General features: G+C 38.3%; 3 protein-coding genes across 5 annotated transcripts; 2 read left to right on the top strand and 1 right to left on the bottom strand.

Annotated features, from left to right (window-relative positions):
• The first annotated feature begins 25,286 nt into the window (after positions 1–25,286).
• On the top strand, positions 25,287–26,051 carry LOC107802352 (non-specific lipid-transfer protein C, cotyledon-specific isoform-like). Its single transcript, XM_016625830.2, has 2 exons — positions 25,287–25,725; positions 25,855–26,051. Exons 1-2 carry the CDS (start codon positions 25,382–25,384, stop codon positions 25,865–25,867), a joined length of 357 nt encoding a protein of 118 aa, XP_016481316.2. The 5' UTR covers positions 25,287–25,381; the 3' UTR covers positions 25,868–26,051.
• Positions 26,052–43,127: 17,076 nt separating this feature from the next.
• LOC107802351 (non-specific lipid-transfer protein C, cotyledon-specific isoform-like) lies at positions 43,128–44,353 on the top strand. The gene is made up of 2 exons (XM_075233756.1): positions 43,128–43,572; positions 44,200–44,353. Exons 1-2 carry the CDS (start codon positions 43,229–43,231, stop codon positions 44,210–44,212), a joined length of 357 nt encoding a protein of 118 aa, XP_075089857.1. The 5' UTR covers positions 43,128–43,228; the 3' UTR covers positions 44,213–44,353.
• A 1,475-nt stretch (positions 44,354–45,828) lies between these two features.
• On the bottom strand, positions 45,829–56,188 carry LOC107802350 (WPP domain-associated protein-like). Of its 3 annotated transcripts, none has more exons than XM_075234192.1 (7): positions 55,863–56,188; positions 52,722–55,148; positions 50,587–50,713; positions 49,951–50,052; positions 49,264–49,342; positions 46,835–46,923; positions 45,829–46,188 (listed from the first exon to the last, which is right to left on the bottom strand). In XM_075234192.1, the coding sequence occupies exons 2-5, from the start codon at positions 55,133–55,135 to the stop codon at positions 49,277–49,279; spliced, it is 2,709 nt and encodes a 902-aa protein (XP_075090293.1). In that variant the 5' UTR covers positions 55,136–55,148; positions 55,863–56,188; the 3' UTR covers positions 45,829–46,188; positions 46,835–46,923; positions 49,264–49,276. The 3 variants fall into 3 exon arrangements, with proteins under 3 accessions (XP_075090293.1, XP_075090295.1, XP_075090294.1); XM_075234194.1 differs by lacking the exon at positions 55,863–56,188 and adding an exon at positions 55,481–55,499; XM_075234193.1 differs by lacking the exon at positions 46,835–46,923.
• Positions 56,189–72,089: the final 15,901 nt, after the last annotated feature.

Below are 72,089 nucleotides of genomic sequence, written 5' to 3'. Positions count from 1 at the left end.
AAAGATATCTCAACTAAGGATTGGTCTACCTTATGTTGGGAAAGAAACTAGGGAGTGGGGACCCTATGTCTAAAATAAAATTAATTAGAAAGTGGAGACTCTATGTTGGAAAAGAAGACTAGGGAATGGAGACCCTATGTCTAAAATAAAAATCAACTAGGGAGTGGAGACTCTATGTTGGAATAGGAGACTAGGGAGTGGAGACCCTATAACTAAAATAAAAACCAACTAGGGAGTGGAGACCCTATGTTGGAAAAGGAGATTAGGGAGTGGAGACCCTATGTCTAAAATAAAATCAACTAGGGAGTGGAGACCCTATGTTGGAAAACAAGACTATGGAATTGTGTACCCTATGCTAAAACGAACCAAGATGGATTTTTTTTGTTTTGTTTTTCTCCGATTTGAGAAAAATCATTTTCATTTTTTTTTTGAGAAAATCATTCTTTTAAACAAATTGCCCCAACACTTATTTTCTGAGGGCGTGAACAAATGACCTTTTTTTTGTTTTGTTTTTTTAAAATCCAGACTTTTTTTTTTGTTTTTAAATTATCATAGGAGAAAAATCATCAGACTAGGTTTTCTTTCTTAGGAGAAAATTTATCAAACTAAGACGTTTATCCTAGGAGAAAGATTAATCAGACTAGGTTTTTTTTTTTTTTATTTCTTAGGAGAAAGATTCATCAGACTAAGATTTCTATCCTAGGATAAAGTTCATCAGACTAGGTTTTTTTATCTTAGGTGAAAATTCATCAGACTAAGACTTCGATCCTAGGAGAAAGTTCATCATACTAGGTCTTTTTTATTTTTATCTTAGGAGAAAGATTCATCAGACTAAGATTTATTATCCTAGGAGAAAATTCATTAAACTAGGTTTTTTTTTATATTAGGAGAAAGATTCATCTGACTAAGATTTCTATCCTAGGAGAAAATTCATTTGACTATGTTTTCTTATCTTAGGAAAAAGATTCATCAGACTAAGATTTATTATTCTAGAAGAAAATTCATTAGACCAGGTTTTCTTATCATAGGAGAAAATTTCATCAGACTAAGACGTTTATCCTACGAGAAAGTTCATCAGACTAGGTTTTTTATCTTAGGAGAAAGATTAATCAAACTAAGATTTCTATCCTAGGAGAAAATTCATCAGACTAGGTTTTCTTATCTTAGGAGAAAATTCATCAGACTGAGACTTCGATCCTAGGAGAAAGTTCATCAGACTAGGTCTTTTTAATTTTTATCTTAGGAGAAAGATTCATCAGACTAAGATTTATTATCCTAGGAGAAAATTCATTAGACTAGGGTTTTTTTTAATCTTAGGAGAAAGATTCATCAGACTAAGATTTCTATCCTAGGAGAAAATTCATCATGCTAGATTTTCTTATCTTAGGAGAAAGATTCATCAGACTAAGATTTTTATTCTAGAAGAAAATTTATTAGACTAGGTTTTCTTATCTTAGGAGAAAATTCATCAGATTAAGATCTCGATCCTAGGAGAAAGTTCATCAGACTAGGTTTTTTATCTTAGGAGAAAGATTAATCAAACTAAGATTTCTATCCTAGGAGAAAATTCATCAGACTAGGTTTTCTTATCTTAGGAGAAAATTCATCAGACTAAGACTTCGATCCTAGGAGAAAGTTCATCAGACTAGGTCTTTTGATTTTTATCTTAGGAGAAAGATTCATCAGACTAAGATTTATTATCCTAGGAGAAAATTCATCAGACTAGGTATTTGTTTTTTATCTTAGGAGAAAGATTCATCAGACTAAGATTTCTATCCTAGAAGAAAATTCATCAGACTAGATTTTCTTATCTTAGGAGAAAAATTCATCAAATTAAGATTTCTATCCTAGGAGAAAATTCAACAGACTAAGACCTCGATCCTAGAAAAAGTTCATCAGACTAGGTCTTTTTTTCTTTGTTATCATAGGAAAAAGATTCATCAGACTAAAATTTCTATCCTAGGAGAAAGTGTCACGACCCAAATTAACCCTCTGTAAGGTGTCGTGACGGTACCTAGTCTTTACGACTAGGTAAGCCTAATATTACGAACTATGTAAATAAAGCACAACATTTTAAAGATAAACAGCATATTGTGAAGAACCAAAAGTAGTACCACTCGGCATATACAAAATAATTTTCCAAGACCCGGAATATCACTAAGTTACAAGCTGCTATAATCTATGTAGCTCTATACAAAAGTCTGAAGATAATAAGGAAAATCTCTAAGCGAGGGAGTAGAAGGGAACTCCGAGGATCTGCGGACGCAAGCAGAAGTACCTTGAAATCTCCTAGAATCAGCAGCACGCACTAACCTCGAGGCTGATAGCTCGCACCTAGATTTGTACACGAAAACATGTGCAGGAAAGGGCATGAGTACACCACAATGGTACCCAGTAAGTGCCAAGCTTAACTTCATTCGAGTAGTGACGAGGTCAGGTCAAGGCCCTACCAGAGTAAATATAATAAGTTAAACAGTAAAAGATATAAGTAAAGTTTACGGTAATACAGTTAAAGAAATTATCGAACATTTAACAGTTAATGGAGCCCTCGGCTCACAACAAGGTAAAACACAATGTAGAATCTCCCGGGATACCATCCCGTAGTTCCGAATGAATATGCAGTACAGGAGGATCTCCCAAAATATGTCCGTAGTCCCAAAGTAAAGATGCAGTGCTGGGGGATCTCCCGGAATACGTTTGTAGCCCCAAAATAAATATGTGAGACAGGGGGATCACCCTGTAGTCCCAATTTAAATATGCAAGACATGGAGATCTCCCGGAATACGTCTGTGGTCCCAATTTAAATATGCAACGCGAGATAAAATGACAGGTATGGCATCGAGTTATACAGTTTACACTGAACATAGATAAGGAAAAGAGGGACATAACTTAGCATGGCGCACAGAATGTCAAATAGGCAGTTAAAACACGTAAGCATGCTTCTCTAATCTAAGCTAAACAATTAAACGTATTAGTGCAATTTAATAAGGAAAAATAGTTTATGATTTAGAAAGGAAAACCGGAATTTTTTCCATAATAACATGTGTACATATTCGTCACCTCATGTACATGACGCCCACACATCAATTAATATCAACATCCTAAGGGGAAAGTCCCCAACATTTAGGCAAGCCACATACCTCGAACCGCTCAAATCAACTCGATATCACGTTCTTGCCATGAGTATTTGACTCCAAATGGCCTGAATCTATTCAAATTAATTTATAATGTAAATATAACTACAAGTAACAAATTTAACTAATTAATTCGAAGCTAAAGCGTGAAATTAGGAAAATCGTCAAAAAGGTCTCTCTGGGCCCACGCCTCCGAATCGGGTAAAAATTACAAATTATGAACACCCATTCACTCACGAGTTCACTCGAGCAAAAATCATCTAAATACGACGTCAAATTCCCATTCAAATCTCATATTTTCAATTGGGTAACCTTTTCCCTATTTCCAAACTTCTACCCTCAAATTCCTTAATTAGACGAAGAAAACAATAATAGATTAATGTAATATACACGAATTAGAGTTAAGAATTTTTACCCACTGATTTCCTCTTGAAAACCCTTGCAAAATCGCCTTCTCCCTAGCTAAAATTCGAATTGGTGAAAAATGAGGAATGAAACCCTCGAATCTGCCTCTTCAATCCAGCGATTTCCGCACCTACGGACCTAGGACCGCACCTGCGGTCACACACCTGCGGAAAAACCCATCGCAGGTGCGAAGTCCACTTACTTGGGCTGGGTCCGCACCTGCGACCCCTGGGCTGCATCTGCAGTTCCGCTTCTGCGGACAACCAGCCGCACCTGCAAGCCCAGCTTGACAAGCCCATTTACGCATCTGCGAGCTTCCCATGCGCACCTGCGAGCTCGCAGGTGCAGTCAAACTTGTGTACCTGTGCTCCAACACCAGCCCCATCAGTTCCGCATCTTCCCACTTCCTCCGCACCAGTGGTTCTCGCACCTGCGGTCTCCCTTCCGTAGGTGCGAAACACCAGAACCAGCAAAGGCACCAGATTTTCTTAAGTCCAATTTCATTCTGTTAAGCATCCGAAACACACCCGAGGCCCCCGGGACCTCCACCAAACCTACCAACTAATCCTATAACACCATACGAACTTAGTCGAACCTTCAAACCATATAGAACAACACCAAAATCATGAATTAAGCATGGATTTAAGCCTAAGAATTTAGAATTTTCCAAATTCTACAAACGACATCGAACCACATCAAATCTAGTCCGAATGACCTCAAATTTTATACACATGTCACAAATGACACTCAACCCTACAACCACTTTCGGAATTCCATTCAAAGTTCGATATCAAAATTTCTACTATCGGCCGAAATCGCCGAAAAACTAACTTTCGCCAATTCAAGCCCTAAGCTCAAGATCACTCAACGGATCTAACGGAGTCGACGAAATTCTATTCCAGATCTGTCTTCACATAGTTCCAACTACGGTCCAATTTCTAAGTCTTAAACTCACAACTAGGGACTAAGTGTCCCAAAACTCCCCGAATTCCATAACCAATCACTCCGGCAAATCCCAAAAGCAGAAACAAATATGGGGAAAGCAGATATTAGGGGATCGGGGATCGGGGATCGAGGCTCTAATTCTCAAAATGACCGGCCGGGTCGTTACAGAAAGATTCATCAGATTAGGGTTTTTTTTTGTTATCTTAGGAAAAAGATTCATCAGACTAAGATTTCTATCCTAGGAGAAAATTTATCAGACTAGGTTTTCTTATCTTAGGAGAAAAATTCATCACACTAAGACCTCGATCCTGGAAGAAAGTTCATCAGGCTAGGGCGTTTATCCTAGGAGAAAGATTCATCAGAATAGGTTTTCTTATCTTAGGAGAAACATTCATCAGACTAAGATTTTTATTTGGAGGAAAATCCATCAGACTAGGATGTATTACCCTAGGAGGAAAAATGTGAAGAGCAATGGCAAGATTTTATGCACACTAGCAAAACAAATAAAGGCAAAGATTTGAGAAACTTCCCTTTGTCGGATCTTCTCTTCTTTTAGTTTCTTTTTTTTTTCTTCTATTTTTTTCATCCTATTTTTTTCTTTTTTCTTTTTTTTTGAACCACTATCCTTACACTGCTTTGTTCATGTTTCAAACAAAGAAAAGTTTGCCAGTCTTGATAGTGGTGGTCGATTTGTGGCCTTGATGTCTTTGGCAACTTGGCTTTGTGTCCATTCTCTTTTAGAAGACCGACTGCTTTGGTAGTTGGCTGCACTGCTAGGAGACTCTGTTGTTGCTTTCAAGGTACCTTAACTTTTTGTATCTATCCTGATTGTTTTGCTCCCACTGCCATTGGCGTTTTAGGTGACCTTTTCTGATATCTTAAATGACTTCCTATTTTTTGAGCAATTTGTCTGTCAGAGATAATCACAAGTTATCTTTGCCTGCGTCAAGTAGACTGACAAGAGTCTTTTGGGGGGAGCCTTTGCATGAATCCTCAAGGCATGTTGATTGTAACAACTGAGTGCGCTGGCCAAATATACATTGTGCAACTGAAAAGCTGGTAGCAGATTTTGAAGTCTTTTCTTGCTTGTTTTGACAAAGACTAAATCAGAGCAAAATGACATAAATGATGTGAAGAAACAATATTAACAGGAAATGCTCTTTTCGGGAAGGAAAGAAGGAAGATTTTTTTATTGGGAAGCTATCATTAATGATCACGACATGTATTTTGGACTTAGCGGCCTGATCTTTCAAATCAATCTAACCTTTACTCTTGTCATTCCTTCGAGCTTTCAAATCGAGCATCTCTGTGCCAAATATTTGCACCAGACTCATGACTCACCTTCGACTAGTGGTGCCCCGAGGGATTTTTACCAACAAGCCTCTCATTTATTTTCTCTACTTACCGACGCCTTATAGTGCCCATGAGGGTTTTCACTAGTAAGACTATCTCATTTTTTTTATTTTTTTTATTTTCTTTTCTTTTCTTTTTTTTGTTTTCTTTTGTGAGCAACTTGACAGTGTTCTATGTCGTGTGATAATTGTTGCTCATTGCATGCGTCTCTTGGCATTATTGAAGGCATATTGAGAGGTCTTTATTTGGAAGGTTTTTGGATAGGGTTGGAAAAAAGGATGGCATAAGGCTCAAAGTAGACTCAAAATGATGGGGTTGTAGATTTACAACTCTTGAAATCGACTCATTCAAAAGTGCAATAAAATCTTGGCCCCAGTTTCAGATACTGTGGATTTTTTGGATTTTTGTTTTTTGAATTCTTATTTGGTTGGACCGAACCGTGTAAGGCTGCCTACGTATCCTTTTTTTTTAAAAGGAATCAGGTCAAACATAGTTCAAACATCTGACCTAAATATATGTTTTTTGTTTCTCTGTCTTTTTCTTTTACTCTTTTTTTTTCTTTTCAAAACAAGCTACCCTAGCCTTTATTTTCTGGGGGCATGGACCTTTGGCTATTTTTTTTTTCACTTGAACTTTCTAAGAGTTGCCCCAGTTTATACTCTTGGGGCATGGATTTTTTCTAAACTTGATTTCAAAAGAGGGTGGTCAAAGAAAATAACACATGCTCAAAAGAGATAGCGAAGGATATAAAGTGTTTGGATAGAAGAAAAAAGGGCCTCCAAGCCTCGAGAACGTCAAACATATTTTCTTTTCGCGATCATAGCATTGATGAACATGTCTATCTTCTTGGTGTGTCGCGATCGAAAGACACTTTCTATTCATTAATGTCAAACTTTCCAACAAACTTCAATTGATTCTTCCTCAAACCCGACCTTCACAATGATTTGAAGGCAAATATCATTAACATCCATGGGTATGACTATTCTATTTGCACATGAATTTTGCTCGGGCTTAATTCTAAAGTGTTTTGACTCTTTATTCATCCTCAAATGTGTCTTTCTCTTAGTTACCCAATTCAAGACTAAATCAGTTTTCTAGGATCTGACCAAAAATTCCGCATGCATGTTATGTCACTAAAACTAGAGGTGAAAGAATTAAGCATAGAATAACATAAAGGATGAAAGAATTTGACAATAAGACAAACAAACTAAAATCTGGGTTACAACCCTGGATAATCCGGATAACAGAAATGATGACAAATTAAGCTACCAAGACTCCTCCCTGGCTAAAGAGGAGTGACTTTTCAGTTACCAAGCGACATCTTAGCCCGGACTTGTACATCGACATTCAACCATTTTTATTTATATGGATTAGCACTCAAATTCTGACTTTTGATCAAACCGCTCCTCATATTGGCTATCAGATTTTAGTGCTGACGACATAGAAAATTTCACAGTAACTAATTTGCCAAATAACTTGGACGGATTTTCATGTCTCCCTATCATGACACATCATCCAAGCAGAGCATGTCCTGTTGCTCGAAACTGGTAGAAGAAAGAAAAACTTATAAAAAAGAATGAAAATAAATTAAATAAACTAACTCTTCGTGGATTTTGATTTTGATTTTTTTTTAATTTCCGAAAGAAAGACTTATAAAGAAGAAAGAAAATATTTTGGGAATTTAATTTGTTCTTCTTATATTTAAGAATTTTTGAAAAGAAAGACTTCTAAAGAAGAAAGAAAATATTATTTTTTGAATTTCGACTTTTTTTTTTCTCGAATTTTGAAAAAAAAAACTTCTAAAGAAGAAAGGAAATGTTTTTTGATTTTTGGACTTTTATTTTGAATTTATGAAAGAAATACTTCTAAAGAAAAAAGAAAATATTTTTGAATCTTGAATTTTCTTTTCAATTTTCGAAAGAAGAATGAAAATATTTTTGAATTTTGAGAAGAAATTAAATAGAAAATGTTTTGTATTATTTTTTAAAGGTTTGGGTCCAAAAGAGTGACTTTCTAAAGAATGAAGTAAAGAAAAATATTTTTGGATTTTTTGAAAATTGTGGGCCAGAATCTATGAGTTTTGCCTACGTATCTCATATCCGGTGAGAATCATACCCGCGTAGTTCGGTCAGTTTTTCAGGACCGAGGGAAAATGTCATTTTTTGAAAATTCGGAATAATTTGTGACAACCTTCTAAAAATTCAGCAGAGTATCAGGATCGTTTTTTTCAAATACCGGGATTTTCAGGAACCGGATCAATTTTCTCTCTCCTATTTTCTTGATTTTCTTTCCCTATTCTAAAACTAGTCAACATGCAAGCCGAAACAAATAAATGCATAAGTAGCACATAAAAATGCATCAGGATGGTCTTTAATTTGGGTACACCTATCCTAGACGGACTCAACCCCTGTGTTGAATCCCCAAAATCAAATGCATGTGATGCAAACAAACGTTCCTACTAGGGATCTATCATGAGGCTATGTTATTCTAGGTTTGAATCCTGGGGTGTGTTGATCTAGAGCTGGCTTACCCGAGCGGATAACTCGAGTCGAGAAGGGGCAACGTACCGGGAATTAAAAGGCCATTCGACTTTGTAACTAATCTGGTCCTCTTCTAAATTAGGGTATGACACTAACAAAAAAGAAGTCACGCCAGCGTGCACTTTCCAGAAGATTTAGAAGACTCAGAGAGAAGAAGGATTTCGTAACAATTTTATATACAGTTCAAGCAATATTAAAGCAGTAAAAATTGGCATTTAGCACATTAGACTCAAACACATAAAAATATTAGAGAATAAATAAAAGCCAAGTATAACAGTCATTCTAACCTCGAATTTTGAACCCTGAACCAGAAGTTCTTAGTTCGTTTCCCCACCAGAGTCGCCAGAGCTATCACACCTCCTTTTTCCCAAGGGGATAGTGAGTTTTTTCAATTAAAGTGACATTAATCGAAATGGGATTATTTATTTAATTAGAATCGCCACTTGGAATAATTTATTGTGTCCCAAGTCACCGGTTTATTTTAAATCCCAAATCGAGGAAAATGACTCTATTTTTGCGGTCTGCGAAAACAAAAGACCGGGTAAGGAATTCTGTTAACTCGGGAGAAGGTGTTAGGAATTCTCGGGTTTCATGATTTTAGCACGGTCGCTCACCTGTTAATAATTGGCCTAATTATCTGATTTAATACATATTTGAAACCTATTGCGCATTTTATCCTTTATACTGCTTTTAGTATTTATGGAATTTGTTTGAACAAGTCGTGATGTCGCGCACCCGTTATTTTTGTACACATCGCAAATCACGCCACGTGAAACGCACCCGTGATTCACAACATATTTATTTCAATTATGATTTGAAGTTCTGGTCGAGTCACGTGAAACGCACACTCAAATTAGGATTTACGTATCGTGACCATGCCACAGGAACCGAACCCATGGTCACAATGATTTATTAATCGCGGCTAAAGCAATCTACGATGTTCATTAATTTAAATATATTTCTAAAATTTATGGTTATATGAAAATCCACAGTTGCGAAATATATTGGGCCTTTTCCATACCTACAAACTAATATCTAACTTCTGTAAAAAAAAAAAAATTTTATTTTGCGTTTTTCATTTAACAAATAAAAGAAGAAATCAAACATGAATATTTAAGACATTTTCTAACAAACATGCTGAATATCCCAAAACGTAAAAATGGCAACATGTCAAAACAGAGAATAAATCAGAATATACACAACCATAGTAATGTGGTCACGTTTTAGTTCAAGCTTGACATGAACTAGCACAAGATGAAGCAAAATTGAAGATTCAAATTTAAGAGTTTAAGCAAACGATCCTAAATTAAACAGAAAGTGATTCGAGCATTCAACAGACCATGGACAGGTCAATAGACTAACAAGAATAAAATGACGTTCTAAATTTAAATGAGCTTATTACATATATAATTTAATGCAAGTCATAATAGTATTACAAATCTGACCAAAATAAAATCAAAAATATGTATTCATTACGCTTAAACATGATTCTTAAATGTATAGGAATAGGCTAAATAGAAATGTTCTACACATTCTAGTAAATCCACATCAACGCACTTAACAGGAAATCATGTATACCCATAACAAACTAAATAGATTAAACACAGTATAGGACAATCAAATACCATATTTGCATTTTTATTGACTCAAACTAGGTTGTTACAAAATGTAACAAAAAAAAATATACCTAAACGTGAAAAAATCAGCTAGATAAACCAAACGAAGGTCTGAAATTAAATGGAACCCAGCAGAAAAGCCAACAATCACAGCTCTGAAAATTTTGTTCACCCTTTGAATCCGAGAAAATACTTGAAAGCAACAAAAAAGAGTCCTAGAATGGCCAGAACAATAGAAATGGAGCAATACTAACAATGTTTCCCTTTTTTTTTTTTGATGTTTTCTTTTTTTTTTTTAATTTTTTGTTATGTTTCAAATTCATATTTTTTTCCTCTCAATTGCAGACCTTTTAGCTATCGCGTGTGTGAGTCAGTGCCAAAGTGAGAAAAGGATTCTGGATTTTATTTTAGAGAATTCTTTGTATGTGTGTACTAAAAAACGTTGAGTGAAAGAATGAGAGTGAGCAGCAAGGTTTTTGGTTCTCAAAGGGGAAGGAGGATTCTTTGGAGAAGATGAATGGGGCGGCCAGGTTTTTTGCCTATGGGAGGGGATCTGATTTTTTTCTCTGTCCTCTAGAGAGTAGAGGAGTGAAATTAGGGTCCCTAGATAGAGCGAGGGAGAGTGGTGTTTTAAGAGAATAGTATTGGCTAGGCCAGGTGAATTGGGCTTCTAAAGGATGAGCTTGAAACAATTACAAAATTAGTCATTTTGGACTCAAATTTTAATTAAAACCAATTTGTGTGGCTAAACTATTATATATATTTTACTCACTAATTGACTAATGACCTAATTAATTAGCTAACTTAAGAATGTATTTTTTGGGTTTTGTTTTTTAGATATTTAAATAATGCATTTAACAATGTAATTAAATCCTAAAAATGCAATTTAAAATTTAAAATGCTATAAAATTAAGATTTGAATATTTTTATAATTTTATATGGTTTTAAAACAACTATAAATATGCATGAACAACTCTAAACTATTTTGAAATATTTTTAGGAGTGATGCATTAGGCAAAAATTAGGTGCACAGGGTGTGTACCGTGGATTTTGTAGGTGAGTCCTCCCATTGTTTACAATGTCTCATATTTAGTCATGGTTCAAACGTAATGTCTTCTTTTTTTTCTTCTTCAAAATCTGAATAATTGAACATGATGAGATAAGCATTAAACTTCAATCTGTAAGTATCTAATTCTGCTTTGGTCATTCTGATTCATGTGCTGCAAGGAATAGAAGTTTGCCTGCATTATGGTTGGTTACTTTTTTATACTAATGACCAAAAAAGAGAAAGACAATGAGCCCCACTCTCCATGGTCTGCTATGTATGTTACGTAATATGTCTATTTCTAAAGCTAAAATTGTAATCCATTCTCCACTTAGTGAAGAGACTTCTTGTAGGAAAATAAGTGCGATCTCACAACACATAATGTTGTTTCAATTTTGTGTTTTATTACGTATATTGTTTACCCGAAAAACGGATAGAGTTGAATTTGTACGTAGTTCTAAGGATATGTGGTATAGTTTAATACAAACGTAAGGATAAATAGAAATATCAAATATGGATTGCAAAGAATGCAAAATAAACAAGGTTGGAAAGAAGATGATTTTTAAGACTAAGCAAGATGAATCAATTTATGAAACTTAAAAGAATAACTCTTCAATATAGGAGTATATGGTGCTTGAGTTACAATGTAAGCAAAGAATTATCCATAGACATCTTCTTTATAGGGGAGGATCCTACTTTTAAATATAATTAAAAAAATATAGTGGAAGACCCATGATAAATCAGTTTTTCCATAATTCCTGCCAGGATTCTCTCCTCTAGTGGGATTGCAACGGCTCTTGTCTATGAGCTCAATATTGACTCGAGTCTTCGGTCTTGATTCGAGCTCTCGAGCTTGATTCTGACTCGGATCCCTGTATTGATTCGGAGTCAGTGTTGGTCGGTCTCTGAATCATAAGCTCGATAACTTTACTTTGCATCATAGTTCGACTTGGATTCGAGCTCGATAATAACATCGAGCTCGACGTTGATCGGTCCTAGAACTCGAAGCTTGATGACCTGACTTCGGACCTCGATCTGGTATTACGAAGCCGCCCTTCGATCAAAGTATTATCATACTGACCAGTCCGTACGACGGACTAATTGGTTTTTACCGTATACAGATAGTCCTCACATTTCTCGGGAAGAATGTAACGAGAAAAGATATGATTTTCCAACGGTACGATTAGATATATACTGACATGTGCATCGAATCCGATCATGACGTACACGATAATTGTCCCATCAGTTCAGTTTACCGAGGTATTTAATGTGTGTCAAACGGTGGTCGGCCATTACCGATATTGGACTGCCACTGCTCACCCTATAAATATCCCCTTCTTTCACCATTAATCACTTTTACTTCTTCTAATCTCAAAATTTCCTAAGCATTTTCTCACACCTTCTGAATTAAGTGTGAAATTTTCCTTCTATGGTTTTTACTGCAAAATCTTTCTTTGAAACATCACATCTTCTTTATTTCTTTCTTCTAAATTCAAAAATGGTGAAAACATCAAAAACCGTCCCTCAAAAAGAAGAGGCTTCTTCTTCACAACCCACTGCCGATAAAACACCGGTGGAGCCACGGCCTGAGGAGTTTGTTCCCAAAACGTGTCTTCTCACCTCCGATTTTAAGGTTGATAAGGGCTCGCTGGTTCCCGGTCTGTGCGAACGGTATCGAGGTATTTGTGCTCGATAACCGAAAAGCAACTTGCACAGTTAAAGACAGATTGCAACTGGGAAAACAAGGAAGTGGTAATTCCGTCTCCCGGTGAAGATATTACCACCCACGTGGAAGGGTTCCTTAATATGTATACTTACCCTTTTACGTTTGGACCTCTCGACCCTGTTATCATCGATTTTTGTCGTCAATACCGAATAACTCTAGGTCAGATTTTTGTCGTCAATACCGAATAACCCCTCGTTTCTTGGAGTGTAACGAGAAGAAACGAACTGAGCCTTCGATTTAGTACCTCGACTAATTATGACATCAACATCGTGATGTAAGCGACATAAGCGATTGAAGCGTCGCATCTGCACAGTTCCCAAGGACATTAATTAACGCCAGTTGATGGGTCGGCCACCAGTGCTTTGAAACCGTCAAAGTGGCTATTATAAATAGACCACCTTCTTAATCCTCTTAAACTTTACTTCCAAACTTCTTTTAATCTTCAAAAAGCTCTTGTATTCTCTTTAAGTTCATCAATTTTGCCGGTTTCCGTTTGCCAATCTCTAAAAAAACAAATTCCGCCTTTTTATTCCTTAAACCTCATATAGCAATGGAAAAAACACCAAAATTTGTTCCTCAAGAAGAAAAAGCCTTCGCATCGTGACCGGCCGGTGACAAAACACTGGTGGAGCCACGTATCGAAGAGTGCATCCCCGGGCCATGCGAACTTACTTCCGACTTTAAAGTCAAAAAACCCTCTTCGGTTCTTGGCCGATGCGATCCCATGTCTAGATACATATGTTCGATATCTGAAGGCGATCTCGAGCAGGTGAAAAAGGACTGCCACTGGGAGTATAAAGAGGTGGTGATAACTACCCCCGAGAATATGTCATTCCTCGAAGAATGGAACATGAAGCGTAAGTAGAAACTCAACGATAACGCTTGATTACTTGTTATGTTTCCTTTACCCCTTCTCATCTATATTCTTCTTTATAGTACAGCTTCCCCCTGGTTTCCTGGTGCAGTTCTGGACCTTGCAGGTTGGATTCGACAACTGGTTTCAACCTCTTCGTATGCTGAGCGCACGTGGCGCGATTTGGCCAAGGGTCGATAGGAGGCCAAAAATCATGGAAAGTTTCGTTGTCCGTGTTTGACGCTTTCCTGTGAAATACTTCTTCTTAACTTGATTTCTTCTCATACAAGTCTTGGAGATAATGTTATCATGAGGTCGCCTCCCGGGGAAGAGGAGAACCCGAAGCCGACCAAAGACAAGAAAAGGAGAAGGGCCTCGCCTCCATATACCCCAAAGCCCAGGAAAAGCAGGGCTCGAAAGTCGAAGACTGATCCCTCTGTTTTGTCTGCCGATGTAGCCCAAATTCTACGAGATGAAGACGAGGAGGGAGAAGATGATGACTGCATGCTGGTGGCTCAGAAAAGGGAAGGCATCGAATCTACGAGAACTGTTGATCCAGTGGCGATCGAGGAGGTTCAGCCGCAGACCGAGTTCTAAGGCCCTTCAAAGAGAAGAGAATGCCCCAAGTGACTTGCTTGGGGAAATTAACATTAACGATTCACCGCCCGGCCCCACGTTCTCTGAGGGACAGTTTTGGGATGCTCGGTCCATGGGGACCCCCGATGTGGGGATGGCCCCCGAAGGGGATGATATATTTTGCGGCTGCTTCGCGGGGGTCGATGATGTTCCCGACCTGGACGCATCACTCATTTTTGATGAGGCTCAGCAGCTTCTGAACCAAGTGAGTTTTAGCTCACGTTACCATGCTTGCGTGGCTCCTATCCCATTGAGTTTTAGGAATGATGTTATTCGGGAGAAGGTGCATGCGGCTCCCATTGATAACAAGATGCGGGAAGTAAGGCATAGATGGTTCGGACATGTTCAAAGGAGAAGCCCACATGCTCCGGTACGGAGGTGTGAGCGGCTGGTTGTGGAGGGTAGAAGAAGAGGTAGAGGGCGGCCTAAGAAGTATTGGGGAGAGGTGATCAAATAGGATATGGCGAGGCTCCAGATTTTCGAGGACATGACACTTGATAGGAAGATGTGGAGCTCGAGTATTAGAGTCGTAGGTTAGGATGTAGTTGAGTCTTGACTTACTTCGTACCATTGTGGGACTAGTCAGGTAAGGTTTTTGTCTAAGATAGCTAGTGACAATGTTGTGTTTTACTACTTCGCTTTTCAGTGCATGTCCTATTTACTAGCTATCATTTTTGCTTTGCATCTTTCTTCTGCATTTCATGGTGTTCCTATTTTTCCTATGATTGATGTGGTGATACTAATATTGTCTCTTCTTGTCCTTTTGTCTTTTTGTTTTCTTGAGCCGAAGGTCTTTCGGAAACAACCTCTCTACTCCTTCGGGGTAGGGGTAAGGTATGCGTATACAATACCCTCCCCAGACCTCATTAGTAGAATTTTACTAGGATGTTGTTGTTGTTGTACTATGCTTGCATTTGTTCTTATTTCTCTAAGTCTGATTTCCTTTCTTTCTGTACAGGCTACTACGCTCCATCGAGAAGCGTCTTCCAAATACCGAGTTGAGCTGGCCCGATGTGAGGCTGATCTCAAAAAGCTTACGGAGGAGAGAGATGCCCTCAAACTCCTCTATATGCAAAAATAAGAGGAGATCATGAGCATTCGAGCCGAGCTGACAAGAACTCATCGAGATCAGACCGAGCTCATTGAACGAGTAATGTAAATTTTTGGGAGCTTGTTATGTATTAACTTGATATTGGCAACTAACACTTTGATCATGTAGGTTCAGCAGAAGGCCGAATTAGTTGAGCAGCTTCGTGAGGAGGCCAAGATGAAAGAGGCAAAGACTTTAGAGTGGAAGCAGAACATGGACCGTCTCAACTCAGAGAAAGAAGCAGTTCGGGCCCAACTATCTTCGTTTGAACGTCAACTCCAAAGTGTGAAGGAGGAGAACTTGGCCCGAGCCCAGAAGGTGGAAGAGCTCGAGACTCGGTTGGCCGCTGAGCTTGCAAGGGCCACATCTGAGGTTGAGGCGCTCGTGGCCTCCTACCGAGCTGATGTTGAAGCCGCTAATACTCAGGAAAAGGAAATTTCTGATGCTGCTGAGGTTAGATTGTCCCGCGTTGCCGATCATACTAGGCGCCAGTCTCGAAGAGAGACTCTTGAGGAGGTACATGCTCATGGATTCGACCTCACGACTGATATCGAGAATGCGAAGGTTTTGGAGGATGAGGCCAGAGCTTTGCTTTTCGATGAAGAAAACTCTGCGAGTGGATCCGAGAGCGGAGATGAAGATGAAACTCCCGAATATGCGGCTCCCGAGGCAGACTAGGCACTTAGAATTTTTTCTCCTTTTGTTTTTTGTGTAATACCCTGAGTGGTCTTTGTAAATACTTTGCATATATGAAAGATTTCTTTTCTTTCAGATTCTTCTCCGATTTCTGATTTATTATAAATTCTGTTTGCCTTTGCCTTGTGAAAACTTTGTTGCAATCGGGTTATTGTAGCCTCTATAACCGGGTGAGCACTAGTTCGAACTCAGAATAGAACAAACCCTTAGGATTTTTAGTTAAGCGAGGGCGAGTCCCCGAGCTTAACAATATGTTCAGGATTTTAATTTCGGATGGCTTGGTCAAAGCCGTAAATGTACTGCTTTTATAGCTGAGTTCGAGTAAGTTTCGAACTCAGAGTAACAGACCCCTTAAGGTTTTATATCAAATAATGATGAATCCTCGAGCTATATTTTATTTGAGCTCGGAATAGTGGAACCCTTAGGACTGAATTGAGTAAGACCAAAATATCAAACCCTAAGCGTATTGGCCCTTAGGCTCTTTAGATTGGGCCGATATGGCCTCTAAAAGATGGCTATTTTTTCCATTTTTCGGCTTAGAAGACTTAGTAAAAAAAATCCTTTATGTCTTAACACATATTCTTTACCCATTGGGTTTTTTGAGGGTTCGATGTCGATTGAAACCCCTTTATTTTTTGTGCCTTAGCACGTTTGTGTAGATAATTTGATGCCTCTTAAGATTTTTCGAGGGCTGATTTTATCGAAGCCCTTTTGATTACATGCCAAGGGTAGCCTTTTTAAACCGATTTTTCAAAGAATTTGAAGGCCTATATTTATTGAGGAATTCAGACGTCTTTGAGCCGCTTTGATTTGGCCATAGCCTTTGGGTATTCCTCTTTAGCTTATTTCCCAATAATACTTCAAATTTGTTCGAAGTGTTAGTCCCCGAGAGTGATGCCCTTGGCCTATAGATCGAGAGGTGCCTCTTTGAGGTCTTATTGAATATGTCGATCTTCGACGGCAGTCCCCGAGTGTACGAGGTATGTTTGCACTTGGCCGTTGAGCCATTTCTCACAAAATCATAAGTATGGAGCTTGTATAATAGAAAATTTTCTTTGAGACACAAGATGTTTGATATAAAAAGAATGCTTCTTTGTATAATTTATAAATGCGTACATGTTTTTCCATCGGGCTTCGACTAATCTATACGGACATGATTCATTCGACCGTTTGGCCCATTACAAAGTTTCTCTATCGAGACCCTTGGACACGAAGTATTTTCCTTGAAAATGTAACATCTGAGGGTGATGCCCCCCCCCCCCCAGTATTCGAGGTTGATTGTAAAGAAGCCTTGGATACTGTTGAATTGTCCTCAGGTAGCACATTATTGTTGCCTTGTTAAAAATCTCATCGGAAAAATCCACTTGGGGTAAAAATCGATCTAAGGAAAAAAGAGTGCAACGCGTGCTTTAAAACTTGAGGTCTCGATATCTTTGATCGATCATCTGCAGTGATTTAGTGTCGAATATATAAATAAAATAGGGAATAAAGTCATACCTTAGCAATAATACCGTTTGAGAAGCGATATGTTCCAATTATTTGGCAGTTGTCCTCCGTCCATCGTGCCGAGTTTATAAGATCCCTTTCCGATGATGTCGAGGACTTGGTAGGGTCCTCCCTAATTTGGTCCGAGCTTCCCTTCATTAGTATCTCGTGTGTTGATGGTGACTTTCCTCAGGACTTTGTCCCCGACTCTGAAGTGGCGAAGGTTGGTTCTCCTATTGTAGTATATTTCGATTCGTTGCTTTTGTGCAGCCATTCGAACGAGTGCAGCTTCTCGTTTTTCATCCAATAATTCGAGGCTAGTATTCATAACCTCGTGATTTGACTCTTCTATTGTATGTCAAAACCTGGCACTGGATTCCCCAACTTCGACTGGAACTAAGGCTTTAGAACCATATACTAAGGAGAACGGGGTTGCCTCTGTACTGGATTTTGACATTGTTCGATATGCCCAAAGGACTTCGGGTAGAATTTCTCTCCATTTTCCCTTAGTGTCGTTCAACCTTTTCTTTAGGTTTTGAATAATAGTCTTGTTCGTCGACTCGGCCTGTCCGCTCCCACTAGGGTGATACGATATTAATAATATCCATTTTATTTTGTGGTCTTCGAGGAATTTTGTCACTTTGCTGCCGATAAATTATTTTTCATTGTCACACACTATTTCGGTAGGTATCCCAAATCGACATACGATGTGATCCCGGATGAAGTCTATAACCTCTTTCTCTCTCACTTTCTCGAACGCATGTGCTTCAGCCCATTTAGAGAAATAGTCGGTCATAAATAAAATGAACTTGGCGTTACCTGGGGCCGAGGGAAGAGGGCCGACGATATCCATCCCTTATTTCATGAATGGCCATGGGGATAAGACTGAATGAAGTTGTTCTCCGGGCTGATGGATCATCGGTGCAAGCCTTTGATATTTATCACATTTTCGAACAAACTCCCTAATGTCTTTTTCATGCTATCCCAGTAGTATCCTGCTCTAATAATTTTGTGAATCATTGATTCGTCGTCGGAGTGGTTCCCACAAGTGCCTTCATGGACCTCTCGTAGAACATAATCAGTGTGTCCTAGTCCTACGCATACTGCCAATGATCCATCGAATGTCCTTCTGTATAATGTTCCATCTTCAGCCAAGGTGAATCGAGCAGCTCTGGTTCGTAGGGCCTTCGACTCTTTAGGGTCTGATAGGAGCTTTTCGTTCTTCAAGTATTCAATATATTTATTCCTCCAATCCTAGGTTAAGCTTGTAGAGTTTATCTCGGCGTGACCTTCCCCGATCACGGATCTCGAGAGTTCAACGACATTCCCCGAGCTACTCTCATCTTCCTCGACCGATGCCTAAACTTGCAAGTGCATCGGCCTCACTGTTTTGTTCTAGAGGTACATGTTGTAAAGTCCATTCCTTGAAACGGTGCAAGGTTACCTGCAACTTGTCCAAATACCTTTGCATTCTATCCTCTCGAACTTCGAAAGTTTTGCTTACTTGGTTCACCACCAGTAAAGAGTCACACTTGGCTTTAATGACTTCTGCTCCTAAGCTTTTAGCTAGATCGAGACCTGCAATTATGGGCTCGTACTCGGCCTCATTGTTAGTCAACCTAGAAGTTTTGATAGATTGCCTAATAGTGCTACCCGTGGGTGGCTTCAAAACGATGCCTAGCCCGGACCCTTTCACATTTGAAGCACCGTCTGTGAAAAGGGTCCATACCCCCAATGATGTACCCGATTTTAACAAGAGTTCCTTTTCGACTTCGGGTACGAGGGTTGGCGTGAAATCAGCCAGGAAGTCCGCAAAACTTTGAGACTTGATGGTCGTCCGGGGTTGATATTCGATATCTTACCCACTGAGTTCGACGGCCCATTTGGCCAATCGGCCCCATAGTTCGGGCTTGTGCAAGATATTACGAAGTGGGTAAGTGGTTAATATGCATATGGGGTGACATTGGAAGTATGGTCTTAACTTTCTAGAGGCACTTATCAGTGCAAGTGCCAATTTCTCCAAGTGCGGATATCTAGTTTCTGCTTCTCCTAAGGTCCGACTTACATAATAAACGGGAAATTGAGTACCTTGCTCTTCTCGAACAAGGACACTACTTACCGCGATTTTTGATACTGCCAAGTATAAGTAAAGTTTCTCATCTACCTTTGGAGTCTGAAGCAGTGGTGGACTCGATAGGTATCGCTTCAATTCCTCTAATGCATGTTAGCATTCCGGGGTCCAGGGAAATCGTTCTTCTTTTTGAGTAGAGATAAAAATCTGTGGCTTCGATCCGACGACCGTGAAATGAATCGGCCTAAGGCAGCTATCCATCCAGCTAGCGTTTGCACGACTTTTACACTGTCCACGACGGTGATGTCTTCGATGGCCTTGATTTTATCGGGGTTGATTTTGATCCCCTGATTTGATACCATGAAGTCAAGGAACTTGTCCGAACCGACCCCGAAAGCACATTTCTCGGGGTTGAGCTTCATGTTGTATTTCTTTAAAATCTCTAATGTTTCCTGCAAATGAGCCAAATGGTCCTCTGCACGCAGGGACTTAACTATCATGTCATCAATATAAACTTCCATTGATTTACCTATTTGTTCTTCGAACATTTTATTTACTAGGCGTTAGTAAGTAGCTCCTGCATTTTTTAGCCCGAAGGGCATTACATTATAACAATATATTCCATACTTTGTGATAAATGAAGTCTTTTCTTGGTCCTCCGGGTTCATTTGGATTTGATTGTACCCGGAATAGGCATCGAGAAAAGTAAGGATCTCGTGGCCGGCCGTGGCATCGATCATGCGATCGATGTTAGGCAGTGGAAAAGAATCTTTGGGGCATGCCTTGTTTAAATCCTTATAATCTACACACATTCTAAGTTTGTTCCCCTTTTAGGGACTACAACTACATTGGCTAACCATTCGGGATATTTTACCTCCCGAATGGACCCTATTTTGAGAAGCTTAGTTACCTCGTCCTTTATGAATACGTGCTTTACCTCGGACTGGGGTCTTCTCTTTTTCTTCACCGGTTTAAACCTATGGTCCAGGCTTAACCGATGCGTCGTTATCTCCGGTGGGATCCCTATTATGTCTAAATGGGACCAAGCAAAACAATCCATGTTATCAATAAGAAATTGAATAAGCTTTTTCCTCAGTTAGGGGATTAATCCCGTTCCCAGGTATACCTTTCGCTCGGGCAGGTACTCGATCAATATAACCTATTCCGGCTCTTCGACCGTTGATTTGGTGGCGTCAGAATCTTCGGGAACAATAAAAGTTCGAGGGGCCATAAAATCCTCCTCTTCTTCTTCTTTTATCTTCTTTTCCCTCGATTCGGTCAAGGCCGGTGGCTGTGATTGCTATTTGACTTCCTGTTTACCTTTGATGTTCGACCTTTCTGAGGTTGATAGTGTCGATATAGGTGTTACCTCATCGACCGCAAAAATTTCCTTTGCAGCATGCTGCTCCCCGAATACTGTTCTTACACCGTCTGATGTCGGGAATTTCATTATTTGGTGGAGAGTCAAAGGGACTGCCTCATATTGTGGATCCAAGACCTTTCGAGCAGGTCATTGTACCACATGTCGCCCTCGATTACGTGGAACTTGGTATCTTAAATGGTTCCAGCCACGTTCACCGGTAGAATAATCTCCCCTTTAGTTGTTTCACTGGCCATATTGAAGCCGTTTAAGACTCGAGTTGCGGGCATAATTTGATTTTGTAGGCCAAGCTGCTCCACCACCCTCGATCGGATGATATTCGCCGAGCTACCGGGATCCACTAAAACACGCTTAACTTGAACTTTATTTAATAAGATAGAAATTACCAGAGCGTCATTATGAGGCTTAGAAATGCCTTCTGCTTCTTCGTTGTTGAATGATAAAGTGCCTTCGGGCACATAATCTTGGGTTCGTTTTTCCCTAGTGATTGATACCTTAGTGCGTTTGAATATGGGTCCCTGTGGAATGTCTACCCCACCGATGATCATATGAATGACATGTTGGGGTTCCTCCAATTCATTTTTCCTGTTGGCATCCATTTATCTGAAATGCTTCTTGGCTCGATCGCTGAGGAACTCTCGAAGGTGGCCCTCATTGAGTAGATGGGCTACCTCCTCCCTTAATTGCCTGCAATCCTCGGTCTTGTGACCATGCGTGTCATGATACTTGCATATCAAATTTGGATTTCTTTGGGAAGGATCAGTTTGTATAGGTTTGGGCCACCTAGTATCTCTGATCCTTTCGATTGCCGATACAATGCCCGATGCATCGATGCTAAAGTTATATCCCGATAACTGAGGTGCTTATGTGGGATCGACATACTTGTCAAAACCACTTTTGCTCATAAGTCCCCGATAATTCTGTCCTCGATCACTTCTTCGATCATTCCGGGCGGAATTGCATCCTGAACCATTGTTCCTTCGATCTGCGGTATATGGTTGATATCGGTCCCCGTTCGACCTTGGCTCCCTGTCAACATCCCTCCGGTTTTTAACTGTCGACTTATTTGGATATACTGAACCGGAAGGGGCTCCTAATTGGTCATCCTCGACCCTAATCTTCGACTGATATAGATTTTGCACATCTGCCCAAGTTACAGCTGGATACTCGATCAAATAATTTTTCAACTGACGTGATGATATCGAACTCTACTCATTCAACCCTTAAGTGAAAGCTTGAACGGCCCAATCATTTGTGACCGGTGGCAACTCCATGCATTCCATTTGAAATCGGGACACGAACTCCCTCGGCATTTCATTATCCCTTTGTCTTACCTTGAAAAGGTCTGATTTCCTCGTTGCGACCTTTATGGCCCCAGCGTGTGCCTTTACGAAAGAATCTGCTAACATGGCAAATGAGTCGATGAAATTTGGTGGCAGATTATGATACCAAATCATTGCTCCCTTCGAAAGGGTCTCTCCGAATTTTTTTAACAGCACATATTCGATTTCATCATCCTCTAAATTGTTACCCTTAATGGCGCATGTATATGAAGTAACATGCTCGTTGGGATCGGTGGTCCCATTGTATTTGGGTATGTCTGGCATACGAAACTTCTTTAGAATAGTCTTCGGAGCCACACTTGGAGGAAACGACTTTTGTACAAACTTCTACGAATCCATCCCTCTCAAGATTGGCGGTGCCTCCGGTATCTGATCAACTCGAGAGTTGTATGTCTCCACTTTTTTATCGTTGGCTTTGATTCTCTTCTCTCCTGATTCAATTCTTTTGGTGAGATCCTCGAGCATTTTCATTACCACAGGATCAGTCCCCGATTCGTTACCATTCGACCTTTCCTGTACTGGCTCGGTACGGCGAGTAATTTTTGGCTCGACCCTATTCGGAGCTTTATGCTGATTTTGTAGATAAGCAATAGCGGCATGCTAAGCCTGAAGCATCTCGAATATCACTTGGAGGCTGACTATTTTGTCTCATCTGCCCTGTGTTCCTTGGCCACTAGACTGGCCTTCTCTGCGTACACTCCCATCGAGATCTACGCCTAGGTCCGCATTTAGAGCAACGTGCGAACTGACATCGACTGGGTTGGCAACTGGTGCTGCCCCGAGATTAGCCTGTGGCACCTCGACTCCTGGAGATCACATTTTTATTTTTATCGTGGAATCCGAGGCCATTGTCACCGTGTGTTGATGTGTTTTGTGAGTTTGACATGTTTTAACCTGAAAGCAAAGATACTCGACAAGAACAAAGGTAAAATAGTGTATTTACCAGAATCAATACTAAACAATCGCTATTATCCTTAGCCCCACGGTGGGCGCCAAACTGTTTACCCAGTAAATCGAGTAACAATTAAACTTATATTGTGGTTTTAAGGATATGTGATTTAAACCAGTACCAATTGATAAATAACGAATTAAATAGATAAATTGGACAAAAGTAAATCTAACCAGTCTGCAAACAATGCCTTGACCTGACAGACTGCAAATAATGCCTCGACCTCGATTCGAGATAGTCTCGAGGTTTAGTTAATAAGAACAGCAGAGGATGAAACAAGCAGTGATGAATAATAAGTAAGACAAAGAAAGCAGTGTATATGTATATTCTTATCAGTGAATCATGATCCCTACAAATGATTGGAACTCCTCTTTATATAGTAGAGGAAACCTAATTATGGTATGTCTCTAATTATAGAAGGAAATCGTATAAACAGCTAGTTAACCGATTCTGATTTGGTCTGTTCCGAGATTCACACCATGATCTCCGACCAGCCACATATATCCATTCCGATATTCACGTCGTGATCTTCGACCGGTTACTGATATCTCGCCATTCCGTTATTATGCTGCCCTCGAAGTCGGCCATACTTGGCCTCGATTGTTGCTGGCCTCGGTCTCAACGTACACTTCGATCTCTAGGCTTGATGTCTCATCTTCGAGCTCGAGTCTGATTTATTACGAAGCTACCCCCGATGCAACTCCCTTCTCGATCAAACAGCAAAATCGGGTAGGCCCGATTTTGACCGTATACAGTATTATAGTAAAAACTGTATGGAAAAGTAAAACATAGTACAAAATTCTTCTATATCTACATGTTGAACGATATAGAAGATTTTCTAGATCTCAAAACTTCCATTCATTTAGAAGTGAAGGGTGTTCATAAAAAAGTTATACCAGGTATATAAACAATTATACTACATATATAGATTAGTTTTTATATATATGTATATTAAATTTTAAACATCTGTAATAAAGTTCTTGATTTCACCACACCAATGCAAGAGTGATGTCTGCTCCACATTGGTTATGGTGGGAGCTAGGTTCTCAGACTCGCATACAATGATGATATTCCCCACTTCTCTTTTTTTGTCACAAAATAAGTTTTTGCACCAACTAGGAACAACATCATTTTACGGTGCAAGAGGGAGTTCTTGGTTAGAAAATCTCTTCAAAGAGGATAATAGAAGGGGGGGGGGGAGGTGGTTGCAAATTTACCTACCTAAACAAGTCAAGGCAGTCCGTGATAGTATTAGGCATGTAGGGGGTTTATTGAAGTTCATTAAGAACTTCTCTAATTATTTTTTTTTATAAAGATATGTTAAGTTTGAAATTACTGATGAGTATCCGTACTTCTCAAACTTTCAAAATATCACTACTCACTAGCTATAGTACTAGCTGACTGTTAAACCAAGGTTTGGGTCACTAAAGGCTAAATTTAGCCTAGCTTTAACAGCGTTTCATTTTGTGAAATACATTTTGCTACACGGAAATTGGATGCACTTGATATGTAGTGCCCAAAGCGCAGCTCGAGTTCACCAATGAGAAGGCATTGGATGAATATGCCACGTATAAATTAAAGAAAAAAATGAAAAATACGGTAAAACTTTATTTATATTGGATGTTTATATTAAATTAATAAATATATAATATTTATTTTTTTATAAACTTCTATTACCTAACTATAATTAATTAATACATATTTTTAACTCAGTACTTAACCATTATCAGTAATGAGTTAAGCAACTACTTGCCTAGATTAATTTTTTCCTTTATAATTTGACTAAATCTGTTTAATTAAAGCGATAAATAAAAAGGAGGAGTTCTTTCCATACATGCTCCTTATTACAAACTCCAATAATTTGTAATGAAACATCAACATCAACATTTGCACCCATCCCAATGAGATTACACTATTGCAAACTCCAACCATCATACCTTTTTGGAAGACTCAAAATCCTCAGACCCGAAGAATCAAAATCCTCCAATCCCTCCTCCTCTATATAAACCCCCAAAACCCCTTCACCCTTTCATCAACTCGTGATAACACCACTCTCAAAATTAAAGGTTCAGAAGACAAACCAAATTTCTTTTGTTTTTTCAAGAAAAACACCATGAAGAACCTTTTGTGCTCAGTTGCTGTCTGCCTTTCCGTCCTCTTTGTTCTTGCTCAGACCAATGAAGCAGCAATTCCCTGTGGCACTGTGGACATGAAGGCTGCCGCCTGCATCTCCTTTGCCACAGGGAAGGATGCAATTCCGTTGGCGCCGTGTTGCAATGGGCTGCAACAGTTGGCACAAAGTGTGAAGTCTGTGGATGATAAGAAGGCTATCTGCAGATGCCTTAAGGCTGGTGTCAAGAACTTTGCTGGGGTACAAGACAAGTTCCTTAGCCAACTCCCTACTGCTTGTAAAATCAAAGTTGGCTTCCCTGTCTCCATGATCACCAACTGTGAAACGTGAGTATAAGTTATATGCATTGACCGTCTCGAGTATTTTGTACATATGGAATAACTTTTTATTTATACATTCAAATATGTGATTCTATTTTATTGTTTTGCACTTACGTAGTAATATTTATGTTGCAGGATTCGCTTCTAAGCCAAGCATGCCATGCATGAAGAACTTGTGGGAAAGGTAGAAGGTAGTTAGTGTGTTGATGAATAAAACATGAGGCGATGGGGCTGTTATAGCTAGAAGTAGGAGATCATGGGCTGTGTACCTCAACTTTGTAACACTCTTATTTTTGACTTCCAATGCATAATTTCAGTTCTTTAGCTCCAAAGTACTGTAATTTTCTTTGTTTTCTTTACTTCTTCAGTTTTCAAGTTTTATCATATGCTTTAAGAAAAGAGGCGAATTGATTGAACTACTAAAAATCAATCCATCTAATAATACTAATAATAATAATAATAAAACAACGTGCTATCATTGGCGTACAGAACTGATAACAAATAAAATAATTGGTATAATATCGTTTATTTTCCATAAAATTTGTTGCAACGTGCTTTGGTCCACTAGTTAAATGAAATTTTATTCAGAAGTCTGGAGTTCGATCCTATGAAGTTGCAGGGAAGATGGATACACTTAACACTATTATGAAGAGGTGGATCTATGATATAAATTTTACGGGTTTAACTTTTAGTTCTTACTACCAATTACTACATTTTTGGAATTATAAGTTCAAAATTATTTTTTTTAATAGTAATTTCTTTACATCTATTTTTATACTCCATATAAAAAATATTTGAATCAATTAAACCCAATGACTATATGTTATATCGTTCACTGCTACTAGTTTTGATATACATATTTTATTTAATCATATAAGATTTACGATGATAAAAGAAGAATAGGAATTTCAATATATGAAAATTTTGAGAGAATAAACCAAAGAAAGAAAGAAAAAGAAAAAATACTTAATTAATATATATGTAAATATTGACACCAAACATGCACATCTCCTATGGGCACTTAGTTCTAGAAAAAAAGGAAAAAACATCTAGGTTGACATAAGTTTTGAACTTTTAACCTCATTTGAAAAGGTGCACCTAATAACTATCACATCATATGATATTTTGAGCTTGGATGCATATATATATATATATATATATATATATATATATAAGTATAATAAGTATGCATATAACACCTATCTAGGGAATGGAGCATGAGTTTACATGCCCCATGGACCCCCCCAACCACCACCACCAAAAAAATAAAAAAATAGATACACACCTGATTATTCCAAACACGAGGCTCCGAAATTTGACTAAAAGTTTGATCTAGAGGAGAATCCAACACTAGACCTCTAAACAGGCAGTCATGCACCTAACCGGCAGATTAAGAAAAGTCTTATGTCAAGTGGTGTCATTCTGACGTAAAATTCCAGGCCCATGATCTGTGCGATCGCGAACATAACCTCACAATGTCGGAAATTGATTCAGTCAATTCACACCACGATCGAACCAAGGCCACAACATTCACAATAACACTGGGTCAATAGTGTTTGTGACCCTCACCTAGCTTTTGGGCCTGATTAGCCTTCCTCGCGATCGCGACACCTCAATCGTGCCCTCCCCGACTTGCACCAAAAATTCTAAAATTGTGCACCACCATTATTTTCCAAACTAAAAATGATCTAAGCATGAGCTTCCTCGGAACTCAACCATATCATCAAGTTATAAATCCTAATACCAGCCTATAGGCGCGTTAAAGGCGAGGCAAAAGATTATAAAAAAGACAGGTTGAATTGTTACGTCATCATATTATTAGTATAAGTATCAGAATAAATCTTAAAGTAAGAAAGTAAAATTAAAATATTTTCATCTAGGAGAAGTATCGGGACAAATCTTAAAGTAAAAAAGTGGAATTTATAATATTTACCATAAAAAATTGTAATCTAACAAAATCATATTATAAGAAGGACCAATCACCGTTTATAAGAAAAATTGAGCTATGTATCGTGTAAAAAAAAAAAATACACTATTGGCAAAAATTAATAAGCTATAATAGATTATTATATCTTTCATGCCATCACATCAGATTTACTATGAGAAGTTACTAATATAAGCATTTTCTTTTGGCTCACTATGCACTGGGACGGAGCTATGTTAGTCCGTGCGGGTTCGGGCGAACCCAGTAACTTTTTTTGAAATTCTGTATTTATATTGAAAAATTTACTACATCTATATAAATATAGCATGTCAAACCCAGTAACAAAAGGGGGTCTCGGTTCAATGTTAAGGGCTGTGGGTTCGTTGGGAAAGATGCGGGTTCGATTCCGCTGAAAGCAATGTTTTATTTCGTTGCTTTTTACATTTTTTTTTACAAATCACAAATTAAACGACTACGTTTTCTTCAAATAAACGTAAGAACATTTTTCCTCTGACTTTCCTCTGAACAGAGACTAAACTAACATTTTTCTTTTAGTAAATAAAACATAAAAACGTTTTCTTTCTAATAAACAAAAGAATAGAAGCTTTCCAACTCCAAACGACAAATCTCAATTCCCAAATCAAAAAAAGCTAGGGTTCTGCTCTGCCTCTATTGATCGACAATCGCTGTTACCATGATCTGCCGGACGTCCTCCAACTCTCCGTTATGTATGTTCTTTCTCCCTTAGAAGTTAGACATTTCTTCCTTCTTCAATTCTTCTTTTCTGATTTTTTACTTCATATTTTTCTCTTATATTTTATATTTGATAATTTATACAAAATCTGATTTTTAATCTTTGATTCTAGGGTTGTCCCACATTTTGACCTCTATTCTCTTTGTCAATTTGTGCTTTTGTACTTTTCAAAAGTTCAAACTTAGAATCCACGACAAGCCGACAGACAAGGTATGTAGTCCACTGGTCCTACTTTCTTGTTTATAGTTTCTTAGTGAGACCAACTTGCATTCACACGGGTGCTACTCAGAGATCAAATTATCATTATATTTTATATAATAAATGTGAAAAGCAAGATTATTAGTTATAATAATAATTAGTCACTATTCGAATCATTAGCCTTAAACCCCTGACTTCTTTCATATAATATAATACTTTCATATGTGGTGGCCTTATTAAGTGGGTCTTAAGTGGGTCTCTTTGTGAGTCGAATAAATTGAATTGACTTTACTATATATACTAGCTAGCTAGACTAAGTTTTTAAGTTTTGGGGAATAAAGCATATTATAGTTTACAAATTGAACTATGTCAAAGAAGATAAAGAATAGGTTGTTATAGCATTTTGAAACATACAACTTGAAGTGAATTTGTGTTTTGTGATTTTTAGGGTCTTCCGGCAAAAGTCGACATGATCACGAGTTTTTACAAAGCTCAAACTTCTGCAGCTTCTTCTAGTTCTCTTTTGCCAAGTTCTCCATGTCCAGTTATTAATAACAATATTAATCCTTCCCAAGCATCGGATAAAGTGTGGGATTATGAGCCCGATCCCGCTGAAAGAAAATCAATTTCAGAATATCCTCCTAATTTACGTGACCGCATAAGGAGAAATTATATACAAAATGGACCTTGTCAACCTCGTGGTTTTGTCTTTCCAAAAAGAGATTTTTGAGGAATAATGCATCACTTTAATCCTGAATGATTTAAAACTTCATGTTCTCAATGGTTAGAATATAGCATTAAACAAGATGCAACATTTTGTTTATGTTGTTACTTGTTTAAAAATGAGGTTGGAGTATATGGAAAAAAAAGTAGGTGATGCTTTCACAACGGATGGTTTTAGAGGTTGGAATAAATGTTTTAAAAGGCTTAAATCACATGTGGGTGACGTGAATAGTGTTCATAATCGATGTTTCAAGATGATTCTAGTTTTAATGAACCAAACACAATCCATTCTAACTTCTTTGGACAAGCAATCTGAGAAAATTAAAAGTGAGCATCGAGTTCGCTTGAATGCTTCAATTGATATGATAAGATCTCTTAAAATGGTATGCAGATAGGAAGGAAGATGTGAAAAATGTGGTATTAGAAAAAGCTCCAAAAAATAACACCATGACTTCTCCTAATATTCAAAAAGATATTGTGAATTCTTGTGCAAAAGAAATGGTGAAAGCAATTATTGAAGACTTGAAAGGGGATTTTTTTTTTGAGATATTAGTTGAGGCGAATGACTCGATCCCATAGGAATAGTGATACTTAGTATTGCTGAGGTGAACAACCCGATCCCATAAGGATAGTGTTACCATACTGCCGAGGCAAACGACCCAATCCCATAAGAGTAATTTAAAATACTGTCGAGGCGAATGGCCCAATCCCATAAGAGTAGAGAAATTTACCTCACTCGCGGAAGTGCATGCGATTCGAGAAGACACGGATCCATAGTTCATCAAATATTTCCTAATTTTCCAAATTAAGAGGCTAAATAAGTATCTTTATTCTAATCCTCAATCTCAGTCATAATCAAGGAAATCAATAAACAAGATAAATACAAATAGCACAACTAAGGCATGATGTGAATCTAAGACTATCCGGACATAACCTGAATATACCTATGTACTGACTCTCGTCACCTCGTGCGTACATAGCTCCCCACAACAAGTAGCACACAATAATTAATACATCTAAGGGGATAAATTTCCTCTTACAAGGTTAGGCAAGAGACTTACATCGCTTCCTAGTCCTCAATCTGGCTCTTCAACCTCACTAGAACTCCTTAAACAACGCCGAGCAATCCAAAACTAACCAAAAGTTGTATAAACTAATCAATATATACTCAAAAGTTCATAATTTAACTATTAAACCAATTTTCCAACCAAATCCGGAAAGTCCATAAAAATTGCCCCGGGCCCACGTGCCTGAATTCTGAACTTTTTTGAAGATAAATGTTATCCATGACATCACGAACTCAAATATATAATTTATTCCTAAATCCATGATCAATTTAATGGTTAAATCCCATTTTTACCAAACCATAGGTTCCAACAAAAATCCCATATATTTTCCCCTAATTTCATGTTAACTCTACCCATAATCCGTGCATTTAACTCAAGAATTGATAGGGATCACTTACCATGTGATGTTGATGAAAATCCCCCTCAAAATGTTCTCACATTCGCCCAAGACCAAGTAAAAAATGAGAGAAAAGAGACTAAGTCCCGCAATAAATTCAAGTCTGCCCAGTGATTCCTTCTTCGCGATCGCGGAAAATGCCTCGCGGTCGTGAAGGCCAATTCTTGCCACTGCCAAAACTCCTCTTCGCGTTCGCGAACTGGTGGTCATGTTCGCGATGAATCATTGCCCAGCATTTCGTGTTCACGATCCCCATGTCGTGTTCGCGTAGGCCAAAGGCCTCCCTGCCCAGCTGCTCCATTTCCCCTTTATGATCGCGATTGGGCCTCCACGTTCGCAAGGCACTACCAGGTCCACCTTCGCGATCTCGGAACCTTCTTTGCATTCGTGAAGGGCAATCAGTTGCCCCTCCAAATCCCTTCTTCGTGATCGTGAAGCACACCAACAGTTTGCAGCCTAGGTCAAACATGCTCTGGGTGGTCCGAAATACACCCGAGCCACCTGGGATCCCGTCCAAATGCACCAATAAGTCTATAAACATATTGCGGACTTAATCGAAGCCTCGGAAACATAAAATAACACGGAAATCAAGAATCGCGGCTCAAAACCTCATTACTCAACTTCTAAGCTTCAAACTCATTTTATCCAACTTTGAACGCGTCGAAGCATACTTAGACAACTAAGAATGATGCCAAATTTTATGCACAAGTCATAAATCACAACACGAACCTATTCCAAAGTTCGAAATACCAAATAGACAACGATAACACTAAATTACACTTCAAATCAAACTTAGGGATTTCTAAAACTTTCAAAATGCCAACTTTCAACAATAAGCGTCAAAATGCTCCTTGCCCACCCAAAACTCAATCCGAACATACGCCCAAGTTAAATATCATCATACGAACCTATTAGAACCTTCAAATTCTAATTCCGAGGTTGTTTACTAAAAGTGTTGACTCTAGTCAAACTTGGCCACCTTAGGACACTATTATGGAACTAAGTGTTCCGAATTCAACCCGAACCCTTTCAAAGCCAAGCCAATCCCCCTATCAAGTCATAAAACAGTAAAATAATATATGATAAATATTAAATAGGGAAACATGGATCTATAAATCAAAATGACTAGTTGGGTCGTTACATATGCGGTGCGTCATGTAGGATTGAGGTTTTCATGTACTAGGTTGCGGTTCAGTTCTGAAGAGAAGGTCATGAATTTTAGACAGAATGGACGGTATCAGATGTTTAGATGAATTCTAGTAATACTTGGTATTACCTGAGAAGGTTGCGCATTTTAGAAGGCGCACTGTGTTTTGACTCACGGATGCTTCATTAGTATTGTTGTAATCACCTGGCTGATCAACTGCTGATGATCAGATTTTTCTATGCGGCACGGAAGAATTATGGAAGTATTTCTCATGGAATGATTGTGTATGAAAGATGTGTCTGTCATTGGAGTGGTCGATATGGGATCAGATATGGTAATTCTGGTATTCTAGAGATTTGGAGGCTGGGAGTTCTCGGAGGTAGATTGTTCCTTGGTTACAGATTGCGAAGGTATGGCCAAAGTTAGACAACTAATAGTATGTGTTATGATTAAGTTATTATGAAATTTGGAGGGTTATTTATCTATCCTTGTATAACTGGAGTTGATTTGGATGGGGGAATTGGTAAGCCCAATAAGGATGCGAATTTTACACCAGGTTAAATTGGCTGACTCAACACTGTTATTGTTGAGGAGTGTCATTCGGTTAGAGTTGAGCTTGTTCATATTCTGATATGTTCTATGTTTTACTCTTCTATGCTACAATGGGATGTGATCTGTTGGTTATTTGCACACATGATGTTGTTCTGTTTGGGCCTTGTAGCGGAATTTGAGCGAGATAGCTCTTGGGGTGTTGAATGGTTGAATGCGCCTTGGTTATGGTCTTTTCGGGTTTTGATATGTTGTTCTGTTTATTTCTCCATGGTTATGGTCATGCACTCTGTGTACTTGATGCTGATTTGTGTGTGGTTTTTAATTTTGAGCATTAGGACTCGAGGTATTTCAAGTGGATCGATATTTGGATTGGGTCACGCACTGCGGCAAAGTTATGTTAGGATATGATCCTTTGTATTGATTTTGGGTGTTTTGGTTCTCCCTTGTGTGATGGGTTCATAGCATTGTGCTTGTGGTAGTATCTGTTGAGCTTGCAGAATGGTTCTCGCATTTGAGTCATTTTTCATTTTTGGGTACATTTGGGTTGTTGCTTATGGGTGCATAGATTGCACGGTTTGTGGCCTTGAGATGTATTGGTGTAGCATGTCAGTAGAGCAGTATATGATGAGATGATGTCATTGGACCTATAATGGGTGCTATCGGATTTGATTACCGGTTGGTTTGGAAGAATAATGTCACTAATCATCTTAGAATTTGGTTATAGTTCTTGTCGGACGAGAGAGCTCCACGACCTATTGATTTGATGGGGGGTTAAAAGTTTTTGCTTGTTCCTGTCATCATTGGCAGTGTGCTAAGGTTCAAAACAATGTTTTATTTGATATGAGGTTTGTTATTTGTACCGGGTTTGTTATTGAGCAACTATTATAGTCATGAGTTATTACTTTAAGTATCTTAGCTATGTGGTATATCATATGATTACCTTTTAGCTCGTGATTATGGAGTGATTCGGATTGTTCAAACTTATAAAGTGCATAGATGTGAGAATTGGGTCTTGTAATGGATTCTGGAGATTGAGGATTTGATTCTAAGGTTTATGGACTAAGGTTGAAGTAAAGATCTTCATTTATGTTGTGTTGTGAGGCTTATATGGATTAGGGTAACGTGGGATCACCCACGGGTATGTGTACGGTGAGTTTACACAGTGATTTGATGGCTTTGGAACGACTCTTGGCACGTTCGAGGACGAACGTATGTTTAAGTGAGGGAGAATGTAACGACCCACATGGTCGTTTTGAGAATTTACATTCCATTCAGCTAATTGAAGTCTTGAGTAGATTCATATGATATATTATGACTTGTGTGAATCGTCGGTATTTGTTTTCATGTGATTCGGGATTGATTTGGAAGAATGATTCTCAACTAGGAAGCTTTAAGTTGGAAGAGTTGACCAAGTTTGACTTTTGTGTATTTAACCTTGAATTGGAGTTTTGACGGTTCCATCAGGCCCGGATAGTGATTTTGGACTTAGGTGTATTCTCGGATTTGCATTTGGATGTTTCTAGAAGGTTTCGACACTATTTGGCGAAAGTTGTCAATTTGAATGATTGGAAAGTTCATAGTTTTGATTGGGAGTTGACTTTGATGATACCAGATTAGGATTGTTAATCCTGGAGTTGGAATATGTTTGTTATGTTATTTGGAGCTTGTGTGAAAAATTTGAAGTCATTCCGGATTGATTTGATATGGTTCGGCACGAGTTTTGGAAGTTAAAAGTTCAAAAGTCCATTAAGTTTGATTTGATATGCGATTCATGGTTTTGATATTGTTATGTGTAATTTGAGTCCTCGAATAGGTCCGCGTTATGTTTTGAGATTTGTTGGCACGTTTGGATGGGGTCCCGGGGGCCTCAACTGTGTTTTGGATGAGTTGCGGACCATGTTTTGGATTTATTGCATTGTTGATGATTCAGGCCTCTGATGTTTTTGCATCTACGGGTGGGATGGTTGCAGATGTGGTGCCGTAGGTGCGGCCATTTGAGCACAGATGTTATGTATGGTGAAGGCCAACTGGGAGCGCATATGCGAAGTTATTGCCGCATCTGCGAGGCAGCAGATGCGGACCTGTGGCCGCAGAAGCGAGTCGGCTGGGAGTTGAGTTTTGCGCATCTACAATTTCTTTTCGTAGATGCAGATCCGCAAGCGCGTCGGATGCCTGGGAGGTAGGGGTGACTCGCAGGTGCGAGATTTGTACCGTAAAAGCGGTGGTCGCAGATGCGACAATGTGACCACATATGCGGAAATGCTAGGTAGATTCTAAATAATTCGAGGGTTTGTTCATTTTATCATATTTTGAGCTATGGAGCTCAGATTTAGATGATTTTGGAGGAGATTTTAACCACATGAACTGGGATAAGTATTTTTTTTACTCAGTTTTGATTATATTTCGTGATTCCATCTTCGATTTTTGGTAATTAATTAGTGATTTTAAAAGAGAAATTGGGGGGGTTTGTCTAAACTTTCCTAAAGTGAATATTTGAGTTTTGAACATCGATTCAGAGTCAAATTTGAGTGAAATTAGTATGGTTGGACTCGTAATTGAATGGGTTATCGGAATTTGTATGTTTTATCGAGTTCCGAGGTACGATCCTAGGTTTGACGTTTTGGTTGACTTTGAGTATTTGATTAAATATTCGACCTTTATCGTTTGGGTTTGTTTTCCTAAGGTATTATTTGATGTTTTGAATTAATTTTTGCTAGATTAGAGCTGTTCGGAGGTTGATTTGCGCAGGCTGTGTTTTTAGAGTATTGTTTGGCTTTCTCGGTATTTGATTTTACTTGCTTGAGGTAAGTATCTTATCTAAACTTGGTTGAGGCACTTGTTTCATGAGTTTTTTGTGATAGCTACGGGTTATATGTACGTACATGTGTGAGGTTTGAGCCCATGTGCGAGCACCGACGGATATATTCATATTTGGGTAGTGCTTAGGCTATAGTATCCCTAGAATTGACTGTTAAGCTTTAAGCTATGATGTATCTCATACTTGTAACCTTTTTGTGAACTATTTAATCCATGTTTGAGGATTGCATAGAGACTAATTTCCTAAATGAACTTGATAATTGATATTTCTGTGATGAAATTACCGATTTGAGCTATGATAGCACACTTTGCACATGCATGTACTTTAGCATGTCATTATACTAGTCCAGGAGCATAAAATCTAATATCCATTCATCATATACATGAATTCTTGTATATTTGCTTCTGTGCGATATGATTTGGACTTGATGCGTGTGAACATGCCAAACGGATTGTATTGTTATGCCAGTGATCATGCCGGGAGGATTGTGTTGTTATGCATGTGACTACGCCGGACGGATTGTGTTGTTATGCCTGTGACCACTCCTGGCAGAGTGTATTGTTATGCACGTGTCCACGCCAGGCGGATGTGTTGTTATGCTTGTGACCATGCTTGGCGGATGTGTTGTTATGCTTGTGACCACGCCGGGCGTATCCGTTATATTGAGCATGTGACCACACCTGGTGGATTATGGCATTGAGCCTATGACTACAACGGGCTGATAACACGTTGAATTGACCATGCTTACGTGTGGATATGGATCCATCCCCCTAGGGTCACCCTATCATGTTTCTCTCTTGATAGTGTACACGCGGATTGTGAGAAACCGACGGGTTTCTGGTGATGTGAGCTCTGGGAGAGCTGGTTATGGTTATTTGGATCGGGTTACACTCCGCAACAGGCCTTATTGGCATATTTTTATATGGATCGGGTTGCGCACCGTAACAGACTGATATTTGGTTACTGCATTTCATCTTTACTTGCAATTTCCTTGACTGTTTACTTGATTGACTTGCATATCTTCTTTATATGCTGGATTGTTGACTGAATAGAACACTTTAAAATAAAGAATTGTAAGCACTAAGGTCGTTTTTACCTGTGATATCCTGATTTGATCATCTATCTACTCTATACTTGTTAAATTTATGAACTGTACAGGTGATCAACGAGTATCATTTATAGTTCTTTCTTCTATTACCTCGCTGCGGTTAGTTAGGATAGTTGATGATAGGGTATAATTACATATTTTAGTCACTTATTACCCTCCAATTTACTGCACTTTAATTGAGTTTGAGCTTTAATCGCTAGTGTTTTGCACTAATTGTATGTTTTATGCCTTGTAGGAGTGATTTCGAGCTAAGTAGATGTTATGGAATGAATTCAAGTGATTTGGAACTTTGAAGTCTGAGTAAAAGCCCAAGAAATTAAGCCGGGATCGTGTTCGGGGATCAACGGATGATAGTTAAGAACGAACGAAGAATCGAGTAGGCATATTGTGCACTGTCTAGTAAAATGCACATAACCTTTCGCTCCAAACTCCATTTGAGCTCCACAATATATCGTTGGAAAGATAATTCAAAGAGATACAACTTTCATGGTTTACATTTTTCCGAATTCTAAACAGACCAGGGTGCAAAATATGAGACAAGTGCTCGGCCGCGCACTGGCCGCGGATGTGAGGCAGAAACTGGCCAAAATCCGCGGCCAAATCCGCGGTTGAATCCGCGGCCGCGGACGTCCTTACCTGGAAAAGTGTCTTTTTTCGCGTAGGAGGAGGTATAATTGTTTTGGCTCGACCCTACTTGGTATATACATGGGAAAACGGTATTTTGAGGACTTTTGACATACTTTTGACATAATTTAGACCTAAGGAGGCTAAGGACACTGGGGATTCGAACTAAGGAGGCAAGAATACGCGAGAAGCAAGGAGGAAGATTCAACCACGAGTTTTTTCCTACTTTTCATTATTGGTTATGACTTTTAGTATTGTAGTTTTTACATACTATTATGAGTAACTAATTTGTTATCTAGGGTTTTGATGGAACCTCTTGGAGGATGAATTATTGTTATGTTTTAATATAATTTAACCCTTGAATTTGTCTATTTGTTCAACTACGTGCTTATTTCAGTTGATTGAATGGTCATCGATTGAATGTGCCTATTTATTATGTGTTGCTTGAGAAAGAATACATATTTAGGTAGTTGTTGAACAACATCACTCCTAACGTATGTGAGAAATCAATACAGCGGGTTTAAAGGTAGGTTTAGAAATAACAAGGCCTTGGCGTGGTCATAATGAGCGGTTAGATAAAGCCAGCTAGCGTAGTTCGAGAGAATATGTCTAGTAAATTATTATAGTTTCTCGAGAGAGAATTACGGCACCTAATGTACTCACGATCAGTAGAGAATACATAGGCGAAATTGTGGGGAACATAGCGGGAAGGATTTCAACATTTGGGGAAATCATAATTCTAGACCTCCTAAATTTAGTCTCCAACCCTTAGCATCTTTAGTTGTTAATTTACTGCTTTAGTTTATTAGTTAATTAGTTAGATATAAGAATCTTAATCTTTATAACTTAGAAATTTATTCGAGCTTGTCTTCTTAGCGATATTGAACAATTATGGCGAAACCTTAGTTCTCTGTGGGATTCGACTCCGGACTCTTAGACAGGGTTATATTTGCAGCGATCGTTTATCCTTTTTGGGACTAGAGTTGGGCATGATCAAATTTTGGCACTGTTGCCGGGGAACTAATGGTGTAGCTGTAGGTGTACATATTTCTATGTTTCAAGTTTGAACTTTTATTTTTGTTTTCTTGTATCTGATTATTTTTTAATTTTTTGTTTTTGACTTGAGAGACATGGCATCTTGGAATTATGAGAGTTTTGATGTTGGTAATTCTACTTTTGATCCTCCTTATGCATATTATAGAGGAAGCCACCCATTGCAAAATTATCAAAATATTCCCGAGATCGAGTTATGTGCACCAACTCAATCTTATGTGTGGAATGTGTATGATATGTATGGTGGTCAAGATGGTCACTTTCATGGTTGTGCTTATACTTCTTATCTTCCCCCAACCCTTTACTATGATGGTTCTTCTTTTTCTTGTGAAGTTAATAGGAACAAAGAACCCAGGGATGATAACCTGAAAGAGATCAAGGATATGCTAAAGTGCCTTGTGGAGAAAAATAATGAGAAACAACTTCACATAAAAAGGAAAGATGCTGCTATTCGCAACCTGGAGGCACAAGTGCGTAAATTATTTGAAGCATTTAATGCTCAACCAGTTGATATTGTGGATAGTAGCCAAAAGGAGCTTGTATTAGATGCAAAAATTGAGGTACTAAGGGAGGAGGACAGAGTAGAACACCAACAATCAATTGAACTAGATTTTGAGGATGTTGATGTTCTAGAAGAGATACTAGAGTCAACCAAGGAAGTTGAGGATATAAATTTAGTTGACTCTAGCATGATTGGTGTTGAGGATGTCGACAATCTTGAAGTTCATGTATTTGAGCGTGTTGGACCTCATTCCAAACACTTCTCTACATTATGTTCAGACGGTGAAATGGTAATGGATCTTTACGAGCATAAAAAGCGGTCCAGGGAAGAGGCAAATGAGCTTTATATTTTGAAATTTTCAAGGTCGTCTAGGCAAGGTGACACTCCTCGGTGAAGAGCCAAAAAGTGGATGAGAATTCATTTAATTTTTAGCTCGCAACAATTTGTATCACCCCAAGAGCATGATCATAGAGCAGAATCAAAACTTGGGGTCCAATTCATAAGTTCAAGGTGAAGACAAAAAGTAGTTTTTTGTCGTGCCGCGACGTTAAATCAAGCGCTTGTTGGGAGGCAACCCAGATTTATTTTTTTATATTTATTTTATTTTATTTATTATAGTATTATTTTTGTAGTATCGATTTTTGATTTTTTAGGAGCATGGAACGCAAAGCCATTGGAAGAATGCAACATCAAACCAGATGGTTGGAACTAAGTGTGAGGCACCCGCACGAAGGACCAGACCTGGGAGAAGTTTGAGTACCCCATGAGATACTAGTGTGTCGGCCTTTGGCCTTCCAGGGAGTTTCTTTTACCCTCTTGTATGTATGGGTGTGCATTGGGGACAATGCACAATTTTAAGTGTAGGGTGAGAAGATTGTTTGGGTGACTTTCCATGCTATTTTAGTTGTGTTAGTTTAATTGATTTTTTTTTTTTTTTTTTTACAAAAACAGAAAAGATTGGACTTTTCCCGACGATGGATCTATTAGATATTTTTCTTGAGGGATTTAAGTCGAAAGGAAAAAGACAAAAAGATTTTCTTTGTAGGTAGTGTAGTAATTCCCCCTTGGTTTTTCTTTGTACTGTGGTTCTTTTCCAAGGATTTTGTTTGAATCGGGTGTAGTTAGTTTTATTTTTTTTAGGAGTAGGAGCCAGTGTGAGATGAATTGAATTGAAGCAATATCTCTTGACTTTGTTATGCCTTGAGAATAGTGAGTACTTTGGTTGTGACGCTTAGGCTCATTTTTTGACTCTTGTATAAGTACCTTAAATTGTATAAGCTTAACTTTGCTTAACTGCTTTGACTATAGTGTCTTGATAAAACCAATCTTGAGTGAGTTATGTGCCATGTGTGTGTGAGGTTTGTGTGTTATTATGTGCATTGCATTTGATGCCTAGAACTTACCCCGTGTGTTTGCAAAGCGAAATAGTAGTTTTGTTCAGTCTTGGAAGCGATATAGGCGTTTCTTTGTTGAGCCAAATATGTATAGTTCACCCGCCTAATTGTTATGTATCGTAGTTAACCCCGTTGAGCCTGGAATCCTGTTTCTTTGGCAACTACATTACAAGCCTTACCTTGTGTTTGAATTGACCATCTATTTGAACCCCTTTACCTCTCGTAAGCACTTGAATTGCTATGAATTTATAAAGGTTAAGGTGTGGGGTGGTTGGTTTGGCTTTTGAGTGGAAATAATAAAATAAGGAGAAAGGTGCACTGTTTTAAAAAAAGTAAGAGCCACTTGAATTGAAAAAGAAAGAAAAGGAAAAAATAGTTGTATTGCTGTGAAAAAAAATATATTCCTTGATAAGTGGTGACTCTTGATGTAATTGTGCTTAAAATAAGTATGGGGTAAAATACATTGATGTGAAGGTGGAGTTTGGTTTGACATAAGTATGAGGTTTGAATGTTAAAGTATATGTATTAAAGTGCTTAGGGAGGTGTAGTCACTCTCATATCTAAATGTATCATACCCGTCCCACAGCCTACATTACAACCAAATAAAGTCATATTTGATCCTAGACTGAATGAGCTCGATTAGTAGAGTAGTACACTACGGGCAAGCCTATGGTGCATCTTTTGTGGCATGAGAATATTATTTCTGAGAGTGAGTGAATTCTTTCTATCTTGAGTTCCTAAGTGTTCTTAAATTTTATTGAGTGGAACTACTCTCTTTTGTTGTGTGAGGGCACTTGATTCATGAAGGAAAGGTAATATTATTGACCTCTATGTTAGAGTAAGTGGGTGAGTTGTGAATAATGTGTGGTACTTGTAAGTCAAATCTTGGGGTGAAGATGTTACGCTTTTGTGCTTTGTCTATTTTAAGTATTCTTGGTGTGATGAGTTAGGAGAATTGTTTAAAAAGGTCGTGTCTATATAAAGTGTAGTTTGATTGCTCGAGGACGAGAAATGGTTTAAGTGTGGGGTGTTGATAATAGGCTATAAATATGTATTTTAGTCGCTTATTACACTCCAATTTACTGCACTTTAATTGAGTTTGAGCTTTAATCGCTAGTATTTTGCACTAATTGTGTGTTTTATGCCTTGTAGGAGTGATTCCGAGCTATGTAGATGTTATAGAATGAATTCAAGTGATTTGGAGCTTTGAAATCTGAGTAAAATCCCAAGGAATTAAGCCGGGATCGTATTCGGGGATCAACGGATGATAGTTAAGAACGAACGAAGAATCGAGTAGGCATATTGCGCACTGTCTAGTAAAATGCACATAACCTTTTGCTCAAAACTCCATTTGAGCTCCACAATATATGGTTGGAAAGCTAATTCAAAGAACTACATCTTTCATGGTTTACGTTTTGCCTAATTCCAAACAGAACAGTGTGAAAGATACACGACAAGTTCTCGGTCGCGCACTGGCCGCGGATGTGAGGCAGAAACTGGCCAAAATCCGCGGCCAAATCCGCGGTTGAATCCGCGGCCGCGGACGTCCTTACCTGGAAAAGTGTCTTTTTTCGCGTAGGAGAAGGTATAATTATTTGGGCCCGACCCTACTTGGTATATACATGGAAAAATGATATTTTGAGGACTTTTGACATACTTTTGACATAATTTAGACCTAAGGAGGCTAAGGAGACTGGGGATTCGACCTAAGGAGGCAAGAATACGCGAGAAGCAAGGAGGAAGATTCAACCACTAGTTTTTCCCTTCTTCTTCCTACTTTTCATTATTGGTTATGACTTTTAGTATTGTAGTTTTTACATACTATTATGAATAACTAATTTGTTATCTAGGGTTTTGATGGAACCTCTTGGAGGATGAATTTTTGTTATGTTTTAATATAATTTAACCCTTGAATTTGTCTATTTGTTCAACTATGTGCTTATTTCAGTTGATGGAATGGATATCGATTGACTGTGCCTATTTATTATGTGTTGCTTGAGAAAGGATACATATTTAGGTGGTTGTTGAACAACGTCACTCCTAACGTATGTGAGAAATCAATACAGCAGGTTTAAAGGTAGGTTTAGAAATAACAAAGTCTTGACGTGGTCATAATGAGCGGTTGGATAAAGCCAGCTAGTGTAGTTCGAGAGAATATGTCTAATAAATTATTATAGTTGCTCGAGAGGGAATTACGACACCTAAAGTGCTCACGATCAGTAGAGAATACATAGGCGAAATTGTAGGAAATATAGCGGGAAGGATTCCAACATTTGGGGAAATCATAGTTCTAGACCTCCTAAATTTAGTCTCCAACCCTTAGTATCTTTAGTTGTTAATTTACTGGTTTAGTTTATTAGTTAATTAGTTAGATATAAGAATCTTAATCTTTATAACTTAGAAATTTATTCGAGCTTGTCTTCTTAGCGATATTGAACAATTATGGCGAAACATTAGTTCTCTGTGGGATTCGACTCCGGACTCTTAGACCGAATTATATTTGCAGCGACTACTTATCCTTTTTAGGACTAGAGTTGGGCGTGATCAATACTTATTGAGTATATGGGGTCAGTTGTACTCATACTATACTTTTGCACCTTGCGTGCAGATCTTGGAGTTGATGTTGTTGTGTACGGTGGGAGCTGGCATTGAAGATGTACATGCGTTCCGGTTATAACTTCCACTTGTCCTTGGTAGCTTTAGGTTTACAAATCTGTTTATGTATATTACGAATAGATGATGTATTTATTTCATACCAACATTGTAAATTCTAAATTTTAGAAGCTCATGATTTGTACTATCAATCATTGAGATTTTGTATAGAGTTTCAGTTATTTCATTTATTGATCGCTTCTTACTTAATTATAGTTGTATTAACTGTTATCTGGCTTACCTAACGGTTTAAATTAGGTGTCATCACGACTGATTAGATTTTGGGTCGTGACAATAAATTGAATTTGGGGGAGTACTGTATGGTGGGCAATCCAAGAAAAAACTGATAACATGAATTCCCCATCAAGTACAAAAGTTCACGATCCAAGAAAATAACTCCTGCAAAGCTCAATCAGCAAACCTTTTTGGGAAGCTCATTCCCAACTCCCAAGAACCAAATGCTCGATTCTCTCTTCTGTATATATAATCTTCGCCCACTGACTTCCAAGAGCAAACCAAACAGCTATAAATCCAAACTTCTCTTAGTACATTACAATCACCACTCCATTTATCCAAACACATTTTCCAAACAAACCATGAAGAACCTTTTGTACTCAGTTGCTCTCTGCCTTTCTGTCCTCTTTGTTCTTGCTCATATCAATGAAGCAGTCATTCCCTGTGGCACTGTAGACATGAAGGCCGCAGCCTGCATCTCCTTTGCCGCAGGGAAGGATGCAAAGCCGTCGGCGCCGTGTTGCAATGGGCTGCAACAGTTGGCACAAAATGTGAAATCTGTGGATGATAAGAAGGCTATTTGCAGATGCCTCAAGGCTGGTGTCAAGAACTTTGTTGGTGTTCAAGATAGATTCCTTAGCCAACTCCCCACTGCTTGCAAGATTAAAGTTGGCTTCCCTGTCTCCATGAACACCAACTGTGAAACGTGAGTATAATCTTCTATATATAGAGTTTAAGTTGTGTCAAAAAAAATTACATCAAAATTTTTACGATAAACTGCCTTATTTTTTAGGTTACAAATAGTTACTTTAGTTATCGTTTTGGTGATCTGATATATATTCGTATATAGGAATTATTCACTTTGTCTCGAAAAGTTAGTTTTTAATTATTTTTTTCTTATGGCGGAAAAAAGTGAACTGCTGAAATTTTTTAGAAAAATCTCTTAATATCGTTGACTAGAAATAATGTCCTTTATTTTAGAAATAACACTTATTTGAGTCGATTTTCAAGCTTGGTAAAGTAAGACTAATTTTTAGTGAAAAGAATTAAACATGTTGTCCTAATTCATAAGACTTCCCAGTTTTTAAATTCGCACCCAGTTTGTGACCTAAAGTTGCTTTCTTATACATCCAAAGCCTTTTTAAATCTGATGAAAAAAGGGGTGAAAAACAAAGAAAAGATTTTTTTTGTGTTGTCAAACTGAATATCTTATGAAGGAATTATCTTGCGATTAGCAGAATTATTTGTCAATTTTAATTTGTAATAGATAATAAATCTTTTAATTTTATCCGAATGTACTTACGTTTGGTCTGTTGGGAATGTCAATTTGCAGGATTCGCACGTAAGACCAAAATGATTTGGAGAGGTTATAGCAAGTAGGAAAAAGCTTGTGTTATTTCACATGAATAAGACGTGAGAAAGGAAAATAAGAGCTCTATATATATGATGTAATAGGCAACCTTGGCCTTGGCCTTTGTAACTTTTCACTTGTTATGAGGTTATTATTGAATCATTAAGCATTGTCACAAGTACTTTCGTTGAGTATATCTTTTCTTTAAGTGTTTTTATTATTTCTCTCCGACGTTTTTTTATTGAGTTTAACTTCAATACAACTGTTCTACATTAGATCACCTAAAAATTAATTACAAGTTATCATTCATAAAAAGTAAAATTAGTATTTTGGAAAATATATAAGACAAGTTAATGCAATGACGTGTTAAAATATATTGATAGTGTAAAAAAAATTATACTGACAATATTTGTAAATTACAAATCTTGGTAGGGAATAGAGCTACAGTAGAGAGCGCTTTCTGTGCAAATCCGGATTAGTTGGGTCCTAAAACGGGTGAAAAGTCAAACAACAATTAAAATAAAATAAAAGAACTTGACAAAACGGCGAGAAAATTTTCAATGAACTTAACAAATAAGTAACATGGATATTCGATTCACTTTTAATCCTTCCCGGAGGATGAACAATATTCTCCAGTATATATGTATTGGATATTTGGATTCCCAAACATGCCATAGGATAGTAACTTTAAAAATCATCATATTTGAGTTAAATTTAATTTGGTCAATGGCAAAGCGGTACTTCTTAAATATGAAATGACAATGTTATGTTATATAGAGACATGAGATTAGCAATTTAACTTTGACTTTTGTAGATCTTCTACATAGTGAAGGAAAAGAAATTGAAAGTTAATTCTTTCATAGGATGCATGGTCCATTAGGTAAAGTATTATTAGGTTCCCTATACACTTGTCACTTTTATGAAATCTCTTGATATGGATAAGAAGACTTTTGATCTAAATCTTAGCACCTGGAATGCTGCTTTCACGTCGATAGACAAATGGATGTGGAAGTACATTACCTAATATCTTTAATGTTTGTATATGGTCTTAATTTATGCGCTGATCTCTAAATATCTTACACCAATGGCTAAGATTAGATAGTTTTAATCTTTTTAATATTAGATATTGCTCTTAACCATTCGATGAATTTGTTGAAGGGGACAACCTACAACCAATGTAAAAGACTGATCTACACTTATCAGTTACATATACGCAGCTCATGGAAGATATTTGTCATATACGTTACACCAAAACACCTAAACTTTCCATATCTACTTTTGATATCAACAGAATCTTCTAGACTTTTGTTGACGAAATATTGTTATGAAACTGAGCATCCACTTTCTATTCGTTCATTTATTCAAATTAATCTTAGTATATGTACTTAAGCAGTCATGCTACTTGGCGAGACAAGTTTTCAATACAAGGACATAATTAGGTAAAGACCAAAAACCGCAAGGAGGATGGATAAGTTCGAATTTTCCCCCCACAAAGTACAACTTTTACCAAAGGGAAAAAGAGAGAAAAACGAAGGCTCAGAAAGTTTAGCATCAGCATAGATGGCAATCAGGAAAAAAAATCAATATAATTTGTGTCATACATAAAGCTAAACCACAATAAGGAATATAATAAACATAGATTTTCTTTGAATTGCACTATCCAAAGTGATTTTTACATTCTATTTCTCTATGTACAAGAAGATCTGGAAATGTGTTGAAGACCCTAAAGTACCTAAAATGCCCAGAAGCAGCTATGGTTATTTGGTCCTTCCTACCTATGTATCTAATTTGCATAACAAGAAAAGATGGAGTCTTCTATAAGACAGGTCTATTCAACTTCTTCTATTTCATGTTCCTAAACAAGTAATACTTGTCCTCGTTACTAACAGGATTTTCAGGCTCCACATGGCAGACAAAATTCATCAGCCAGGACCAAGAAAAAACAAAATTGCCCAGTTTTGAAGTTCTTACCTGTACAACAGAAGAAACAGGAAACAACACGAGGTTATTTTTTAAAGAAACAGTCGCAAGAATACTAAGATATGCTGCTATATTTAAAAAAAAACTAAGATATGCTGCAACATCTCTTAGCCCCATAGATATCCTTCTCTAAAAAGTTGTACAAGTTAAACAGAGACGAACTAGCAACAAGCTTCATTCCAAAAGCTACTTTGCCCCTTTTATAGTGTAGTTCAAATTTTTTTTCTGTGAGCTAGAGTGAATTATTAAATTTTCGGTGCAATATGACCAGTTCTCACCTTGCTTGCTTGTGCTGGACCATTTGGAATGAAAAAAGCACAGTTGATTTCGAATGTACATATGTTGAAGTGTCTGCCTTTCTTAGCTCTCTAGCCTAGATTACAGAATATACATGGCAGAGGACGATACAATAGAGTTCATTGGTTCAGTATCAGACCGAATAGCACTTATGTAAATGAATGCTTCTCTTCTACAGGGCTATATTACGTCTTCTTCTTCTTCTTCTTTTTTATAGACCAGCACTATCTTTCTTTTTTCTTTTAAGAACAGTGGTACCCAGGCCCGCTTGCACGCACCTAGACCATTTAACTGATAAGCACTATCTTAGTGCTGATATATTAATATATGATAGACTTACCTTTTCAAGAAATTCTTGTAACTGCTTGTAAAAGTGGCATGAATGGTTATTTCGGGCTGGCAATAGAGAGGGTAATTGGCTGAACTATCCTGCATTGAGTGGATAGAGTAAAAGAATTGTGTCTTATGCAATAACAGTTGCAATTGAGCAGGTTTAGGATGTAGCTCCAGTACATGTATACTCAATAGGGTCTAACAAACATATGCATGTTAACAAAGTAGAGTCCCCCCAGTAATTAAAAATTGTCACGATGTTCTTAAAATGTTAACAGGTCAAAGAGATGGTAACTGTCAAGGTATAGTTCCAAAATATATTTTCAAGAACAAGCGACTTTAATACGTTACTATCTACACTTCCATAACGCATATAATCTCGCTATTTATATCTAAACACACTGAATCTGTTAAAAGATGCAACATCTGTAATGTTCAAAATACTTGGTATCATTCATATTTAATCCTTTTTTATGGTCTAAAAATCTGTATACTGATTTGGTTCACTAGATTTATATTCTAAAAGCAAATTTTGGTGTCCAAAAATAGCTTGATAAAAATTTCCTTCTAAAAAACAATAGCTTGATTAAATTCTAACTTGTCATAATCTCTAAGCTCAGAGTGAAACCTAATGAATTCACAAGAGAACACCACCCTTTCATTAAGGATTTGCATTTATATATAACCGAGAAATCTCTGAGGGCCAATAGCACATGGTTCGAAACTCAGTAGATAATGGGTCACCCTTCTACTCTTCTCCACTTAAATAATGGGTTTTTGTCTATGGCAGGGTTCGAATCCATGATGTGCGCCTAACCCATACATCATACGCAGCGCTCTTACCACAAGACCAAAGCCATGAAGGTCCACCCTTTCGTTAAATTTCCACTTAAGAAACCACGAATTGGATGAGATATGTTATTATGACCATCAAATTATTGTTAGGAGGCATCAAACATGTGTTAGGAAGATCACTTCTTAAATAACTGGTTTCCTTTTGGGTATCATGGAATTTCATAATCGTTTTGATACGCAGCGCTCTTACCACAAGACCAAAGCCATGAAGGTCCACCCTTTCGTTAAATTTCCACTTAAGAAACCACGAATTGGATGAGATATGTTATTATGACCATCAAATTATTGTTAGGAGGCATCAAACATGTGTTAGGAAGATCACTTCTTAAATAACTGGTTTCCTTTTGGGTATCATGGAATTTCATAATCGTTTTGTATCTTGGCTAGAGGAAGATTTGGCAATCTAATAGGTCTAGCGCTCTCCAGTACTGTAGGGAGTAGCTTGCTAATATCCAAACTTGTCATGATCTCTGAGCTCAGAGTGAAACCTCTCTGTATCTTGGCTTAAGGAAGAAATGGCAATCAAATTGGTTTAGGGACCTCTCTGTATCTTGGCTTGAGGAAGAAATGGCAATCTAATTGGTTTAGGGACCTCTCTGTATCTTGGCTTGAGGAAGAAATGGCAATCCAATTGGTTTAGGTCTCTTTCTAATAGCTTGCTATTATACTAATTTGTCATAATATTTAAGATCATAGTGAAACCTGATGAATTCATAGTTCACAAGAAAACACCAGTCTTTCACTGAGTTTTCACTTACGACCACGAATTGGATGAGATATTTTTATATTATCATCAAAACCTTGCTAGGAAGCATGAAACATGTGTTAGGTCATTTGCGTTTCTCTAATTACAACATCTTGCATTTCATGCATACACCGTGACTACCCTTTTCTTTTCCCAAAGAGTTTATGTTCACTATGGGCAAAAAACCAGGTATGGTGTATCTTTTGCATTCCCTAATCAGTGATGAATGGAGCATATACTATCAAAAAGAAGAGCCAAGGGTATTATCACTTTTAGCCCGCGTCAAAAACTATTTACATTCGGTAGCCAAAAAAGTGTATAAAATTTGTATAATTTTTGTATATAACATACAAAATGTATATATATACGAAAAATATACATTTTTCGGCTATTATTTTGAGAGTGGTTATACAATGTCATTTTTCCCAAAATTATTGTAATTGGAGGGCAGTTATTTAACTAAGATTCGTTTTTTCCTTTTCTTACCAAAAGATAGGGTGACGCTTGACTAATGTTGAAGCTAATGCAGACATAACAAGTAGCATAACTCAAAAATTCTTACCAATATATGGGGGTGAAGCTTGACTAATGTTGAAGCTACAGCAGATATAACAAGTAGCACATAACTCAACAATAGTTGTTTCCTTTTTCCTTATGTTCGAAAGATGAAAGCAATAACTATCCAGAAAACAAAAGTACTAATATAGTAATATGTACTCTTTTGCATAGACATTCACACTCCAGTATTCTGGTGCTCTAACTGATAGCAACCGAGCAATATTATACTGCTTCCAAGACCACCATATAAAATTTAACCAATAGCAAAAGAAAATTACCTTATGTAGGAGATTACTTCACTGGTTTAGCAGAATCTCCCCTTAACTCCTTTCTTATCAGCTTAAGAATTTCAATAATCTGCATTTGAATAAAAGAGATATGTAAGAAGATACAATGTTACCTCTTACAATACAAGCTTCAGGGGAAACTGCAACTAGTCAAACACCCCCACCCCGTACACACACACACACACACACACACACACACCTAAATGCCCAATCCTCCACCCAACCCCTGGAATTTGTTCACCAGCAGCAGGAAAAAGTCTTTTATCCCACTTGCCATTTCAACCGCAGTTACTGATAGTCCTAAATGCCCAATCCTCCACCCAACCCCTGGAATTTGTTCACCAGCAGCAGGAAAAAGTCTTTTATCCCACTTGCCATTTCAACCGCAGTTACTGATAGTCCCCACATGATAACTACTGCATACTCTGGTGTTGTTTTTTCTTAATTTCTCCCTTTAACTTGTCCTTCAAAACTTGGTGCAAGAAAAATTCTGTCTTCAGATGCAAAGGCCAGTTCCTGAATCTAGCAGCCTCAATAGAATTATTTTTAGTATTTGCAATCTTAGAGACAATACTTGAACAACTTTACTTGCTCCAAGTTAAATCAAAAGAACCCAAAAACACTTACATTGAAGGGGAAAGTTAATTAAGATTTCTTTGAGCAGAAGATTTGACTTACTCCAGGATAATGCTGCAAAACTGGTGAGTAGTGATCAAGTGCGATGTATATCTTTTCAAGTAGTCGCAGAAGTGTATCTACCTCATCTCCCAAAAGATCAACCTGAATATAGAATTTAAAATATATCAGGCAAACTATAGAAGCATGGATAAATCAAAGGATGTTTTTACTTATGTAGTAGGCTTGTAACTTACACTTGAAGTCATTGCAGAGTTAGCTACTATGAAAATGCTTTGATAAAAAAGAACTATTATGAACATGCAAAACCAAAAAAATATACAGGACCAATACAATTTTTAATAGGTAATTTTATATCTTCATAGCTATCCAAATGAAATGGCATGATTATAGATGATTCAAATAGCCAACCAACTAGTTTGGGATTGAGATGTAGTTGTTGTTCTATAGCTTGTAAATAAATAGAAATCGATGTAAATGGAAAATTCATTTTGATGTCCATACTATCAATTGCTTATTTTGTCTCTTTATAATTAGATAACTTTAGCATGGATCATAACGAGAGTTAGATTTTCAATTAACCTAAGTCAACCATCTCTCCATTAGTTTGGAGGCTGCATGTAGATTAACATACTCCAACTGATTATATTCCTATGCCTAATAAATGCAGGTCATTACCTCAGCCTCGGCTTTTTGAAGGTCTGAACATCTTTTTTCAAGCCTCTGTCGGTACAATAGCACTGTTCTTCTAAGTGAATTGGTCTTCTTAGCAAGAGAATTCAATTGACATGATGAATGCTCCAACCTGAAAGTATTGAGACAATCTATTATGCTGTAGGAAAATCAACACATTGTAAAACTTCAAGAATTCGTATCTTCTATAACCTAGGTCCATGTGTATGTGTGCACATGTGCATGCGTGTCTGCCTGCGTGTGTTTATGCCAGTTAAATGGAAAATGAACATGTACAAGTATTACACTGTATTTCCTATTAGTATAAAATGATTAAGCCAGTCTACAGTAAAAACATGGTGTTAATGCTTAAACCAGTTAAAAACATTCCTGATTACTATACAATAACTAAGCCAGTTATAACGCCTATATACCTGATTTCCGATGCATCCAAAAACAAATCAGGATATGCATAGACAAATAGGCTTGTAAATTACAATAAAGAAAAGCACAATGTTTTAGTGCTGGAAAACTTTTTTGGCACATGTTGGTGCAGTAAACAGAAGGGAAACTAGGCACAACGGGAAGACTTAGCTGCCATGTGACCGGTAGGTCAAGGGTTCAAGCCATGAAAACAGTCGCTTACAAAATAGCAAGGTAAGACTGTAGAAAAGACCCAATGTGGTCTGGTCCATCTTTAGCGAGAGCTTAGTGCACCAGGTTGATGCATTAAACAATAGCTTATCTATAGCTGGGGTAGGGCACATGGAGAGAACGAGTCCATTAAGGAGTAGATGAGTAAATATTATCGACAAAAGGGAAAAAACTAAAGGATAGAAATAGATATCCAACTGATAATCAACAACTGGCAATATGTGACAGCAAAAAGTAGAATCTTTTCCTGCCATGAAGAAAACTTGGGGAAAATAACTGTAAGTGTTATTTCATCTCATGATTAGCTTTTACGTATTATTCAATTTTTTGAGACCAATAAGGTTTAGTTTTAACAACGTAATTTTTTTTTCTTTTTTGATCAAGAAAGCAATATGGATATCAAGAGGGATCCTGTTGAGCTGCATAAGAGAGTCCTATTCTACAGCATTTGAATGTTCCCTGGTATATAAGGGCCTATAGATTGATGTGGCAGGAAGAAACTATGGCAGGTTAGTATTAGAAAGCAGAGCAAAGTTTACGGGCGATCCCAATTTGAAGAGAAGGGGTTCTTCTTTTAAATTCAAATTTAGCACTTGAGTAAAGAAATCTGTTGTTGGGTCATTTAGGCTTCTATCTTGGCCCATTTTTTAAAACGGCAAAGTTATGTATAATGGGGTTTGTTATGTTATAGGCATTCCATATTTTCGTTGGGGCTAATGTAAAGCTGCATTCATCTTGACTGCCATCCCAAAATAATTGTACATTAACTTATCAAATGCTCCCTCTGTTTCAATTTATGTGCCTTAGTTTGACTTAGCTCAGAGCTTAAGTAAGAAAAACTTCTAGATCTTGCAGTCTTAAACTAAAGATGTGTGTAATGTACCAAGATGCCCTTGAATCTTGTGGTCTTAAATATGTCGTGTGAAATGTTGGAGTTAAATAGTTACTAAAAATAGAAAGAGGCAGTCTTTTTGAAATAGACTAAAAGGAAAGTAAGACACATAAATTGAAACAGAGGGAGTACATACGTATAGTTGATTTTCATAAAGATAATAATGACAGCTGCATTAGCAATGCTTCCTTTTTTAATTGGTAATATTACATTAACAATCATACTAAGCAATTGTGATTAACTATTTAACTTAATGTCATTTCCCTTTCAATAGATGAACTAGCATATTTAAGTATTTATATAAATTTTATATATTGTTTTTTACTTATATAGAGTAATGAAAACATTACACATTTCCATAGTATCACTATAAATTTACCATTTTGGAAGATAGAATTGTTTCGAGTATCATTTATTTCTTATGTCATTACATTTATTACTATTTTAATCAGGCTTTTACCCAGTTTGGAACTCTACTGTGCCGGTAGAACTTTTTGGTATCTAAAGTTTTGATAGGACTCACAAGAGTCCATATGCGGAAAAGTATAACTTTAAAAGGTAATCATTAATACCATGTGGGTTATGAAGCACATACCTCGCATGATTAGTTTCAAGACTGCCATTCACCCTGCATTCAAAATCCGCAAGCATTTTTGACAGCCCATGCACCGTACAAATTACTGTTTCCATCTGCTTTCTTTGCTCAATTTCTTTGGTTTCATTTAAGGCCAAAATGTTCTGCCTCTCCTCAGAAACAGCAAGGACCATCTTTGTTTTGTCATCAGCTTCTTTTAACTCCAGCACCTTCTCTACAAGCTTTTGATTTAACTGGTGGGTCACCTCCTTCAGTGCTTCAATTTGCTCCAATGCTTCTGCCAATTGACTCTTTACTGCATCTAATTCTATATTGTTCTCAGAAACTAAGCTTTGCTGCCTACTTGCATGTTCTCTCACAGCATTGAGCTCTTGAGTTACCAACTGAAAATGTTCCTTCTCCTTTGCTAGAGCAGTTGATGCATCTCTTGCTAATTTGTCCTTTTCATCCACTGACGTTTCCAGCGGATAAATCATTTGCTTTAGTTTTTCCTTCTCTTCAACCTCCAATGTTAATTCATATTCCCTCTGAATAGCTTTCATCTCAAGAAATATCCGACCTTCATTTTCATTCAAATAATCCTGGTACAATTCTTTGAGCTTGTCCTGAGCATCCTTGATGGCTTCACTGAAAATCACTCCATAAAGATCTTGCACTATCAGACACTCTAACTCTGAATCTTCAAGTTCAAATTTGCTGGTACTTTCGGCATTAATGTAAGCTTCCCTCAAAATAATATCATAAATTCCATTCATAATATGAAACTCCATGCTTGACTCATCAGCTTCTCTGCCTTTTTTTCTAATGAGATCCCTCAGAAAACATGTATACACTTCTTCCCTGACTGAAGCTGCTATCTGTAAGTCTTCCACAACTAAATTGATATCATCTATCTGCTTTAGCATGTTAGCTTCAGCAAAAGACTGTTGCCGACTCTTCTCAGCAGCGCTGGAAATTTCGGATAGCATACACTTCACGTCATTTTCCTTATCTCTAAGCAATTCGTTTAGCTGACGATTTTCAGAAAGAAGGCTGTCGATTCTGTCCTTCAAATTGTCTAAACTTTCAGCTTTCTGAGTAAATTCAGGACAGTTTTTATTCTTTACAAGGATATCGTCCAATTTCAATATAACTTCTGGGATCTTCTTTCTTAGAAAATCAAACTCCCCCTGATCCGTCTTATGCGGCACAATAGACCCCCTTCCTATAAGATTTAGATATTCGCGTCTTAGAGCAAAGTAGTCATCAGTTTTCTTTTCCAGAATGGACTCGTGTTCTCTCTTCATCTTTGTCATCATATTATTAAAATAGTCCACCATTTCCTCCCGTGACATGTGTTTCAATGAGGCAGCTTCAAACTTCTCGGGTATATCACTTTTTGAATCCTCCAGCCTCCCTTTTTCCTCCCAAATAGATTTTGAAGATGCCACATGCTCACTTGACATCTTGCGGTGAAAGTGGTCCACATCCTGAGATGCATGTAATGTCAGACGCCCTGTTTCTGTACTTGACAATGACTTCAATATAATCTCTATATCATTCCGCAAACTAGAGATCTCATTCAACTTCTCAATTCGAATGTCACGTGATTGACGATACTGATCCCACAATTTGTCCTCAAAAACTTCCTGCATACCCCGGATCAGACTCTGCATCACCACAGCATCAAGCTCCGATTCAATTAGATGCTCCTCCTGCCACTGCCCCATTGATGTCTTGGACAACTGTATCATTTCATCCATCCGTATGAAAATGGCCTCCATGGTCATTTTCAGATTCTTCAGTGTTTTGTCGACGTGTACCCAACTCTCAGATTCCTTCTCTCGCAAAATGCCACCAAGACCCACCAACTCTGAACAAGAACCACTCCTTCTGAAAGAGCTGAAGCCTCTAACCCTATCAATTCCCTTCTTCAACTTCTTGAACTGATCCCTTGCTGAATTTCTTAGCCCATCCAGAATTTCTATCAACTTCTCATGTTCCAGAAAAACATCAGATGAAGTCCAATGCTTCTGAGAATTCAAACCCTCTAGCTCATCCCCTAACACAGGTGACCCCAAAGATTCAGTTTTACTCAGACCCACATCGTGAAATTGCAAATACTCCTTCAGTTTGGCTAATTCCATTTCCTTAGAAATCATTCTCTCATCCGCCTCTTGTTCCACAGCACGTACAATTCCCTTAACAACAGAGTTACTCACCATCCTCGACACCATCATCCGGTCATTGATATCTTCCCAATACAAGTCAAAGTCCTCCAAAATTTCATCACCCAAATTCTCACTTCCGCTTCCACCATTCACCATTCTCTCAGACCCACTATTACTTGTTCCCACATAAGCATTACCACCACATGAATTTATACCATTCCCACTACCAACTCCTCCATTCTCTAACACCTCGGTGATACCCATAAGATAAACATACCTGCACACAGTATGTCAATGTATTCATATCTTCTGCATTAACACTACCAATACAACTACAGAGTGAAGCACTGGATCAGAAACAGAAGAGAGGCTAGAGTACATTAGTAACAAGCAAACCTTGACTGTGAATTTTTTTTAAATGATGTCTTAAAAAACAGAGAGAGACTAGACTACATTAGTAACAAGCAAACCTCGAGTATTCCACCCGGGTACCTGTTACCTCCCAAGTACCGGGTAACTCTACCCACCAAGGCTTAGGCAGATTTGATTATGTATGGGTAAATACCCAATTACACTGTCTAAGAGAACTCAGAAAGCGTTTGATCATACCATGATCTGATTTCCAAGCCTACTCGGGTTTCATGTATTTACTTGTAAGAACAGAATATTTTGTCTAGTAATTGTTAGTGACAGCTCCATTGGAAAAAATTAATTCTGTCAAAAAAAAAACATTTTTAATATCATGGCATAAAAGAGACAACAACAACCAAAAATCATTAATGAAAGATTAAGCAAAGTCCCAATTGCGTTTCACAATTAACAATCACAAAGACATACCCACAAAACAAATACACTGAAATCCATAAATTCCTCAGCTCTATTAACTAAAGTTTGAGCTTATTTAATACTACAAGTTAATTAAACCAAAGTTAACAAGTAAAAAGTAAAGCAATAGTTATTATGTAGGAGAAGCTAAAATGTGTGAACTTACAAGGAAAGAAATTGAACCCTTTTTTGTATTTTCCTTCAAGCAATAGAATTTCCAAATTTGAAGGTTCAAAAATGTGTGTTTTTTTGTTTGAAAAATCCCAATATGACCGTTAAATGCTAAATTCTGCTAACTGTTTTTTTAGATTTTCAGACTCATTGGAGTGTCAGCTTTTTCTTAGGGTTTTTCTTGAGCGGGAGGGAGTGAATAGAAATGAAATGAGAGTCGAAAGTCAAGTTATTTACAGAATTACCATCGTTTTCAGTCGTTGGTATAAGAGGGTGAAGTTGGTAGGAAGAGAGTCATAATAAGAATGATTGGCCGAATGCGTGGAATTCTAAAAGTCTACCTACGTATATATTATTTGTTTGTATGTAGAATAAATATAGTATTTGTTGGCATTTGATCTCCTTTTTGTCTCTCCTCCTTTTTTATTGAACCTTCTAGAAAATATATTTGACTAGGGAGGCATGTCCATGCAGCCATCCAGTGGCAAACACTTGCAATTAAGCTGTGTTTGCAGAAATTTAATTTAATTTAATTAATATCTATATACACAATATTAAAAATAATCTTTATTTATCTATTTATCTATCTATCTATCTATAGACTGTATCAAAATCATGAAACCCCTTAGCGAAATATTATTCTCTTTTTTCACCCTCTAAAAACATATGTTACACTGGATAAAATCGTAATTTAAGTTACCTCTTAATATTTAGAACTTTAAAATTAACTCCTATATTAGATAAAATTGTAAATACGTAACATAATATTTAGAACTTCTCATATATTATAAATTCTTAAAATTAGATTCTCCCTCTTCGTTTGATAGTATAACAGATTCTTTAAATATTAGATATTATATGCAAAACATAATTAGAAACAGAGATTTGCCACCTCCAGCAGGTCGATACACAAACAAAGCCAAATATTAGACCACGTTTTCAGTTCTTTTTTTTTTTTTGCTTAAACGATGCATTATATTAAAAACAACAACAGAGTCAGTAGTTATTACAAAATAGGAACTGAACGTAGAGTTACAGTTCCTTCTAGGTCTAAGTGAAACTGCAGTAAAGTAAAGGGCGATGGTAAATCAAAAACAACAACATATTGATGGTGGGTAAAAGCTCTATCCTTCCCAGCTTTTGCTAAAGCATCAACCACAGTGTTGACCTCCCTGTAGATATGTCGTAAATCAGGCACATAGAGCTGGGCCATTAGGGACCTGCAATCAGAGAGAAGATGTAAGTGATTCATATTAGTAGCAGCAATCATTTGGAGCAATACCTGGGAGTCAGATTCGATGTCTAGCGGTGTGAATTTGTGTGATATATCAAATTGCAAGCCAGTAAGTAATGCATGGAACTCTTCTTGAATAGGACTTGTGGAGGATAGTGGTTTGGAGTACCCATGCATCCAAGCTCCCATGTGATCTTTAAAAACTCCACTGAGTCCTTCATGTTTTGTAATGGGATCAAAAGCACCATCGATGTTTAATTTGTAGAAACCTTGTGATGGTGTAGTCCAGTGCACAGGTATCATCTGGCGAGGTGGTGGTTTAGGTGGCATAGTCGCAAGGTGAAGATATTCAAGGGCGCGGAAGGAGATAAGGTTATAGGGGGACGGTTTTTGTATCATGATTAAAGGAATTGTGGTTACGAGTGATCCAGATATTCCAAAGGATAAAGGGAATAAGGGTGGAGGATGGTATATATGTTTACATTGACAGTAGGTATAGGGTAAGGATGGGAGGTGCATTGTTGTTGGAGCCAAGAAAGAGGGTCTTGTAACGAGGGCATGTGTAACGACCCGGCCGGTCGTTTCGAGAGTTATAACCTCATTTTTCTCATTCCTACTTCTTTTTATATTATTCAGCTATATTATGTTATATCGGGTTAGTTGGTTCGGGTCCGGAAGGAACTCGGAGTGAAATGAGACACTTAGTCTCATAATTGAAAATTTTAAGTTAGAAAAGTAGACCGGATATGGACCTATATGTAAATGACCTCAGATTTGAATTTTAATGATTCCAATAGCTCCGTATGGTGATTTTGGGCTTAGGAGCGTGTCCGAAATATTATTTGAAGTCCGTAGAGGAATTAGGCTTGATATGCCGAAAGTTTTATTTTTGAAAAATTTGACCGGGGGTTGACTTTTTGATATCGAGGTCAGAATCCGATTCTGAAAATTAGAATACCTCTGTTGTGTCATTTAAGACTTGTGTGTAAAATTTGATGTCAATCGGACGTGATTTGATAGGTTCCAGAGTTGTTTGTAGAAATTAGAAATTTCAAAGTTCATTAGGCTTGAATTGGGGTGTAATTCATGGTTTTAGTGTTGTTTGAGGTGATTTGAGGGTTCGACTAAGTCTGTATGATGTTTTAGGACTTGTTGATATATTTGGTTGAGGTCCCGAGGGGCTCGGGTGAGTTTCGGATGGTTAACAGATTGGATTCTGGACTTGGAACTCTGCTGGAATTTTTCTGATGCACCATCTGGTTTCCTTCATCGCGTTCGCAAGTGGAGCCTCGCGTTCGCGAAGGGGAACTGAGAGGCTGGCAATATTTTCTCTTCGCATTCGCGAAGGGTGGACTGGGTGTGCATCACGGACGCGGGAGGTGTTACGCGTTCGCGTAAGGGGCGTCGCGTTCGTGTAGTGAGGGGGAAAGAAGCATCGCGTTCGCGATGGCTCGAACGCGTTCGCATAGAAGGCATTGAGGCAGAGGCATTTTGTGCTTCGCGAATACGAGGGTGATGTCGCGTTCGCGAAGGAGGAATTTGGACGGGATCTATTTTGTGCTTCGCGAACGCGAGGCACTGACCGCGTTCGCGAAGAAGAAACGTTTGGGTAGTGAGTTTAAGTTCTGAAGTTTTTGGCGATTTGGAGCTCGGAAGTGAGGCAATTTTGGGTGATTTTCAGAAGAAACAACGGGGTAAGTGTTCTTAACTCAATATTAGTTAAATTACCCGAATCCATGGTTTTTTAATCATTTAATTGGTGAATTGAGTTGGAAAAATTTGAAAACCTTCTTGGTTTAAATCGAAGATTTGAGGGTCGAGTTGTGGTCGGATTTTTGTAAAATTGGTATGGTTAGACTCGTGGTTGAATGGGTTTCCGAATTTTATAACTTTTATCGAGTTCCGAGATGTGGGCCCCACGAGTAATTTTTGAGATAATTTTCGGATTTTTATGGAAAATCATTATTATCTTGTGGAATTAATTCCAATGAATTTTATTGACTGAAACGAATTATTTATGACCAGATTCGAGGCGTTTGGAGACCAATTCACAAGGAAAGGGCATTGCAGAATAAGAATTTCGCGGTTTGAGGTAAGTAACGATTGTAAATCTAGTCCCGAGGGTATGAAACCCTGGATTTTGTATCATTCTACTATTTTGAAGTGAAGCACATGCTAGGTGACAGGCGTGTGGGTGTGCACTATTGGGGATTTGTGACTTGGTTCGTCCCGTAGAAACTGTAAAGTTGCATACTTTGTTAAAACCATATGATACTTATATGTTTTAGAAAGAATTTCTATAAATTGGGCTGAATGCCATGTTTGGGCCTTCCGCCAATGCTGTTTGGACCCTTAGGGGCTGTTTCTTACCATCCTCTCATTGTTTTCGATTGAAAATCTATACTCAATCATGTTTATACTTGTTTACCGCATAACTCAGTTTTATGACTCTATTTTGATGCATATAAATATTTTGGGCCGAATGCCCTGTTTTACTGAAATGCCCGAGAGGCTTGAGTTACTTATGACTGAGTGAGGCCGAGGGCCTGATTGGTGAGGATGAGTGTGGATCGGGGCTGCCCGCCTGTAGCATACTTATGACTGAGTGAGGCCGAGGGCCTGATTAGTGAGGATGAGTGTGGATCGGGGCTGCCCGCCTGCAACATACTTTATTATTATCGCACATGAGTTGTCCATGCAGATTATAGCGCTTGGGCTGAAGGAGCCCCTCCGGAGTTTGTACACACCCCTAATGACGCAGGTACCTACTGAGTGCGAGTGCTGAGTGTTGAGTGACTGGGAGGCATGAGTGATTGTGAGGTATGTCCGAGTGGCAAGAGTGATTGTGAGGTTTGCCCGAGGGGCTGTATATGAGTGATGTTTTGCCCGAGGGGCTGTTTATGATTTCATCATTTTTGCTCACCTTTGCATTGAGCCTTTGTTTGAAAAACTGTTGGAAAAATGTCTTTAAAATGAATTTTTTTCTGGAACTGGGTTTAAACGAGATGTTTGATTCAAAACCTGATTTTTAAGAGCATGTGGTGTTTTACTGAGATTTCCTTATATGAACGTTATATGTTTTATTGCTCGTCACTACTGCTCAGTCTTTATTTATTGTTGTTACTTACTGAGTTGGCGTACTCACGTTACTCCATGCACCTTGTGTGTAGATCCATGTGTAGTTGGACACGGTAGCGGTTATTGAGTGTTCTGGTTGCAGATATTCTTGGAGATAGCAAGGTAGTTGTTTGGCGATCGCAGCCCCTGCTCTTCTCCCTCTTATCTTCCTCTAGTTGTATTTAGCTATTTTTCGGGCTGAGTTAGCCTTGATATTATTAGACAGGTTGTAGTATATGCTCATGACTAGTGACACCCCGATGTCGGGCTTTTTTTTTCTTTTTCGCACTTCTGTTTTTCTTTGATTTGAACTTTTTAAATGAAGGTTTATGTTAAATAACCTTGAAATTTTCTTTAAAATGAAAATATCGGTTTGTTTTGGAAATGAGTCGGCTTGCCTAGTTCCATGATAGGCGTCATCACGATAGGGGTTAGTTTTGGGTCGTGACAGATTGGTATCAGAGCCTAGGTTACATAGGTCTCACGAGTCATGAGCGGGTTTAGTAGAGTCTTGCGGATCGGTACGTAGACGTCTGTACTTATCTTCGAGAGGCTGCAGAACCTTTAGGAAACTCCACATTCTTGAATTCTTGTCGTGCGAATCTGCTGATTCTAGTAACTAAACATCTGTTGTTTCATTCTCTCACAGATGGTGAGGACTCGTACTACCGGTCGTGGTAGAGGCAGAGGTGCAGCTCGTACAACAGTTGGGGCAGTACCTACAGATCCACCGGTTGTCCCAAATCAGGACCAAGTTCCAGTTGTTGATGCACCAGCTCAGGCACCACATGTGCCTACTGTGATTCCAGGCCTTCAGGAGGCCCTAGCTCAGATTCTGACAGTGTGTACTGGCCTTGCTCAGGCGGTCTCTATTTCAACGGCCGCAACCACTTCTCAGGCCAGAGGAGGCACTTAAACTCCCGTCGCTCGCACACCCGAGTATGTTATTTAGGGACTTCAGACACCAGAGGCACCACCAGCCCAACCGGTTGTTGTTGCTCAGGATTATGTGGTTCCTGCTATGCCTGAGGATGATCAACGTAGGTTGGAAAGGTTTGGGAGACTTCAGCCACCACCTTTCAGTGGCACAGAGAGAGAGGATGCTTAGGACTTTTTGGACAGGTGTCAGAGGATACTCTGTACTGCTAGCATTTTGGAGACTTGTGGGGTCTCATTCACTACCTTTTAATTTTCTGGGGATGCACTCAGATGGTGGGAGACTTACGAGAGGCGCAGGCCTGTTGGTGCAGCACCCCTTACTTGGCAGCAGTTCTCCGTGGTCTTTTTGGAGAAGTTCGTGCCTCGATCCCGCAAAGAGGAGCTGCATAGAAAATTTGAGCGGCTCCGCCAGGGTGATATGTCTATGACGCAGTATGAGATGCGGTTCTCCGAGTTGGCCCGTCATGCTATCTGGTTGGTTCCCACGAACAGAGAAAGGATCATGAGGTTTATTGATGGCCTCACTTATCACCTACAGTTGCTTATGACCAGGGAGCGAGTTTCAGGTGCTACCTTTGATGAGGTTGTCGACATTGCTCGGCAGATTGAGATGGTTCGCGGTCAGGAGAATCTTGAGAGTGAGGCCAAGAGGCCTCGTGGTCAGGGTGGATTTAGCGGTGCTCCTTTTGGGGGTCAGTTCCAGCACGGTAGAGGTCGTCATTTCAGACAGGCTCAGTCAGCTCGACCATTTCATCGGGATGCATCATTTGGTGGTTCTCACAGTTCTCATCAGGGCCACTCATCACTTAGTGCCCTTCTAGTTCAGAGTTCGTCCCGTGCTCCACCTGTTCAGGGCTCTTCCATGCCATGTTCTTCTACAAGTCATCCTGGTGCTAGGGGTTCCCTTCAGTTTCCGCCGCCAGCACCATGGAGTTATTTTGAGTGTGGGGAGCTTGGGCATATGTGGAGGCAGTGTCCTCGTCGTCATGGAGGTCTATCTCAGCAAATGAGTCAGCCTCCGACTACAGCACCAGCTACCTCACCACCCGCCCAGTTAGCTCGGGGTGGAGGTCAGTCAGCTAGGGGTCGCCCTAGAGGGCGAGGCAGATCAGGGGGTGGTCAGGCCTGTTTCTATGCTCTCTCTGCTAGACCAGATGCTATTGCTTTAGATGCTGTGATTACAGGTATTGTCTCAGTTTGCCATAGAGATGCCTCAGTATTATTTGACCCTGGTTCCACATATTAATATGTTTCCTCGTATTTCACCCATTTTCTGGATATGCCCCATGAGTCCTTAGTTTTATCCGTACATATATCTACTTCTGTGGGTGATACTATTATTGTGGACCGTGTATATCGGTCATGTGTGGTGACTATTGGGGGTCTGGAGACTCGAGTGGATCTATTGTTGCTCAGTATGGTTGACTTTGATATGATATTGTGTATGGATTGGTTATCTCCATGTCATGCTGTTCTAGATTGTCACGCTAAGACGGTGACGTTGCCTATGCTAGGAATTTCGAGGGTTGAGTGGAGCGATTCTGTAGATTATGTACCAGGTAGGGTGATTTCATATTTGAAGGCTCGGCGCATGGTTGAGAAGGGTTGCCTATCTTATTTGGCTTTTTGTGAGGGATGTTAGTGCAGATACTCCTGTCATTGATTCTGTTCCGGTGGTATGTGATTTTTCGGATGTATTTCCTGCAGACCTACCGGGCATGTCGCCTGATAGGGATATTGACTTTGGTATTGATTTGGTGCCGGGCACTCAGCCCATTTCTATTCCACCGTATCGTATGGCACCGGCGGAGTTGAAGGAATTGAAAGAACAACTTCAGGAACTCCTCGATAAGGGGTTTATTTAGCCTAGTGTGTCACCTTGGGGTGCACCGGTTCTATTTGTGAAGAAGAAGGATTGTTCCATGAGAATGTGTATTGATTACAGGCAGTTGAACAAGGTCACAGTCAAGAACAAGTATCCTTTGCCTTGTATTGATGATTTATTCGACCAGCTTCAGGGAGCGAGGGTGTTCTCAAAGATTGATTTGAGGTCCGGTTATCACCAGCTGAAGATTCGGGATTCAGATATTCTCAAAACAGCTTTCAGAACCCGATATGGTCATTATGAGTTTTTGGTGATGTCTTCTGGGCTGACCAATGCCCCAGCATCGTTCATGCATTTGATGAACAGTGTATTCTAACCCTATTTGGACTCATTCATCGTTGTATTCATTGATGGCATCCTGGTGTACTCTCGTATCCAGGAGGAGCACGCTCAGCATTTGAAGATTGCATTACAGAGATTGAGGGAGGATAAGCTTTATGCAAAGTTCTCCAAATGTGAATTTTGGCTCAGTTCAGTAGCATTCTTGGGGCACGTGGTGTCCAACGAGGGTATTTAGGTGGATCCGAAGATGATAGAGGCGGTGTAGAGTTGGCCTAGACCGTCCTCAACCACGGAGAATATGAGCTTTCTTGGTTTGGCAGGTTACTACCGTCGCTTTGTGGAGGGATTTTCATCTATTGCCTCGCCCTTAACCAGGTGGTCGGATGAATGTGAGGAGAGCTTTCATAAGATCAAGACTGCTTTGACTACAACTCCAAGTTAGTTCTGCCATCAGCTTCAGGTTCTTACACCGTGTATTGTGATGCCTCGAGGATAGGCATTGGTTGTGTTTTGATGCAGGAGGGTAGGGTGATTGCCTATGCCTCGCGCCAATTGAAGACCCATGAGAATAACTATCATGTCCATGATCTTGAGTTAGCAGCCATTGTTCACGCCTTGAATATTTGGCATCATTATTTGTATGGGGTTCATTATGTGATCTATACTGATCACCGGAGTCTGCAGTATCTGTTAAAGCAGAAGGATCTTAATTTGCGCCAGCGGAGATGGTTGGAGCTTCTTAAGGACTATGATATCACTATTTTGTACCATCCGGGGAAGGCCAATGTGGTGGCCGATGCTTTGAGTCGCCGGGCATAGAGTTTGGGGAGTTTACCATATCTTCCAGCAACAGAGAGACCTTTGGCATTAGATGTTCAGACCTTAGTAGGCCAGCTTGTCAGATTGGATATTTCGGAGCCTAGTCGGGTATTGACTTGTGCGGTCTCCAGGTCTTCTCTTTATGACCGTATCAGGGAGCGTCAGTATGATGACCCCCACTTGCTCGTTCTTCAGGATAGGGTTCGGAGAGATGATGTTAGGGATGTGACTATTGGTGATGACGGTGTGCTGAGAATGTAGGGCCGGATATGTGTGCCTAATGTAGATGGGCTTCGAGAGTTGATTCTTGAGGAGGCCCACAGCTCGCGGTATTCCATCCATCCGGGTGACGCGAAGATGTACCAGGATTTGAGGCAGAACTATTGGTGGAGGCAGATGAAGAAGGATATAGTTGGGTTTGTGGCTCTATGTCTAAACTGTCAGCAGGTTAAGTATGAGCATCAGATACCGGGGTGGCTTGCTTCAGAGGTTAGAGATCCCAGAGTGGAAGTGGGAGCGGATCACTATGGACTTTGTAGTTAGGCTCCCACGGACTTCGAGGAAGTTCGACGCTATTTGGGTTATTGTGGATCGGCTGACCAAGTCCGCGCACTTTATTCCAGTTGGTACTACTTACTCTTCAGAGCGGTTGGCTGAGATTTACATCCGAGAGATCGTTCGCCTGCATGGTGTCCGAGTTTCAATCATTTCAGATAGGGGTACTCAGTTCACATCGCAGTTTTGGAGGGCCGTGCAGTGAGAGTTGGGTACTCAGGTTGAGTTAAGCACAACTTTTCACCCTCAGACGGACGGGAAGTCCGAGCGCACTATTCAGATATTGGAGGACATGTTGCGTGCTTGTGTCATTGACTTTGGGGGTTCATGGGACCAGTTTCTGCCACTCACAGAGTTTGCATATAACAACAGTTATCAGTCGAGCATTCAGATGGCTCCGTACAAGGCTTTGTATGGGAGGAGATGTAGATATCTGGTTGGATGGTTTGAGCCGGGTGAGGCTAGGCTCTTAGGTACAGACTTGGTCCAGGACGCAGTAGATAAGGTGAAATTGATTGAGGAGCGGCTTCACACGGCGCAGTCCAGGCAGAAGAGCTACGCGGATATGAAGGTACGTGATGTGTCTTTTATGGTTGGGGAGAAGGTTTTGCTGAAGGTATCACCCGTGAAGGGTGTTATGAGGTTTGGGAAGAGGGGAAAGTTGAGCCCCCGTTTCATTGGGCCTTTTGAGGTGCTTCAGAGAATAGGGGATGTGGCTTATAAGCTTGCCATGCCACCCAACTTGTCGAGTGTGCATCAGTGTTTCATGTTTCCATGCTATGGAAGTATATTGGAGATCCGTCCCATGTTTTGGATTTCAGCACGGTTCAGTTAGAGGGTGATATGACTTATGATGTGGAGCCGGTGGCTATTTTGGATCGGCAGGTTCAAAGGTTGAGGTAAAAGGATATAACTTCTAATATTACGATTGCGAAGAAGAGAATTGGTAGTGAGTTTACGGTTGGTGAGCAACCAGAGGAAATATTTGATTTTATTCGGGGCAGGTAGTTTCCATCACCAGTAATGTGGGTAGAGGTGTGGGTGATGATAATTGGAATGTAGAAAGAGTTGGTAGGCAGTGAATGTACTAAAGTTGCCGTTGGATATCTCTTTGTTAGCAACTCTTTCATACCATGCTAATTCCACTTGAAAAAAAAACACGGTTATTACCTTTGCTATTCTATAAGGATTTTTAGGAATATTATTTTATCACATTAAATCATTCCTCAACAGATTATGTAACGATTCGACCAGTCGTTTTGAGTTTTAGCATTTTATTCGGTATTTGAAAATTTTGAATAGCTTCATATGACGTATTATGACTTGTGTATGTAGTTGGTTTTGCCGTTCGCAGGGTTCGGGGTTGATTTGATAGAATGATTCTCAATATGAAAGCTTTAAGTTTGAAGAGTTTATCAAGGTTTGACTTTTGAGTAAACAACGTCGAAATCGGGATTTGATGGTTTCAATAGGTTTGTATGGTAATTTTAAACTTGGGTGTGTGTTCGAATTTGAATTTAGATGTTCCTAGAAGGTTTTGGCTCTAATTGTTGAAAATTGGCAATTTGAAGAATTGGAGAGATCATAAGTTTGACCACAAGTTGACTTTGGTATTATCAGACTTGGATTGTAGTTTTGAGACCTTGTATGGATTTATTTAGTTGATTGAAACTTGTGTGCAAAGTTTGATTGTGGCTTGAAATGTCTAAGTGTGATTCAGATTTCAGACAAGTTCGGCGAAGTTAGAATCTTTGAAAGTTAGGAGAATGACTTTGATCTTTGATTCGCAGTTTGGATGTTATTTGCGGTATTTTGAGCCTTTGGATAAGTTTGGATATTGTATTTTGACTTGTTGGTACACTTGGACTGGGCCCCAAAGAGCTCGAGTGTGTTTAGAGTAATTTCAGATCATTTCGGTTGAGTTTTTCATAACTAATTTGCTGGTGCACGGTAATGCTTCATGATCACGGAGAAGAATCTCGCGATCGTGAAGAGAAGATGTTGGTAGGAGTGAATTTTGTACAGTGCGTTCGCGTGAAGAGCGACGCGTTCGCATTGAGGGAGCGTCATGTGATAGTTCGGTCTACGCATTCAGGATAGGAGGATCGTTTTCATGTATAAGAGATTGGAGCTGGGGGGGGGGTAGTTCTTCGCGTTCACGGTAGTGTGTCCACGTTCGCGCATGAGATGGCCCGTTTGTCTTCGTGTTTGCGGGTGTTAGTGTTGATACCCAATTTTTTCCTCATATTTTATAAAGTATTTCATATACTTCAAAATATCACCTTGCAATATTAGCCAATTTATAGGGGTCATATAAGTGATTTCTATAATTTTTAAAGCTTTTAGAATTGATTTTTTGTATTTTTAATTATTCAAATATTTACTAATTATTTTTCAAATTATTTGGAGTGATTTAAATTAGTCATTTATACCCATATGCACATTTTATAATATCTTAATCCATTTATATAATTATATTTGTATTTTTTCATTATTATTTACAACATTTGCAATAATAGCATATACTCTACAATTAATTGCACTTACTATATTATTTGGGTCAAAATAATATTTTTATGTTTTTACAATCTTCATATATTATTTTTAAAATATTAAGTTACATAAATAGTATTTTTATTTTTATTTAGTTATTTTATTAATATTGTTTTCTTAATTTCATTTATTTTAAATCCCAGCTCAATTTTGAGCCAAAACCGAACCAAAACGGCCCAAAATCCCTACCCCAGACCAAACAATCCTAATGCCTAACCTGTTCGGGACCCGTTTTCATAACCCGTCCCCCTTCCACTTTTAATCCTGGCTGTTGATCTCAAATGATCAACGGTCCATAATCAACCGACCCATCTCTTTATATCCCCTCACCCATAAATCCTAACCCATTTTCTACCCGACCGCCGCCCCTAAATTCTCTATAAACATCTCCCCTTCTCTAAAGAACCCTAGTCGCCTCCCCTTTCAATCCCTCTGAATCCTGTTGATAATGGGATTCATCCATTATTTGCTTACCATATTTATGTTCCTCCGCTACTGGTCACACATTTGTGGTATCACCTAGGTACTTGCCCAATTTTGGCAAGTAATATCTCCTATATCGGACTGGATCGACCTCAAACTTTGAGATTTGGACGATATTTCATCCATATACATGGAAAGGGGCCTGATTTCTCACACCAATTGGCCAATTTCAAACGTTGAACCCTAAATAGGGTTTGTTTTTCGCTTTCTCCTCTTACCGTCTGCCTTACTGATTTGCATGTGATATTTTCTTTTATTGCTTATGTATGTGTGATTTCTTTCCTTATTTGTTCGCCTAATTGAACACTATATAACCCCACCCTGATTTTCCCTTTTGGACGGACATTGAATCATTATCACTCCCTCACTTACCCACTCACGCTATTCTGAAACTCTTGATTTTGGCCGGCTGAAAGCCAAAGCCCCCGGAATCCGCTCTATTGACCTTCCTAGTGTGAGCACTGCTCGAGGCTTGTCTGAAGCTCTTGTGAACTCTGACGCACTGGAGTTTGGGGTCCTGTTGTTCTCTATTTGCTACTGATACTCGAGTTGTTGTTATCACTTGGGTTTTCTCCTTTATTGCTTGTTAAATCTGCAAACCGGTAAGTACTTAGACCCTTGCAATTCTATTTTTTCTGCTTGTGTTCATGCCTCTAAATATCTGTGTTATTTGAACTCTTATAGACCAACATGACACTTTGTGGACCTTGCTTTGAGTTTTTTTTGCAATTCTTCATCGGAATCTGTATAGTTCTACATATGGTCATTCGGTGTATTCAATTTGAAAGGCTTCTCGTTGTTTTTTTTATTTGAGATTATCATATTTATGTATGCTCGAATTCCTATATTGGTTGTTTGATATTGAATCTTTTCTCATGCCTTACCTTGAACTTTTTGTACTAAAACTCCTAGGGAACTAGTTCCTTCCCAGAATTGCCTTAATGAGTCTCTTTTTTGCTGAATCCTTTATGCATAACTTTCTATTTCTCTGCAAATTGACCCTTCATCATCACATGTGACAATATGATTTCAATGTTTAGCCTGACGTGACATTTCTATGACTATTTATAAACTTTAATGTAATTGACTAACCGAGAGAATCGTGCGATAATACACTGCCTATAGCCTATAAAGTAAAATGCAATATCCAGCCTTTCTTCTATGTGTGGTCTTGATCTTGATGTCTCCTTGCCTACTATGAATTCTGGTATTGTTTAAGTCGTTGTGCAATGACTGGTATTTAGCATGTTTGCGGCTCTCCATGCTCAATTAAGGATTGTTTGTAGACCATGTCCATCAACCTTTTTGGTTAGGCTATTTTCAATAGGCTTTTCATGATAAACACTTGTATGTGAAGGTTGTGTTTTATTTGCTTCTTGTCTATGATTCTGCTAGGCCCTCATCTAAGGTTCTTTAGGTTGATCCTGAATCATGTTTCATTTTGGAACTCTTGGAATGGTTTACTATCCTATGGTGGTCAGTCCCGTCATTTTTAAATCCTTGAAGCTCCAGTTCTTCTTCTGCGACCGTGTCATCTTCTGCGGAATGCACTTACTTTTGCGTCCACAGATGGAATTCTGTGGGCCGCACTTTTTTTAGCATTTCTCCTCTTTGCTGGACTTGGCTAGATCATCTCCTTTTTGAGTTATTTTTCTTCATTGAGCTCACATCCTCCAGCACACTTGCAATTTAACCATTTTTATTAGATTCAGAGACAAAATTATTACTTTCTAACTAACAACTATAGCAAGAAAGTTCTAATAAGTGGTTAAAAACCATACTTATCAATGCCTGCTTGAGAAATAGATTATCTGATTTAATACTTATTAATCTAACTGCAACAGACAACTTGAAACACACCGAGCCTTCATAAAGTGGACAACTAGCTTCCTCTGACTGTTTGAAGAAGATCTTAGCCTCATCATTTGGTTCAGATTGAGTCCCTGGGAACATCTCAAAAGCATATTTTTTTATTTCATTAATTCGAGAATGTTTAACATTATTCTCTGCTATAAGACTATCTTTTTCACCACCAATAGAATTCTGAAGATCAACATCATTTACACTAGCATGACTCTCCTCATGAACAGTGCAGACATAATAGTTTTCCATAAACCCCTTCTTATACAGATGAACAAGAACAATATCTGGTCCCAATAACGTAATACACTTGCATTTCACACAAGGACACCTAATCGTCCTTTCAATAAGGAAATCATCAAGTGTCTTTGTCTTAGCAATAAAGCCAGCAACCCCTTCTATAAATTCATCCCGCAATCCTGTACGATTTAGATGATTCCTATTTTACATTCATCTACGATGTGCAAATTCCATCAATACAAAGAAGAAAACTTGAAATTTATAAGATATTTAAAATCATTTAGTTTTTAAAATTAATTAATAGGTTACGCTAATTCGAGGGTTCATTTTTGAAAGTTACTTATTATTTACCAACATACTTTAATTAATATGTTATATTCTTTTAAATTAAATTACTTAAACACTCAAAATCTTAGATTTATCTTTATTCTAAATTATATAAGTCTCTTAAAATATAAATTAAATTTAAATAGCTTCTTATATGTTCATACCACACATGGCTAATGATTTGTCAAATCTATAAAATTCCTTTTAATGTAGCAATTATTAAGTTTTAAATTTAATATCAATCCACTAAAAATTTAGGAAGCAACAATAAGCTTAACTTCTTAAACTTAAAACTAAGGCTTTAAAGTATAAGTACTTAATACGATTCCAAATCAATAAATTTAAAGTTAATATCATTCCATTAATAAACTAAGAAGCAACAATAAACTTATCTTAATAAACTTTAAACTAAAGATTTAAACTATATGTACTATAATTCCAAACCAACAAACTCTAAAATTAATACGATTCCATATATATATATAAACTTTTCAATTTTTAAAACTATATATACGTACTAACCTCAATTTTAAAAGTGAATTTGATTTCAAGCGTAGGGAACTAATAACCTCAATTTCAAAAGTGACCACTTAACTCAAGTTCTTCGATACTAACTCACTTGTTTTGATACAAACCCCACTAATAATTATCAAAATGAACTAAAATTTCAATCACAAAGTAAGAATTAGAAGAATTAATCCCAAATCTCAATCATAAGTTCATGGCAACAAACACGTATCAAATTATTTTATTATTCTTATAATTAACAATCTCAAACCTAGATTCAACTACAAAATTAATATGAAATTCTAACTATTCTAACACAAACAAGTAAATATGGGATAAAAACGAGGGGGAGAGAGAGAGAGAAACTGATCACGCGAGAGAGGGAGAGAGAGGTGTTGGTAGAGGACGGAGAGAGATGAGTGTCGCCAGAGGATGAGAAGCCGGAGCGCCGAGCTGCCTGGGGGAGGGGGGGGGGGTTCCAACCACAGAGAGAGAAAAAGAGAGAAGGAAGAAAAAAGAAAGGGGTGGGGGTGGGGTTAAAAAAAATTCCGACCGAATCGGTTGAAAATTTGAATCCGTTAAAATTTTTGAACGATTCGGTTGCAAACCTAGTCAATGAAGTCAGACCTCGTTTTAAAAAATCTTCATAACCGAGTCGGTCGCAACTTTTTATATATTTTTTTTCCCGACCACTTCAGGCGCTAATATAAATAAATTACAGTATTTAGCGCCAAAATTTGTGACGAATGCAGTTGGCATTTCTACCGTAAATATTAATAAAAATTGAAAAACACTATTTTAGTACAATTCTGACTGAATTCACCGAAAATTTTAGATTACTTTTTTCGATCTGAATAATTCGGTCAGAAAATAGCACATTTTTTTAGTAGTGATATAATAAAGAGTCTATTATCCCCAAGGAAAATTATTTTCTTTTCTTTTTCGTGATCTAGAATGTTAGCAACCATTACGAGAATGCCTTTTTGTCTTTCAAATGTTTCTATCGTCTTTGTACGTTTAGAATATACTGAATTCAATTATTCAATGTAAAATTCATGATTTAAATAGGTGTTTCATTTATTTCAGTGTCAACTGTTATTTTTTTAATAATTTGTAGGTTTTATATATAATTTTTGTTGATTGACGCAAAGCACACATGCGAGCACGTACACAAAAATTAGTATAAAACAGACATCAATGCAAAATTGGAAGTAAAGCTTTAGCATCCCGCAACACCAATGCAGTAATTAGTCAAGTTATTTTTCTTTCCGTTTCCATTTTCTAAGGAAGAAATACAAACTAAAAATAATTCTGTCATAATTTAAAAATTGTGCTAAAACATGAGTTATTATTTTTGTACAAATTGTGCAAAAAGTGAGTTTTTTCGTATTTTGAGTGGTTATTTTCCAGAATTCATTTAC

The sequence above is a fragment of the Nicotiana tabacum genome, chromosome 17, assembly GCF_000715075.1.
Source record: "Nicotiana tabacum cultivar K326 chromosome 17, ASM71507v2, whole genome shotgun sequence".
In the NCBI taxonomy this organism is placed as follows: domain Eukaryota; kingdom Viridiplantae; phylum Streptophyta; class Magnoliopsida; order Solanales; family Solanaceae; genus Nicotiana; species Nicotiana tabacum.
The sequence above is the reverse complement of the archived record's forward strand: the minus strand, read 5'-3'. Positions and strand labels throughout refer to the sequence as shown.

Bases quoted from the DNA above. Each gene is read 5' to 3' on its own strand.
- LOC107802352 (XM_016625830.2), top strand. From the start codon at position 25,382: ATGAAGAACCTTTTGTGCTCAGTTGCTGTCTGCCTTTCCGTCCTCTTT.
- LOC107802351 (XM_075233756.1), top strand. From the start codon at position 43,229: ATGAAGAACCTTTTGTACTCAGTTGCTCTCTGCCTTTCTGTCCTCTTT.
- LOC107802350 (XM_075234192.1), bottom strand. From the start codon at position 55,135: ATGGGTATCACCGAGGTGTTAGAGAATGGAGGAGTTGGTAGTGGGAAT. The intron at 50,714-52,721 runs GTATGTGCTTCA...CAATACTTTCAG, and splicing joins CTTGAAACTAATCATGCGAG to GTTGGAGCATTCATCATGTC. The intron at 50,053-50,586 runs GTAATGACCTGC...TTCTATATTCAG, and splicing joins TTCAAAAAGCCGAGGCTGAG to GTTGATCTTTTGGGAGATGA.